Raw genomic sequence first — 72,089 nt, forward strand, 5'->3', positions numbered from 1 at the left:
GCATAGCTGGCAGATTGGAACCATGAGTGCATAATGATGTCGAAATGACTGAGCAAGGGATTGATCAAGAATTCTAGAATTTAAGTTGGGAAGTTTAGGTGCCATGAAGGAAAAACCTAGTCTAGAAGCAAAGAATCGAGAGCCCTGAGGAAATCAACCTTTACCCTTGTTTTTGTTTCCATTATATGGCTGAAACTATCTAGTGGGCACCTGAGACTGCCCATGATGTGGAGAGAAACTCCCTTGTGTGTATGTATCACTTGTACTAGCAACCATAGCTGATAAAAACAGGGAATTAACTGAAGTGTCAATAATCACTTCCTTTGCAAGCAATTACGAGCGAAAGTCTTTCAATGAGATCACACTCTCTCTTCCCCTTATAACACATCTAAAAGTATTATACTTAGCAGGGAAACCATTCAAGGCAAGAATCACAATGTCTTCATTTGTAAAATATACCCTAGCAGCAGACAAGGAGTCCCTAGCCTCTTTAATTCAATGAAGATACTGTGAAACTGAATCTGAACCTTTTTTAATGGTTTGCAGATTGGATTTCATTTGAAAAATACTAGTCCTAGACACATTGGAAAATTGTTCCTTTAATCTTATCCACAAATCTTTAGAGCTAGTGCTACCAATTGTACAGGACATAACAATCGGTGATAATATGGTAGTAATCAATTGCATAATCGCTCTATCATGCATTTTCCATACTATATATTCATCAGATTGAGAGGAAGAAGAGGTGATACTAGATTCAACCGAGATTGAACAATGTTGAGGTGGACAGGGGAGCAAACCATCAACATACCCCATAATTCCATTACTTTCAAGTAAAAGTTGCATCTGGAAGTTCCAATTGAGGTAATTCGATTCATCAAGTTTGACATTGACTGATGTAAGAATGGATGAAATGAGAGCTGTAACTGGAGATTGAAGCAGCTGGAGTTGCGAAGCAGTCACCATTAGGATTTCAAGTTTAATCCTTGAATGAGACAACACACCAAACACTTGCTGTGCAAGTTGCAGAAATAAATACAACTCAAGATGAAGATCACAACGAAGCACTATATACTCCAAATATGAAGAAAAATATGTGAGTGGAGAGAAAATAACAAAAAAATGCGGAAGCAATAAAGGATCAAGAAATTTCAAGCATAAGTAGTTATATGCTCTGATAACATATTAAGCTATGTCAAATGATTAACCTGAACTATAATTCTATAGAAAGAAAGAAGAAACAGAGAGATAAAAGCACTAAAGAATACTTGATAATAGTTCTTATTTTGCATAAACTGAATACCATGAGATGGTTATGTTTATATATCTGTTAATAACACATTAACAAACTTGTGCTAATTAACTAACTATCCACTATATTAAGATTGTGACAAGTGTCACAATTTGAAGTAATGTACTCTAATATACTCTAACACCTTTCCCCAAAAGTGAAAGGAAGAAAGGAGGACAATTTTGAATTCACCCAACCTTCTTCCTTTCATATTCTTTCCATTTCCTTCATCCGTTCTTATTAACATAAACTTCTGCATGGTGTGCTCTAAAAACACAAATATGGAATATAGAGTAAGCTGAAGAAATACTTATGCTCAACTGACAACTCTCAGTTTATCATTAGAGTTCCATCCCACTATGAATCATTGCTGAGATTTTCAGATTTTACCGAACATTCTAAAAGAAGTGCTATTTTCTAAATAATCTTTATACATGTTTTTCACATATATATATATATATATATATATATATATTTTGTTTTGAACTCTTTTGACGGCATAACATTGCAAATTTTTCTTGTTATTATTTAGGAGCTTATTCAAACCATATAATTATTTGACAAGTTTACAATTTTTTTTTTCATGTCCATCAACAACAAACCCATTGAGTTGTTCCATGTAAACCTCATCATCAAGGTCACCATTTAAGAAAATTGTTTTTCTATATATTTGATGTATTTCAAGCTTATTAATAACTGTTGTTGTAACCCAATTTTGGCCAATTAGTTTTTAATTTAATTTTACGGCTGACAAATCATATTTTTCATTGAAATAAATCTTTGATTTTTTAATTTTAGCCTATTGGTTTTTAATTTAATTTTACGGGGTTTAAAATGTAAAATTAAAAGATTAAAGATTTATTTCGATGAAAAATATGATTTGTCAACTTGCACGGAAACTAGGGACTACAATGTGCTTTTGCTATTCTATCATTATCTTCAAGATAATCCTTATCTTCAAGATAATGATAATTGTCTACTTTTAAATTCGATTCTAATTCGAACTTAAAAAAAAAAAAATGAGTTTGATTGAGACTTTATTTCTCGCAAGCGATGAGACTCTTGCATTATAAATACATATCTCAGTGTATACAGAAGAGGCAGAGGAAACCCCACGAGAAGGCCATTACTAGAAACCCTACAAAAAAAAATAAAAATAAAAAAGACATTTACCAAAAAAAAAGGGGTTGCGATCGAATCCTAGACTAGCCACAATTGCCCCATCCCCCCGGCTTCTTTCCTCCTCTTCTTCCCGGTCACCAAAAATAGCCAAAACAAGCCCTTCATGGCTTTTCTTTTCCTTTTTGGCTTGAGACCAAAACTACCTCCATACCAGCCTTGGCCTCCCCTCTCAGCCGAACAAACATCCCCAACCATCACCATTGTCTTCGCCTTCATTTCCCAATAATAGCACAAAGCAACAGAACAATAAAGAAAGATTAGGGAAGACACAAAAAAGCAGAAACAGAGGGGAAAGCAGTAGCAGTCGGGCAACCCTCCATCACCATCATTATCGTCTTTGCTTTCACTCCGCAGCTGCACCAGCCCCAACATCTCTTCCACATCGTGAACATCCAGCAGTCCTTCATTGAAGTAGCTGTACTGATCTCAACAACACTGGAAGCTGCCATCCTCAACCGTAATAGCCCTTTACCTTGTCATTTTTGTCCTCACCAGCGTAGTGTCTTCAACAGGCCCAACACCACAAGCTTCCCTCTGGCAGTAGCAACATGTAACTCCAGGACGACCATACCACAGAGAACAACAAGTGGGATTTTCAACTGTGAGCGGTTGCTTGATCGTCACCATCGTCTTCACCCGCATTCTACAGCTGCACCATACTCATTCTGTATTGTTACATAAAGAGATTCATAAAAAAATAAGGAAGCACATGACAGACAGAGAGGAGGGAATACTAGTGGAGAACAAGAAGAAACAAAAGAGGAGGAGAAAATAGCCAGCCAGTCTTCCTCCACCAACACCTCCAGCTGCTGCCTCACCAGGCAAGTCTTTCTTCCCCTGTTTTGCCAAATTAATTACCTTACTACTGTAGCATGCATGCGTGAGTTGTTCACGCATGCATGCATCAGTGGCCAGTCGGGTCATTGGTTTGGACCAGTGACCCGACCTTTTTTTTTTTTAACATCAGTGGCCAAGTTTTGAGGCCAAGCTACATAAATAACAAAAAAAAAAAAAATGATACAAAAAGGAAAAAATAGTTTCCGTTTCTTTTAATATAGAATTTTGCGGATTTATTCATTGGCGTTAAAGTTAGGAATACTACACTTTTTGGGTTGTGCAATATTTATCAACGCTAGATTGGAAATATTTGTAGTTGATTATTCACTAATGCCAGAATTAGGAATATCCTAGGTGGACCATGAAAAGCATAATACAACAAACTCTTAGCAATTTTAAGACAAAACCAACAATGCAGCTTGCCTCGGGTAGGACGCTTAAGGGATGATAATAACTTTCCTTTTGCATAACCAGTCCCGTACCATAGAATCTCTGTGAACCAGTTAGGGTTCCTAGTGACCATAATACTAGGTGGCGACTCCTTGAACTAGACATTTTCCCCTAAAAGAACAAGATACTAGATATCTATTATTTTAACCATATGGAGATTGTTTTTTAATCAGTCGTCGCGATGTCCGAGTGTGATAGAAAAAACAAAAGACTCCAAGAGGAGACATTACAAAAAAAAGCAGGAGAAAAAAAGAGATTCGTATGACAACTGTAATGACTATTAATATTCATATGAAAGTTATTCTCAATAATATAATATAAATCTGTTAGTTGCCTTACCATAACACAAGTTAAGGTCTTGTATTTATAGTATAAGATAACTGTAAACACAAGAGTAGGAGATAAAATAAGGAGGTTGAAATACACTTGAATTACTCTTAGCTTGATCCTTATTGCCTTCAGTAGTAGTGGATGAGCTGAGTTTAACCGTTGTATTGGTGAATTTGACTAGTTCTCTAATACACCCCTTCAAGCACAACAGTATGGGAAGAACATTGAGCTTGGAATGAAGAATACCAAACTGTGAGGAAGAGAGTGGCTTGTTGAAGATGTCAGCGAGTTGATCTTTGTTGGAGATGAACTTGATGGAGAGAAGTTTCTTGGCTACCATATCACGAACGAAGTGGATGTAAATTTCCACATGTTTAGTTCGCGCATGAAACACTAGGTTTGCAGAGAGGTAGGTGGAACCGATGTTGTCACACCATAAACCCGGGGGGGGGGGTGAGACATGTGAATGCTAATTTCAAAGCATAAGGACATGAGCCAAAGATATTTTAGCAATAACATTTGCTAGTGATTTGTATTCGGCTTCAATGCTTGAGCAGGTAACTGTTTGTTGTTTGCGATAGTTCTAAGAGACTAAGTTTTGGTCAAGGAAAATGCAATAACCCCTAGTGGATCGACGATCATCATGACTCCTTGCCCAGCCAGCGTTGAAAAATGCTTGAAGATTAATGGATGTAGACTGATGAAATTGAAGCCCATGTTGGATGGTTTGCTTGAGATATTGGAGTAAATGTTTGACAGACTGCCAATGAAGCTCCATGGGTTTGTGCATAAACTGTGAGAGTTTATTTACACAAAAGGAGATATCTGAGCATGTGATACAAACGTATTGAAGGGCGCCAACAACACTTTTGTATAGTGTCGGATCCAAGAGGAGATCACCTTAAAAAATAGAGAGATGGGTAGAGGAAGCCATTGGAGAGCTGATCGGCTTTGCATTTGCCATTTTTGTGCGCTTGAGGATGTCCAGAATATATCGCTACTATGAGAGTATAATTCCCTAGTCATAGGGCACAACCTCGATACCCAGAAAATAATTTAGTGTCCCTAAATCTTTGATCGTGAAGTCATAGTGGAGGTCTCGGTGTAGTGACCGAATAACTACTTTACTAGAGCATGTGATTATGATGTCATCCACATAAATTAAACCAACATGAGATAATAAACTGAGCGAGAAATAAATAAGAAAGTGTCCAAGCAGACTAGAAAGAGCAATATAAAGGACTAGACATACTGTAGTGGGTTTGACCACATGGCTGTAAAGTTTCACCATAGTCTAGCCTAGGTTGTTGGTGAAATTCTTTAGTAACAAGTCATGCTTTGTATTGATCAATGGAGCCATTTTGCCTTTCTCTTCAACCAGAATACCCATTTACAACCAACAACATTTGTTGCTTCTGAAGGGGGAACTAAGGACCACGTATGATTTTGTAGAAAGGCATCAAATTCAACATTCATGGCGTTCCTTCAATTTAAAGAGAAAGAGATATATAGAGGACTAGACATATTATAGTGGGTTTGACCACATGGCTATAAGTTTCACCATAGTCTCTAGCTCAAGTTGTTAGTGAAATCCTTTGGTAACAAGTCATGTTTTGTATTCAATTGGAATACCCATTTACAACCAACAACATTTGTTACTTCTGAAAGGGGAAACAAGGACCATGTCTGATTTTGTAGAAAGGCATCAAATTCAACATTCATGGCGTTCCTTCAATTTGGGTTTTTCATGGCAGTGGAGTAGTAGGTGGGTTCCATGGCGGACTGAGTAGGCTTGGTAAGGAGTGCTCGGGGCAAGGGGTAACAGATGGTGCCATCAATATGAATTTTGGGTTTGGTGATGAGCTTTTTGGCACGTGTGGTCATGGGGTGAGTTGATGAGGGGTGGGGAGTTTGTGTATTGGGGACAAAGAGAGTTAGATGGGAAGGAGCAAGTAAGGGAGGGGGAGATATGGGATCTAAAATAGATAATGATGGATTGTGGGATGGTGTTGTGTCAAGAGGGGCATCAGATGATATTTTTTAGTGATGATGGAGTGTCCAAAGAAGATGCTGTCGTGGGCCTCTAGTCATGAGGAGTTAGTAGTGAACTTGGATTGTTGAACACCTGCAAAGATATGTTAATGGGCAAATAAGATAAAGGAGAAGTAGACTTTCATGGAAAAGAATGTTCATTAAAAACCACATCCCGTGAAATATAAGCTCTATTAGATGGTAAGTGAAGACATTTGTACCCTTTTTGAAGAGGACTATACCCTAAAAAAAGACATGATAGAGACTGTGGTTAGAGTTTATTTTTATTGTATGGACGTAAGATGCGCAACCAAAAGTGCGTTAAAAACAATAATCAGGTTCACGATGAAAAAAAATGTGAAAGGGTGAGTTGTTCTGGAGCACATGGGTAGGCTTGTGATTAATAAAGTAGCATGCCATAGAAAATGCATCGTCCTAAAATTAGAGAGAGACTTTGGTATGAGAGAGTAAGGCTAGTTCAGTTTCGATAATGTGGTGATGTTTGCGCTCAATTTTGCCATTATATTGATGTGTGTGTGGGCAAGAGACACGGTGGGAGATGACACAAGATTGAAGGAGTGTGTGAAATAGATGATATTCACCACCCCAATCAAATTGGACAACATAAATTTTTTCCTTAAAGAAGCATTCAACAAAAATTTTAAATTTATTAAAAATTCTAGTGACATCACCCTTACAAGAAATGGGATACAACCAAATGTATCAACTAAAAACATTTAAAAAGGAAACATAATGTTTAAAGCCAGATGTAGAGCAAATAGGGGCAGGACCTCAAACATCCGTATAAATGAGCTCTAAAGGACAAATGGAGTGGGAGAGAGACTTAGAGAATGGTAATTGTTTAGATTTGGAGCTGAGGCACGCGGAGCATGGATCAGTGACTTTTATAAGTGGATACTAGAAGTTTGAAGGAGGAAAAGATTTGTCTGACCAACTTGAAGGAAGGATGGCCAAGCCATGAGTGCCACTAAGGAAGACAGATAAGTTCACCAATTAAAATGAAAGGGGATGGCTTATTATTTTAGAATGGAAATTGATAGAGACCATGACTATTCGGGTCGTGGAATAGCAATTTCTTCGAACGTCGATCCTTCAAAAAAAATAATTCGGGTGAAATTCAAAGAAAATGTTAGTATCAGTCGTGAATTTATGAACATATAATAAATATTTGGAAAATAGAGAACATTAAGAAGATCAAATTGAAGATTCGAAGAAAAGAGATGGATGTGTCCAATATGACGAATAGATAACCCTTTACTATTGCTGATTCATATCTGATCGGAGCCATGGAATTCCTCAGCTTTGAGGTTGAGATTTGTCATGTTAGAGGTGACATGATGAGTCACACCAGAGTCTGGATAACAATTGAGGTCAGGACCATGGGAAGGGAAGTTGAGTGGAGTCTTTGAAGAAGAACTCATTGTAGTGGTTGTAATGTGGCCCATACAGTTGCAAACTTAACAAATAGGGTGAGAGGAAGAGCCATGACCAGGAAATGATAGAGTGTTGCACCCCCTGCCACGTGACTGCTGGTTGGAATTTCTATGGGAAGGCCCCCATCTAGAAGGTGGGGCTCCAAGGATAAAATTATGGCCACTATATAAGTGGCAGAAAGAATTTCCTCCACAGGCGGCATAGTGAGGCCTAGTGACAAAGAGGTTAATGATAGACTGATGGTGCTCAAGTTTGAGTTCATGGGAGAGGAGATGGCCGCAGATCTCTTCCATGGAGAGGGGTTCAACTCGAGTTGTAACCAACATCACAAAAGGATCATAGTTGGGGTCTAGTCCAATAAGTAGGAAAGCCACCATTTCAAAATCATTGAGGGGCTGACCCACAGCAGCCAGGGAATCAGTGAGAGCTTGGAACCGCTGAAAGTAGTTAGCAACAAAGGAGCTTCCTTTTTTTAGGGTGGCCAATTAATAGTGAGCTTACATGGTGCGTGGTCGGGATTGGGACGTGAATAGTATCTCCAATGTTGTTTAAACAGATCTAGAGGTAATGCACCGTGTAACATGAGTTAACATATTCTTGATGAGAGTCGAATTGATTGCACCAAGAATGATTTGATCTTGCATAGTTCAATGTAAGAAGGCAGGATTTGGAGAAGTGGTGGTAACACCATCAATGGTGGAAGAGACAGTAGATGGTGGGGGGGTAGTGCCATCGATGTATCCGAAGAGGTTTTCACCTTTAAGATGAGGAACAATTTGAGGGAGCCATAAAGGATAGTTATCTCGAGTGAGTTTAACAGGAGTGAAGTTGGTGAAGGTGATCAAATATGATGTTTGTATGGAGGAAGAGATTGTTACAATAGGCATGGTAAGGGAGAAGGAAAGAATTTGATGTAAGTTAGGTAGGCTTTAATACCTTATAATATAATATAAATCTGTTGGCTGCCTTACTATAACACAGGTTAAGGTCTTGTATTTATAGTGTGAGATAATTGTATACACAAGAGTAGGAGATAGACTAGAGAGGTTAGGATACACTTGAATTAGTCTTAGCCTGATCCTTATTGCCTTTAGTAGTAGTGGATGAGCTGAGTTTAATCATTGTATTGGTGGGTTTGACTAGTTCTCTAATATTCTCGATACATGTAAATATATGTCAAAATAGTCCAAACCTTTTTGTTGTTTAAAACCTTTAATAACAAGTCTAACTTTATATTTTTCAATAGTGCTATCAACTTTCATCTTTTTTTTCAAGATTCATTTATGGCCAAATGGTTTACTTCTAAGAGGAAGACCCATTTATGGCCAAATAGTGTACTTTTAAGAGGAAAATCCACTAGTTTCCATGTATGATTATTCATAATGGATTTAATTTTACTATTGATTGTCTCTTTATAATAAGAAGCTTCCAAACAGACATTGCCTTGGAGTAGGTTCAATGTTTATTTTTTAACAAGTATGTTAAAAAATCAAGATAAAATATTTTGGTTATTTTTGCCTTTTTACTCTTTCTAAACTCTAGTTTATCATCTTCTAATTAATGATGATTACTTGAACTATCCTTAATTATTCTCTTAAGTAAATGAATTTCTTGTGCTTCTTTCCATGGAAACAAATCCTCAAAGAATGTAATTTTCCTTGATTTCTTAGGATAAATATCTTTAATACTTGACTGGAGTACAAGAAATTTATATGTATTATTATTATATGCATATCTGATAAATACACAACACACAGTCTTCAGTCTTATCTTGAATTTTTTAGGATCATGTATTGCTATCGTTGTAAGACACTCCCACACTTTAAGGTATTTATAGGAAGGTCTTATACCTTTCAACAATTCATATAGTTTTTTTTTTAAAACTTTTTATAGGATAATTTGCTAAGTATATAATTGACAGTTAGAATTGCTCTCTAAGTTTTGGGGTGCTCTAGAACTTATAAACATGACATTCATCATTTCTTTTAATGTTAGGGTTAATGGTTATTGCTAAAATAGGTGTTACCTTTCATTTCAACCATTTGTTTGATAGTTGGGTTTTGATCACATTATTTTTTATACTCATATTAATAAATATTGATTTAGTTAAATTTAGTGGAATTGTAAAGTAAATATGCTATTATATGAAGTATTCTTTATTTAATTACACTTTTTCAATCATAATTGAATATACAATTTATAATTTACTTGAATTTGAACTACTATAGTTATCAAAGCAAGTTATATATATATATATATATATATATATATATATATATATATATAAATAAAAAATATGAGTCAAATTAATTAGTTCACTTAAAGTGTGTATGATGACCGTATAAGCCTTTTTAGTGGCTGGTTTAATTTTGTTATACATTTCCAAATAACATATTCTTTTGTTATAAAGTTTAGATATGTAATGATGAAATTCCAATATTATTTGGCAATAACTTTAATAATGGGGGCATAGGTTATGAAATTGGTCACTTATAATTTTTATTGTCATGGTTGCATGCTATGAAAATTTTAGGTTTTGGAAATGAAATAATTCAATAAAACTATTTTTTTCTAATGTTTTTCAAAGTATATTTCTAGATTAAAGTTTGACTGATACTTTCGAAGGAGACAAAAAGAAAAAAACAAAAAGAGAGAAAAGCATTGTTATGCTAATGAGAATGGTTTTTTTTTTTAATGCTTGTCGCACCATCGCGGCAGAGCGTGGCGTCGCAGCGACCCTCGATTGATTTTAGTTTTGTTTTTTGTTTATGTATAAGGGAGTCACCACCTAGTATTATGGTCACTAGGAAACTTAACTGGTCTTTTAGAGATTCTAAGGCTAGGGACTGGTTGTGTAAGGGGAAGGTATTAGCACCCCTAGTACGCCCTACCTAAGGTAAGCTGCTTGGTGTTTGGTTTGCCTTATAATTGCTATGGTGTTGTTGTTGTTTTTTCAATCTCATCTGTTTTTCTAGGTTTGATTCAAACTAAATTGATTAAGATAGAAATCCAAGGAGATTCCATGTGCTTCAAAAGCTCATTTTTCCCTTAATATTTCAAGAGTTTGCGACTCATAAATTGCAAGGAGGAGGGACAAAAATTTAGAAATCTTGAGCGCTTTAAAAACCTATTTTTGCCTTAGTGTTTTATACTCTCACGGCTCGTAAACCGTGGAGTAAAAAAATTGAAATGTTTTCAATTATAATCAAGGCTTCTTTTAAGGATGTGTGCGGATTTATTATTTCTAGAAAATTATTTTGGATATTTACCATGCAGGGTTTCTTTATCTAAATATTATTAGTGAAAATAACAAATTATTCCCAATAATATTTTGGATATTCGTCCTTTAATGATTTCTTTATCCAAACATTAGCGGTGAATAATAGATAAATTCCCCCAAAAATAAGATTTTTATATTTTTTGGAATATTGGCCAATACCCTTTGGAGTTTTACAAACATGTTATAAAATCCAGAAATGCAAGAAAATAATTTTTTTTTGTGTTTAAGAAATCCATGCGAAAACACATTTTCAAAACTTCAAATATTTTTTGTATAAAAAAAAGAGTATTAAAAACATGTTAGGGTATTGGTTGTATGCAATGCACAAGAAAACAAAATTTGATATATATGTATATTTGCCACAGTTGCATCGAAAATAGGGTATTTTAAATACAAGATTGATATATATTTTTTTACAACATAAAAAAATTCAGACTTTAAAATAAATATTCTAGAAAATAAATCTCTTTCTCTTTCTTTTATTTTTTTATTTTTAAAAAAAGTAAGTTCGGTTGGGTCACTTGCCTAAGCAAGTGACCCTGCTAGACACAAAAAAAAGGGGGCGCGGTTAAAGTTCAAAGAATGTTGGCGAATACTGTTCAAGTGAATTAATACACTTGAACAGTGCAAACACAAAATAGAAAAATACATGCTGCGAGGTCAAGAGAAACAGACCTGGGAATTAAAGTGAAAAACGTTGTAGCGACATTGAAAGCGTAATGGTTGATTTGTGTTTGTTTGTTTCAAATCTTTTCCTCCTGCTATGTATTTTGCGTCTGTTTTTTCTGGTTTTTCTTTTCCTCGGCGTCTTTGTCAGTCCCTCTACAATGGGTTCCTGCACTTCTTTCGTCCCTGCTGCAGATCTTATATGCAGAAAAATGAAGCCAAGACCAACATGTAGTCCCTGTTGGTTTATGGTTTCTCTTCTCTTTTCCCTTTTGTCTCTTCTTTCCCTTCTACTATCAATCTTCCCAATCTCACAGTAACAATGGCGAATGAAAGAAACTTTCTCTATTCTCTACGTTTTTCTCACCTAATGTCTGCCTCTCTTTCGTATTTTTTTTCTCTTGTCTTTTTTTTTTGCTCGTTTTTCCTACCCTTTCTTTTTGTTCTGTTTTCTTTCTTTCCTAGGTCATTAGAGGGGCTTATATATAGTCTAATATATCTCTATTTAGGAATGATTTAATGCATTAATTCTAGGATGCAAATCCCTATTGATTTGCAGTAAAAAAAAAAAAACCACAAAAAAGAAACTGAAATATTCTGATTCTGATTTTGTGATCACGTCTGATTTCTTTCATGTTTTTCAAAGGATGGTAAGGCTTCTTTCTTTCCTTCCACAGGGCCAGCTGCTCCCTTTGAAATGAGGCAATAAAAACATGGTCTGCAGCTTTCCATTCAAGCGAGAGAAACATGGAAACCAAACAAGAAATTTCAGATAAAAAGGAAAGGAAGAAAACGGCTAGCTGTGCAGGTAAAAACGTGTTTTCTTCAATGTCTTCCTTCGACAAAATTCCTTTTTATTTTTTGTCTTCAATCATCCTCGTTATTTTAGCACTTTTTCCATTTGGTCCTTGATTAGTACTTAAAAGTGCATGTTTATCAAGGTTTTATATCATCATTTTGCACTTGAAGTATCAATAACTCCTTAACTAAAGCATGTTTTATAATAACAACTTTGATATTATAAGATACCTTAATTTATGGTAAATTCTCATCTTAAATGCAGGCCGATCACATAAATAAAAGGATTGATTGATGAGTTTAAGTATTGAAAGTTAAAGGACAAAGAGATGGCCAAACTTAGAAAAGAGATGTCGGTGCAGTCCAAACCGGAACATTGCTCGGTAATTGGATCATATCTGGAGCTCTAGATCTCGGATTTAGGTCCATTTTATATGGATGGAAAGGTAAGACAAAGGCCTACAACTTTCATGGGGAGCCCAAGATCTAAGAAGGCCGTTTTGAAGTCCAAATTGAAGGAACAACGAAGAAGTCCGAAGCTGTCCTGCAGCCCAGACACTATTTAGTGTTCAGCCCATATCTTGAGTTCTAGAAGTCCAAATGACCTCATCTTTTTTTTGTTGGAAAGCTGAGACAATTTCCTAGAACATTCCTGAGGATTCTGGGCAAATTATGATGTTAGCAATGACGTTTTGTTCAGACAAGAAGATAAGGATTGTCACCAAAGTCAAGATGTGGCCACCCACTCATCAATTAGTCAACAAATCAATAGTTCCAAATTTTGGCCTATAAAAGGAGGCACTTACCATGCATTAAGGCATCTTGGTTTCCAGATCAAGATCATGCTCTTGCTTTCTCTCTTTGTATTGCTTATGTTTTGCTTTCATTAATATCAAGTTTATGCACTTAATTTCCTTTCCTTTACTTAGTTAACTTCTTTCTCATTTATGTTCTTACCTTGTTCATTTATGTTTCTTTCTTTCATTATGTTTAGCTAAGTTAATTATGTCAAGGTGAAAAGGGTACACTAATGGTGTAAGAATAAGTATAATATAAACTTAACATGGACCTTAACGTTGGATACTAACATGTTTTTATATTTGTTATCTTGTTCACTTTTAATACTTTGCTTGTTAAATGGTTAATCTAGATTTATGTTGTATAACACTTGGTACAACAAATACTTGGTACTTTCATAGCCCATACTGTATGGTATAACCGACACCTGAGCTATGAAAGGGACTTGATTTGTTGTTAACATAAGTTATAATCATGAATGCCTGCCAACATTTACAAGTATTAGCTTTATTCGAATAAGATAACTAATGTAATCATGTTAACAATTTATAATCTGATGGGAACCTCCTTTATGTGTGATTTCCAATTGAGTAATAAGAGTTTATATTATACTTGTTTGAAGTACCGTTAGTGGATCCTCTAACCTTGACATTCGTTTTTATCATTGGTTAATCCTTACATTAATCTTCCAACTCAAAGTTCTCATTAATTTCTTCATCTTCTTCTATTACTACTACTACTACTACTACTGTTATTATTATTATTATTGTTATTGTTGTTATTTACATTCTGTAATATATCCCTTTGATCTTTTCATAAACTCAGTATATAGGCTGGAAACCTGTGACCCGGTCTTTTAGATCATTCTCAGGTGTAACAACGCCACGTACTGAGTATTATAATTATTATTGTTATTATTATTGTTGTTGTTGTTGTCTTGTTATTTATAATTTATACAATTAACCTCTCTGTGGTTCGACCCCGGTCTTGCCGGGTTATTTATTACTTCGACACTCCTGCACTTGGGAAAAGACATCAAGCTTTTGGTCGTGTCAAGTTTTTGGCGCCGTTGCCGGGGAGGTAAATTCTTGTATAAATTATAATATTTAATTTATTTTCTCTTTTCACTTTTCATTTTATCTAACTTTTGTTTTCTTTGTTTTGTTTTGTTTCTTTTTCTTCTATTTTCTTTTCTTTCTTTTATTCTCTTTTTACACGTGCATGCGAGTTTGGTCACGTACATTAAGTGGTCGACTTTGTAGGGTATCCTCATCATTTTCAGAAAATATGGCTGAAGAAGATAATCAATCGCTTCATAATGAGAATAATGAGAATAATCGTATGAGAACACTTAGAGACCACATGAATCCCACAAGAACAAGTGCACCCTCATGCATAGTTTTCCCTCCTGATGCGTCTCATTTTAATTTTAAGCCAGACATTATTCAACTTTGACCTTCTTTTCATGGCTTAGACCTAGAAAATTCATACTTGCATTTAAGGGAATTTGAGGAGGTCTGTAATACCTATAATGACTCAAATTGTAGCATGAACACCATTCGATTAAAGCTTTTTCCTTTTTCATTAAAAGATAAAGCTAAAACATGGCTACAAAATTTGAGACCAGGATCTATTCGTGCTTGGGATGAAATGCAACAACAATTTTTAAAGAAATTTTTTCCGTCTCACAGAACAAACTCTTTCGAAAGACAAATTATCACTTTCACTCAAAAACCAGGAGAAACATTTTACCAATGTTGGGATAGGTATCGAGATTTGCTTAATACTTGCCCACATCATGGTTTTGAAACATGGAGATTGGTTTCACATTTTTATGAAGGTTTAACACCTAGAGATAGGCAAATGGTTGAATTGATGTGCAATGGAACTTTCGAAGATAAAGACCCTAATGAAGCAATGGAGTACCTAGACTTGCTAGCCGAAAATGCTCAAAATTGGGACACCACAGGTACTTATGAGGTACCAAGTAAAACTCAACCTCATACATCTAGTGGAGGTATGCACAACCTTAGGGAAGATCATGACCTCCAAGCCAAGTTTGCATCTTTAGCTAGAAAAGTCGAAGCACTTGAATTGAAAAAAAATGGTCAATTAAAATTTGTTCAAGACATTGTGTGTCAAATCTGTGAAACAAATGAGCATGCAACCAATGATTGTCCAACTTTGCCTTCTTTTAAGGAATGCCTCCATGAACAAGCCCATGCTTTAAACAGTTTCCAAAGACCCAACCATAACCCATACTCCCAAACGTATAACCCTGGTTGGAGAAATCACCCAAATTTCAGTTGGAAGAGTGATAGCAACAATGCACAAACTTCACAGCCACCATTTCAAGCACACCATAATTTCCAAAATTCTAATGGATATGCATCTCCTTATGCTCCACCTCCTAGAAGAAATTTTGAGGAAACATTGCATGCATCTATTGAAAAGCAGGAGACAATCAACACTCAACTTGCTCAAAGCATGACAGATTTTAAAGATGCTCTTGCAAAATTAACATCTGCTCTCAGTTTCCAAGAGAAAGGTAAGTTTCCATCCCAACCACAACAAAATCCAAAAGGGCAATACAATGCAAATGCCAGTAGTTCTGGAAGCCAACACATGGATCAAGTCAAATCAGTCATCACTCTTCGTAGTGGTAAGGTTATTGAAAAACCCATTCTTGAACCTTGTGAGAAAGATGATGCGTCTATCTCTGAGGGTAAGGAAGGGGTTGAACCTGAACATTGCAAAGAGAAGCCTGATTCCCCGCCAGCACTTCCATTTCCTCATGCCATGACCAAACAAAGGAAAGTCAATCACAACTCTGAAATCTTTGAAATTTTCAAACAGGTAAGGATCAATATACCTTTGTTGGATGCTATTAAACAGGTACCTTCCTATGCTAAATTTTTGAAAGATCTATGCACTGTGAAGAGAAAACTGAATGTGAAAAAGAAAGCCTTTTTAGCCGAACAAGTAAGTGCTATTCTTCAAAACAATATTGCTTTGAAATATAAAGACCCTGGTTGTCCTACAATTTCGTGCTTTATTGGAGAACATAAAATTGAAAAAGCCTTACTTGATTTTGGAGCTAGTGTGAATTTACTTCCATATTCAGTCTTTCAAAGTCTCAATCTAGGTGAGTTAAAACCAACTTCTGTAACTCTTTTACTTGCCGATAGATCTGTAAAAGTGCCTAGAGGAATAATCGAAGATGTGTTAGTACAAGTCGATAAATTCATTTATCCTGTGGATTTTATTGTCTTGGACACGCAACCTGTTGAAGCATGTAATTCATTTCCTATTATTTTAGGACGTCCATTTCTTGCAACTTCTAATGCATTGATTAATTGTAGGAATGGACTCATGAAGTTATCTTTTGGAAACATGACATTGGAGATGAATATTTTCAATATTTGCAAGCAACCTGGAGATGATAATGATTTACAAGAAGTAGATCTTATTGAAGAATTAGTTCATGATCAACTTGAATCTACTTTGAGTAAAATTGAGTTGGATGAATCTGAAGATTTGCAAATGATTTATTCTCAGGAAGAAATCACGGATGAAAAAGGCACCAAAAATATTGATGTTGATCTTGTGTCAAAAGTGACAACAGATTTGACATTCGACATCCCACCAATCGATGATTACTTTCCTGAAGAATCCTTACTTTCTCTCAGTTCAATGCCTTGGTTTGCTAAAAATATCAATTTTCTTGCAACAGGAGATTTGCCAGCTCACTGGAGTACCGAAGACAAAGAAAAGTTTTTGAACGAAGTGAAGAACTTTTACTTAGATGACCCTTACTTATTCAAAAATTGTCCTGATCAAATATTTCAAAAATGCATTCCCGACAATGAGGTAAGTAATGTCATTAAACTTTGTCATTCTGAAGCATGTGGGAGTCAATTCTCATCAAGAGAGACGACTGCAAAAATCTTACAAAATGGATTTTATTGGCCCACCATGTTCAAGGACACATATGCATTCTGCAAAAGTTGTGAAAATTGTCAAAAAGTTGATACTGGTCAAAAAGTTTTGCTTTATAATTCTCAACTCCATTTATTTCCTGAAAAACTAAGATCAAGATGGAGCGGTCCATTTATTTTGAAACATGTGTATCCTTATGGGGCTCTTGATATTGAGAATCCAAAGAATGACAATGTTTTGAAGGTAAATGAACATCGTTTAAAAGCTTACTTTGATGAGTTTCCTAGTGAAAATGAATCCATTGGTTTGAATAATCTTATTGATAAAGGTTGATTATTTTGTTTTTCTCACATTTTTTTTGTTGCTTTTTAGTGTGACTTTTGTTTTGCTAGTCTCTCACCCCGGTCAAATGGCGGATAACGGTACTCCGTGACATAAGTCGGTTCTTTCAGTTTCCCAAATAACTGATATCTGTATATATTTGTACAATTCTTAGCTCTTTCTCCCTTCTTTGAATCTCTTCTCCAATTCTCATTTGAAAAATGGACACCACTTTTGAAAAATTAGAAAAGTATTTTCCCGCTCTGCCTCAGAATGCGATTACAAAAATTTACCGTGCTAGGTGTGCAAGATTGAGGTTGTTAATGAATCATGGAATTCCTGAAGATATTCGTTGGCTGATTGAAGCAAAGGTCCGATTATCAGGTGAGTCCTCCAATTCTTTCATTTCACACATGCCTGGAACAGGTAAAAGCACTTTTGCAAAGAAACGTCGTGCAAAACGACTGAAAGTCTGTCACAGATGTGCCAGATGGACTTGTAATGCGTCATGTCGTTCTTTAGGAATGGTATCTGTAAACCGTGAAGATAAAATACAATTCATTAAGGATGGCCTGAGTAAGGGGTCTTTAGATAATCTTTTATTGACCCTTGAGACGCATCCTAGTGGAGATGTGCATCGTGTAATTCATGATTTATGGCCACAATTCCATAAAGAACATGATCGACTTAGTCTTGGGAATCTGACTAAAAAAGACCTTGTTTGCCAGTTTTTAAGAAAACTGGATGGGAAGCCTATCCCCGACCAATAGAGGGCGTTTAAGCCGTTCTTGGACGTAAAACCAAGGGAAGATGTGAGCCACAATCACAACTACCTGTACATACATGCTTTTTCAAAATAAATAATTAATAAAAGAGAGAGAGAGAGAGAGAGTGTGTGAGACTACAGTTGGCCTACATATAGGTGGTATGATTGCATTTTCAATTTTTCATCTATAAATTCTTCTCTTCCTTCCCTTTATTTCTACTCATCCCATACATTCATCAAATATAGAAGTGTGTAGAAATGGCAGGTTCCTCAAGTCATCACATAAAAAATATTTGTGTTTTCGGTGGATCCAGTCGTGGGAAAGAAAAAGAGTTTTTAGAATCAGCAAATCATCTTGGTCGGGTACTAGCTGAGAGAAAGATTCATTTAGTGTATGGGGGAGGTAGCCTTGGGTTAATGGGAGGTGTGTCAATGGCTGCATTTTTGGGAGGCAGTCAAGTTTTGGGGGTTGTCCCCAAAGCTTTAGCAAATTGGGACATCATTGGAAAAAAAATTGGAGAAGAACTACAGGTCCCAACAATGTCTGACCGACTTAATACCATGTTTAACCATGCTGATGCCTTCATTGCCTTACCAGGTGGTCTGGGCACATTGGAAGAGATCTTTCATATTTCATCTTGGGCCTAACTGCACATTCACCATAAACCTATAGGTTTGTTAAATGTTAATGGTTTTTATGATAAGTTGCTGTCTTTCCTTGATCAAGCTGTGGAACAAGAATTTCTAACATCTTCAGCACGACGAATCATAATCTCTGCTGCTACTGCTGAACAATTGATTGACCAACTATAATCTTTCATCCCTGTCATTGATCCCTGCATGAGTCGTCTAGATTGGTCAACTAAGGAAAGCCGTAAAAAGCTTAGATTAGATTTGAGCCTTCATCTGTGAAACCTTGTGTCTTTTGGCTTTATTAATAACATATTATTTTGTTTTTTTATTTCTTATGTTTGTTTAAGTGTGTTTCAGGTTTGTCATTGTTCGCTGTTTCAGGTGATGTCTTATATACTCTATCTTTCTACCTTCGAACATTGAGGACAATGTCTCGTTTTGGTTGGGGGGAGAGGGTAGTAGTTAAAAAAAAAAAAAAAAACTAACCAACTAACTGTTTTTGCTATTATTAAAACATTTGACAAAATTGTTATTAGGATGGCAGAGTATGGAATCAATTTTATTGACTCTAGAGACGCATCTTAGTAAAAATTTTCTAATGGTTATTTGCAATATTCATAGCAAGGCCTATTAGAATACTTCTTGAAATATTCAGGTTTACAAACTCTCGCATTGTTATCACTTGATTCTGCTCATATACTCATTTGACAAGTATTATTAAACCTTCATTTTCACACACACACTTTAACATATGATTGTGGGTTGCACATTGGATTATTACATTATTTATGTTCTTTTGTTGAAGGTAACAACTAAGGGTAAGGGATAGTATATAATTTGCAAAAAAAAAATGATGATAATATTGATGATAATAAAAACGTAGATAAGTTTGGTTTCGTAGCCTCCTTAACCTAAGCAATTAAGCCCGAAGGGGTGTTTTAACATCTAATACCCTAAAGTCAACTGACTTGGGAGCTATTGGCCCAAAGCTTGTTACATGGGTTAAGGAGAAAAGCTTAAGGGAATCAAACATTGCAATATCTACGTATCAGTATCTGCAACCCGAGTTGTTAAGCTCGTAGGGGTGTCTCAACACCTAATGCCCTAAGACCAACTGGTCTGGGAGTCATTAGCCTAAAACTCATTACATGGGTTAAAGATACATTGTGTTTTAAGTTGTATGTGTATATATATATATAAAAAAAAGAAAAAAAAAAGAAAAAAAAAAAGAAAAAAAAAGTAATAATAATAATAATCCCAACCCAAGGAAGTTCACCTTAAACATTTGAACATAATATTGTTTTCTTCCAACAAAAGCCCCATCATCTATGTTTTCATATATTGAGCACATAAAAAGAAGGTTTATTAATATCTTGTTTAAGAAGTATGAAGCAGGAATATAAATTTAGTGAGAGTTTGTTTATCTGGATAGATTAATAGAAGTTGAATGATGAATGCCTTGCTTTGTGATAGTTGCAAATTGTTTCTCTATTTTAACACTTTAGATTACTAGGGACTAGTAATAAGCTGGTTGGGGGGTGTGATTAGTACTTAAAAGTGCATGTTTATCAAGGTTTTATATCATCATTTTGCACTTGAAGTATCAATAACTCCTTAACTAAAGCATGTTTTATAATAACAACTTTGATATTATAAGATACCTTAATTTATGGTAAATTCTCATCTTAAATGCAGGCCGATCACATAAATAAAAGGATTGATTGATGAGTTTAAGTATTGAAAGTTAAAGGACAAAGAGATGGCCAAACTTAGAAAAGAGATGTCGGTGCAGTCCAAACCGGAACATTGCTCTGTAATTGGATCATATCTGGAGCTCTAGATCTCGGATTTAGGTCCATTTTATATGGATGGAAAGGTAAGACAAAGGCCTACAACTTTCATGGGGAGCCCAAGATCTAAGAAGGCCGTTTTGAAGTCCAAATTGAAGGAACAACGAAGAAGTCTGAAGCTGTCCTGCAGCCCAGACACTATTTAGTGTTCAGCCCATATCTTGAGTTCTAGAAGTCCAAATGACCTCATCTTTTTTTTGTTGGAAAGCTGAGACAATTTCCTAGAACATTCCTGAGGATTCTGGGCAAATTATGATGTTAGCAATGACGTTTTGTTCAGACAAGAAGATAAGGATTGTCACCAAAGTCAAGATGTGGCCACCCACTCATCAATTAGTCAACAAATCAATAGTTCCAAATTTTGGCCTATAAAAGGAGGCACTTACCATGCATTAAGGCATCTTGGTTTCCAGATCAAGATCATGCTCTTGCTTTCTCTCTTTGTATTGCTTATGTTTTGCTTTCATTAATATCAAGTTTATGCACTTAATTTCCTTTCCTTTACTTAGTTAACTTCTTTCTCATTTATGTTCTTACCTTGTTCATTTATGTTTCTTTCTTTCATTATGTTTAGCTAAGTTAATTATGTCAAGGTGAAAAGGGTACACTAATGGTGTAAGAATAAGTATAATATAAACTTAACATGGACCTTAACGTTGGATACTAACATGTTTTATATTTGTTATCTTGTTCACTTTTAATACTTTGCTTGTTAAATGGTTAATCTAGATTTATGTTGTATAACACTTGGTACAACAAATACTTGGTACTTTCATAGCCCATACTGTATGGTATAACCGACACCTGAGCTATGAAAGGGACTTGATTTGTTGTTAACATAAGTTATAATCATGAATGCCTGCCAACATTTACAAGTATTAGCTTTATTCGAATAAGATAACTAATGTAATCATGTTAACAATTTATAATCTGATGGGAACCTCCTTTATGTGTGATTTCCAATTGAGTAATAAGAGTTTATATTATACTTGTTTGAAGTACCGTTAGTGGATCCTCTAACCTTGACATTCGTTTTTATCATTGGTTAATCCTTACATTAATCTTCCAACTCAAAGTTCTCATTAATTTCTTCATCTTCTTCTATTACTACTACTACTACTATTGTTATTATTATTATTATTGTTATTGTTGTTATTTACATTCTGTAATATATCCCTTTGATCTTTTCATAAACTCAGTATATAGGCTGGAAACCTGTGACCCGGTCTTTTGGATCATTCTCAGGTGTAACAACGCCACGTACTGAGTATTATAATTATTATTGTTATTATTATTGTTGTTGTTGTTGTCTTGTTATTTATAATTTATACAATTAACCTCTCTTTGGTTCGACCCCGGTCTTGCCGGGTTATTTATTACTTCGACACTCCTGCACTTGAGAAAAGACATCAAGCTTTTGGTCGTGTCAGTCCTTGGTCCAAAAAAAGGATTCAAATTAGCCTACAATTGGTCTTCAATCTTTAAGCATCTTGCAATTGTATCCTTGCAAACTCAGGCAAAAAAAATCCTTCTCGCGACAGGAATCTCTACTTCCACACTAGATATTCAAACAAGAATATCTTGAGCTTCTGATATCGAAATCAAGCAATTCAAAAGCTCAAATTTATCTACGCGTCCAGTACTACAACTTTGATGAAGGAGTCGAAGTGAGATAAAATCATTTTAGAAGAATCTAGCAGTAATTTGGTTGGTCAAAAAGGGTCTCCTGGTCTAATTTAGAAACTGACAATGCCATGCATCCCGATATGACTGAGAGTATGAACTAAGAACAAAAATCACAAAATTTATGATGGAAATAGAGTTTTTTAGTGCAAACTCAGGTCAGTATCCTTCTCGCAACATAATTCTTTGCCTTTACGTTAGATATTGAATGGGAATATCTTGAGCTTTTGATGTCGAAATCAAGTGATTCAAAAGCCCAAAATCATCTACACGTCTAGGACTACAACTTTGATGAAGGAGATGAAGTGAGATAAAATTATTTTAGAGAATAGAATCTGGTAGTAATCTAGTTGGTCAAAAAGGATCTCCGGGTCTAATTCAAAAACTGACAATGCCGAGCATCCTGATATGACTGAGAGTATGAACTAAGAACAAAAATCACAAAATTTGTGATGGAAATAGAGTTTTTTTAGTGCAAACTCGGGTCAGTATCCTTCTCGCGGTAGAATTCTTTACCTTCTTATTAGATATTCAAACGGGAATATCTTGAGCTTCTGATATCAAAATGAAGCTATTCAAAAGCTCAAAATTATCTACACGTCTAGGGCTACAACTTTGATGAAGGGGTCGAAGTGAGATACAATCATTTTAGAGAATAGAATCTCGCAGTAATCTAGTTGGTCAAAAAGGTTCTTGATTTGACAATGCTGAGCATCCAAATTTGATTGAGAATCTGCCCTAATAACAATGATTCCTAGGACTTAATAAAGGTGTAGGTCAATTTTTCAACATGTCATGAGTGACAAAATATAACTAGGATGGTTAGATATCGTACAAAACCAAGTCAAAATTAGAGCCTAAGTTGGAACAAAAAATTGCAATAGCAAGAGAACCATTTTTTTAGTGCAAATTATGAGGAATTTATCCAACCTTAAAAACCATATAAAGAAAAAATGAATTTAGCATTATGAAGACTCCTGATCAACCTAAGAAAACTTGAGGATTTTGGTAGCAAAGGGGAAGGATAAAAAAGGCAGAAAATAGCTCAAACAAGGTTTTCAAAAAAAATATTTCTTTCTCTGCTTTTATTAATCTTCTGGTGAATATGAGCTAAACTCCTACACTCAGTTCAAAAGAGGTTACACTGTTTCCAGCACGTGGGGTCCAAAATTGAGTAACAACAATGCTAATGAGAAATCTAGATTATTTAAAAGGTTGAAAAAGAACAAAAATATATTGGTTGAATAATTTTATGAAACAAATGGTTTGACTAGTAAATAACAAAACTATCCTTTGATATTATATTTGTTGTAGGAAAACAATAATATTTTATATGTTTAAAGAAAATAAAATGAAAGGGTTAAATAGAAAATACCACCAGTTAATATGTTCATCAATGAATTGATAATTATACTAATAAAGAGCATACCGATTATATCAATATCACATATGGATTTTAAACTAGTGCACTGTTACAAGTCTTTATCAAAAATAAATAAATTTAATTAACATTTATTAAATTTATATCTAAAAACATGACACTGGGTAGAGTTGTTTGTGTTGATTTATGCTCTAAATTTCTTTGGGTAAAGTTGTTTGTATATTTATCTCAAAATGAACAAATAATCAACCTATTTATTTGGTTAAGTCAAATGGTGGATCGATTCATGTAAAATGCTAAATTTATCAATTTTAACCTAGTTAAATTTTTAGAACCATCTATGCATTTTTATCAATCCTTTTAAATGTATACATAATAAAATGTGTGCATTCATTTTATTTTGTGCTATTAGCATGAGATATACATATTTATATAAAAGTACTAAAATGAACACTTAATTCTAAGTCTTTGCTATGCTTTTTTTGTTAGACTTCTTGCTTTTTTCATGAAATCCTTCATGTTGATAAGATGACTTAATTCTCATCTTTTTTCTCTTATTCTTTGTACCCGGAGACTTGGCTTGCCTATCTTATTTATTGAAAATCATGTTTGATCTCTTATTTCTTAAGGTTCTAACCCAATTTTATTTATAATCTCTAAAATATCAGCCATATCAATTATGAAAATCCTTTTTTTTTTAACCATATTTCATACAAAATGGGTTTTTTCTTATGAAAATTTATTTATTTGTTAGTTATTTTTATATATATAAAAAAAGGGTTAGGGTTGCAAGAAATTGTGAAAATAACTAAGTTACTAATGTTAACCATAAAAGGATGACAAGGGTATTGATCTTTGGACAAAAAATGATTCCTTCTACTTTATTGGTTCCAATTATAATCTTGTCTTGGATATATAGTTCTTGGCTTTGTGCTAATACTTTTTAGAACAATAACATGGTAGTTTTTATCTCCAGTTGCGATGATTTTTTCTTATTTTGATATTGTCTTTAATCCATTTCATTTGAAATATTTTAATATTGTTTTCATGTTAACTTGAATTTTAGTCAAGTTAATATTACCAACCACCTATTTGATGAAATGCATTTAAGAAGTTAGCTTTTGGGTGTGTTGATTGCTTCAATAACAATATACTAAAATAAAAGGAGTTTCTAGATCATGTTAATTAAATAATTTTTCAAGAAATGTCATTTTTTTTTTAGTTTTTGAAATCCTAAAATTTTATAATTTTAATTTATTAAAGCTATTATTTTATTGTTTTGTGTTATATTAAGATTTGCCTTTCTATTTTTCTTTCGTTATTCATCTCAAGGAAGCATAAACAAAAGTTAAATGTTAAGTAAAAGTTTTGACTAAACTATAAGCTATAAGTCGCGTATAATAATTCATGAAATATCATAATATGGTAATAGAATATCTTATCGTCGGCAAATTATAGTCTATAGTATGACCATGGTAATTTATTAAAAAATAAATTATATTTTAATTTTGGACATTGATGAAAATTTTTAATTTTTGTATTTATTAATTGTTAGTAAAAACAAATTATTTGTACATGGGATTGAAAGCCAAATGGACATTATAACATGAGTTAAGAAAAGAGAAACATCAACATAAGAGCTTCATTGTACATAGAAATAAGCCAGCCAAACCGGTCAAAATATGGGCCTGTCCTAAAAAAACAAAAAAAAACAAAATAAAAATGATTTGCTTTGCATGTCTGAGAAGAAAAAAGCGCTTATGAAATTAAATGATGATCGAAATATCTACCTGGGAACATATTTTACCTCTCGTTCTAATTCATCTTAGGAACATCCGAGCATCGCTTCATTGTGGAGGCCAGCCATCAATGGAGGCCAGCAAATCATGCCATTTACATTCAATTTCTTCAACGAGTCGCCAGGATTAATCAACAACCATTTGTCACAAAATTCTGAAGTTTTATCACCATAACAGTAATATCATCCATATTGCCTCTGCCGAAAGACATATCTACAAGCTTTTTGCAAGACTCTACTGAATTGTTGTTGTCTTTTAAAATCACATCTACTGCCTCTTGCTCATTTACCTGCAAAATCCCGACAAAATATAATTGATCATGCCCTGAACTTGTTTTTTCTTTCTTGGGGGGCCAAAATACCTACTTACACATGTATAGAAACATACCTTATCCCATAGGCCATCAGATGCCAATATCAGGAACTGGCAATCTGAAGTTAATGGAACCCTTTTGATCTCAGGTTCAGAAATTATCCATTCTTTCAGATGCTGGTCTCCAATTGCTCTAGAAACGGCAAGGGACCCATGAACTCTCCAAATCCCATTGCGGCAATGTAGAAAACCACCCTGCAATTAATTGGTGTAACTAGCTAGGTTATTATTTAGCTTTTTTTTTTTTTTTTAATGTATAATAATAGGAAGCAGTGAATATCATTTAACTTACAGAATTCTCAATGCGAAGGCGCTCATCTTCTCTGCTAACTCTATGATCAATTGTGAGTACATCAGCTACCCCATTCCTGCTTAAAACTACCCTACAGTCACCTACGTTTGCAACATGTAATTCTCCATCTCTCAACAGCACACTAGCTGCACAAGCTCCACTGCTAACACCCTGCAGGTGTCAAAATTCAATTAAAATTCAATTAAGCATATTTAACTGCAATCCGAATGCGAGCCTATCTAGCTTCATGCATTCTTTTTATTTTTTACGAGATATATAAAGTTTCAGAGTTTTTAAATTGCCAAGTTGGACATGCCATCAAAGACTGGTCTAATGTGTTCTAAGAAACGAAACTAATCTCTTCTTTTTCAGTAAAAAATATACAATTATGAGGTAGCTGGCTGCGTATATTTAATGGCGTTTGTCAAGCAATGGTTTGTTGCAGAAATATTTTACTAATTTTTAATTATAGATATCTTATTAACAAAAGGGATCAATTAAAATGAATTATAGACTTCAAATCTCGAGAACATGTCAAAGTATACCTTGAGGTCAACAAATTATGTACCAAACTTCCATGGATATATTTTTCAATAAACATGCAGGTCATATATGCTTTCTTTCTTTCTTTTTTTCTCCCATGTAGATGGCAGTACCGGGAATTGAGCTGCAACTCTCTTGGTCAAGTCCTCTAATCAAACATTAGATTAATCTAGTCCCCGATGAAAAAAAGAAAGAAAGTAATATTGATGGTGAATTAATTGGCTCATTAAATAATTAACAAATCTAACAATATATTTGTGATATATAGATATATGTGGATGCTTTTCCGAACTTGGTAGTACAATAAGACTAAGTCAAATCATCATAACGTCATTTTCAACATTGAAAGTTGAAAGTTTACCTGGCTAAGAAACTCCCTATCTGTAACCAAGTAGCCTCCTCGAATAGCCTCCTCTAATTGGCCGTCTTCCTTGCAACCAACGTTTTGAAGACCTTTCACAATGTTCTTTCCTAAGTTTTCAGCAACGTAGTTAGCCGCGGCACGGCCTCCATGTCCATCTATGACAGCAAAAAATGCCTAGTGACAGAATAGAAGAAGCAGGGATCAAAATCTTTTGAACATAACAAGAAAGATCGACCAAAATTAAACCCCGGAATAAACCAAAATATGGAGAATTAAGAGTAACAATGAAGATTTAATTACACCAAAAGAAGAACACTAAAAGCCCAATTAGGAACTAATCCAATCCTTAATTATAACGAAGCAGTTCAAACAGAAGTACCACCAAGTTTATGTTAAAGTTACAATTTATTGATTTTTTTATGAAATATGGAATACCTAATACCCAGCAGAGAGTGGGAGGTTAGATCACCTACCTGCTTTGCATCTCCCAAAATATCAATCATGATGCCATACCCATCTTCCATGACCTCTCTCCTTCCTTTCTTACTAGCCAAGAAGAAATCTCTCCCTTGAACCTCGAACTCTTTATTTTCCAACTTCCTGTCTGCTCGAGAAAATTCCACTATCGGAGAATATTCTGGCACAACCAGCATCCCAGGCCTCTTCTTCAGCTTGGTAGCACCCCTACTACGATCTCCTTCACTAATCTTTACTATTCTCAAGGAATCCGGTCCTACTTTCCTTTTCAAAGCATCAGAATTCTTTTGTGAACTCTTATCATGCAATCCCTTTTGATATGCTTCACAGGCCATGCTTTCTTGCATGATTCCCTCTTCAAAATGCAAAGCTTTACTTTTCATGTCACCACTTTGACTCTCTTGTGAAACGTTACTTTCTGGATCATGCACCAGAACAGTTGTTTCTGAATCGTCTTTAATTAAAGGGACCTTTCTTTTTTCAAGAAAAAACTGGCTAACCCATGAGAGAGGAGGAGAAGGAAGAGAAGAAGATTGAGGGGATGTAAGGCTTAACGAGGCCATAGAAATGACCTTTCTTATGTTGGGTATGCAACCAAAGTCCCACATTGGCTAGAAATGGGGAGGATCAAGGGTATATAAAGATGGACAAATATCTCCATTGGTATGAGGCCTTTTGGGGTATAGCCCAAGAGCAAATCCATGAGGGCTTAGGCCCAAAGTGGACAATATCATACCAATGTGGAGATAAGTGGTGTCCGTAGTCCCTTCAATTGGTATCAGAGCATATGGTTAAAGTGGTGTTTGATTTTTGCTCAAAAATGAAAGTTGTCAAAATTGTGTTTTGACCATACCACTTTGTAGAGGAGGACGAGACGAAGCCACTGGTGAAAACGGCGTCAAAATCGGACGTCGGACATGGCTGCACTCTCCATCACTCTCCGGCAAGGCGTCTGCCCACGCGCGCAGACGCGCCCCACGCATGCCACGCGTCTTCTTCACCCGGATGAGTTGACCCGACCCGAAGACCAGATGACCCGAACCATATGAACAGTGCCATGAACAGTGACGTGCCATGTAAAGGATGACATCAGCATGATGCAAGGATGAAATCAGCATACACAGTCAGCAAAAGCATTGACTAGTCAACGGACATGTCAGCATAGGGGCCACCTGCCACGTCATCAGCCACGAGCCGAGCCAAATTGAGCCGAGCCGAATTGGAGCTGAGCCGAGCCGTGAGCCGAGGGATAGGATCCAGTGTAGCTGATCCTACGTGCAACCGGATCTAAGATTGAATCTGAGCCGTTAATTAGGCCAGAATTGTTTTGATCAAATCGTAGCCGTCTGATGTGCGATGTGGACGATTCAAGACATGTTTCCAGCTAATTTGATCATTCCGGATGCAATGGTACGGTCCGATCATTGAGATTCGAGACCAAAATGGCGGTGGTGAATTATTAAAGAGAGATTGCCCGATTAGGAGGCATCTGAAGGTCATCATGGTGGTCGATGGAGATGAAGAAGAAGAAGGTGCACATGTTTACCCAATTATATGTGCTGAACTATTAAGTGGGAAAATGTAATGCCTTGATGGAAGGTAAAATTGGGACACTCTGGACACCCGGTTATGTGGACATTTAGAGGTGTAGAGTGAAAACTGATGAAGACCAATCTTGACGAATCTAAGCACTGGTAGTCTCGCCAGATGTTGAGAAATCAGGTATAAAACCAGGATACCCCAGATCACTTGTAAAGGAAAGCCGCAACAAAGCTAGCAAATGGTTGTATATACAAAAAGGCAGTACGGTGGATAGATACGTTCTAAGAAGTTCTGTCTAGGAGATTGGGTTTTAAGCGGGACCAGTGTGACCCCTCCAAATCTTTCCTGGGAACTTGCTTAGTTGAAGGATCATCCACACAGTACTATTTTTGTATATGTGACAATTTGTTATGAAACTGTTGAAGACTAGCAGGATGACGGCACAAGGGGAACAATTGGGTTCCGTATGATCAAGGATCTGATAGAGTGGTGATTTCTCCAAAGAAGTTAGATTTGGTGACTGTGATTTCTTGAAGGGAGAATTGATGAAGACCCTGATAATGGAAGAGAAATACAGCAAGGGGATAAAGATTGGCACCCTATTTTGACTTGGACAGATGTTGTGACGGGATGAGCTGCTGTCAAACATAAAAGCAAAGAATAGGGAGAAATCTGGAGAACTGAAATTGCACAAGAGCACACGGAGATTGTGCAGAAGTACCCGGAGGATCCAACGAGGTACTGTTATGAGATAATAGGTGCAAGGAGAAGAAGAGTTCCCAGATGAAGCTCAGAGCAGAGACTGTGAGAAAGAGTTGTACAACATGAAGTCTCTTGTGCTCTTGATAAAGGCAACAAGCGAGGACCTTTCCAATGCATGCAAGGATGGAAAGATGAGCTGTTGCAGAAGCACCTAATTGAGGGGGTGCGAACGCCTATGATGAAAGGCGAAGACACCAAAGAGAGTTGGTGTGGGTGGAGCTATCAAGCAGAAAGGGATAGAAGCTCCAAACATAGAAAATGAGATGGAAAACTGTGAAGAGTGCACCGCAACTTTCTTTTTCTATGTGATCAGTGGTAGTGATCTCTCCCAAGTCCACATGGTGGTAGAGAATCTTGGAGCCACTAGAGACATCCCCTATGAAGGAGGATGTGGCCGTTTCATGATGACGAGTATAGACACCTCAGATGGAAGGTGTGTGGGCCAAGATTAGAGACTTGGTTCAGACCGCCCCATGACGACAGACAGAGACACCTTAGATAGAAGGTGTGAGGACCATGGTATGAGTCCATGTTCAGGCCATCTCATGACGACAGGCGAAGACACCTCAGACAGAAGGTGTGAGGACCATGATATGAGTCCAAGATCAGGTCGTTTCATGATGACAGGCAGAGACACCTCAGATGAAAGGTGTGAGGACCATGATATGAGTCCATGTTCAGACCGTCTCATGACGACAAGCGAAGACACCTTAGACAGAAGGTGTGAGGACCATGATATGAGTCCAAGATCAGGCCGTCTCATAACGATAGACGGAGACACCTCAGACAGAAGGTGTGAGGACCATGATATGAGTCCAAGATCAGGTCGTCTCATGACGACAGGCAGAGACACCTCAGATGAAAGGTGTGAGGGCCATGATATGAGCCCAGATTTCAGACCGCTGCATGACGATGAGCGGAGACACCTTAGACAGAAGGTGTGAGGACCATGATATGAGTCCATGTTCAGACCGTCTCATGACGACAGGCGAAGACACCTTAGACAGAAGGTGTGAGGACCATAATATGAGTCCAAGATCAGGTCGTCTCATGATGACAGGCGGAGACACCTCAGATGAAAGGTGTGAGGACCTTGATATGAGTCCATGTTCAGGCCGTCTCATGACGAGCAGAAACACCTCGGATGGATGGTGTGAGGGCCGTAATGTGAGCCCATTTCAGACCGCCGCATGACAACGGGCGGAGACACCTCAGAGGAGAAGGTGTGTGGGCCACGATATGAGCCCAATTCAGAACGCCCCAGAGCCAATGTGATGGCTAGATATGAGTGGACAGGTGGATAGGCAATGAAGTGGCTATGATGAGTATGAAGACAAATGCAGGATTGACTTTCATGGATATTGCCCCCATGCTAAAGATCAATGAGCTAGAAGACATTTGCCTTGGACAATAAGTGGATAACTTGTGGAGCATTAAGACGCGGCTGCTATGAAGGAGCAGAGGGCATGCGCAGGTTCTGGAAACGAGTTGACTCTTGTCAAGGTGGTGAGCTCGGTGATGGCATTGTAATACTCAGAGTATGAAGACATACATGGATCAACCTTTAATGGGCTGCCCCCATGGTTAAAGGTGGAGAGCTACCTGGGCTCTTACGACTAAGAGCGAGAGACTCATGGAGAAGTAAGGCGTGGTTCCTATGGTGGAACAGAGGGCAGGCGCAACTCCTGGATGAGTAGACTCTTGGAAGAGTGGTGGGCTTGTGATCATATTGAGATACTCACATAATGACTGTCACACTTGGAATATCCGTTTGAGGGGGTGTTGTAAGCCTTGGTGTGAGGCTTGATAAATCATTCCGGACCGAGCATGGTTGATATGCTCGAAGGGGAATGTTCCCAGAGACAAGCGTTAACACTCTTCAGATGTGATGTGTGAGACCATCTGGTTGAAGTGATCCTTTGGTGTAAGCAAGGGTGTGCTTTAGTGACTCTGGTGATTGGAAGGTTTGGCGAGTACCTGTAAACTTAGCCGGAGACGCTCTCGGAATGGTAAGCTTGGAAGAGCTGCAGGATGCAAGATTGTGCTGAAGAAGCAAGAGGACAATTGCCCATATAAATGTCAAAGGGGGTGATACTTTTGATAATTCATTAAGGATGGACACCACTCTTGAAGATAAGATACAATTCATTAAGGATGGCCTGAGTAAGGGGTCTTTAGATAATCTTTTGTTGACCCTTGAGACGCATCCTAGTGGAGATGTACATCGTGTAATTCATGATTTATGGCCACAATTCCATAAAGAACATGATCGACTTAGTCTTGGGAATCTGACTAAAAAAGACCCTGTTTGCCAGTTTTTAAGAAAACTGGATGGGAAGCCTATCCCCGACCCATAGAGGGCGTTTAAGCCGTTCTTGGACGTAAAACCAAGGGAAGATGTGAGCCACAATCACAACTACCTGTACATACATGCTTTGTTAAAATAAAGTAAAAAGCTTAGATTAGATTTGAGCCTTCATCTGTGAAACCTTGTGTCTTTTGGTTTTATTAATAGCATATTATTTTGTTTTGTTACTTCTTATGTTTGTTTAAGTGTATTTCAGGTTTGTCATTGTTCGCTGTTTCAGGTGATGTCTTCTATACTCTATCTTTCTACCTTCGAACATTGAGGACAATGTCTCGTTTTGGTTGGGGGGAGAGGGTAGTACTTCAAAAAAAAAAAAAAAAAAAAAAAAAACTAACTTGATAACTGTTTTTGCTATTATTAAAACCATTTGACAAAATTGTTATTAGGATGGCAGAGTATGGAATCAATTTTTATTGACTCTAGAGACGCATCTTAGTAAGTTTCATTACCAAGGTCTATCATAATACTTCTTGAAATATTCAGGTTTACAAACTCTCACATTGTTATCACTTGATTATGCTCATATACTCATTTAACAAGTATTATTAAACCTTCATTTTCACACACACACTTTAACATATGATTGTGGGTTGCACATTGGATTATTACAGTAATTATGTTCTTTTGTTGAAGGTAACAACTAAGGGTAAAGGATAGTATATAATTTGCAAAAAAAAAAAAGAAGAAGAAGAAAAAAAAAAAAAAAGAGATAGTATTGATGATAATAAAACGTGGATAAGTTTGGTTTCGTAGCCTCCATAACCTAAGCAATTAAGCCCGAAGGGGTGTTTTAACACCTAATACCCTAAAGTCAACTGACTTGGGAGCTATTGGCCCAAAGCTTGTTACATGGGTTAAGGAGAAAAGCTTAAGGGAATCAAACATTGCACTATCTACGTATTAGTATCTGCAACCCGAGTTGTTAAGCTCGTAGGGGTGTCTCAACACCTAATGCCCTAAGACCAACTGGTCTGGGAGTCATTAGCCTAAAACTCGTTACATGGGTTAAAGATACATTGTGTTTTAAGTTGTATGTGTATATAAATAAAAAGAAAAAAAAATAATCCCAACCCAAGGAAGTTCACCTTAAACATTTGAACATAATATTGTTTTCTTCCAACAAAAGCCCCATCATCTATGTTTTTCATTGAGCACACAAAAAGAAGGTTTATTAATATCTTGTTTAAGAAGTATGAAGCAGGAATTATAAATTTAATGAGAGTTTGTTTATCTGGATAGATTAATGGAAGTTGAATGATGAATGCCTTGCTTTGTGGAACTTGCAAATTGTTTCTCTATTTTAACGCTTTAGATTACTAGGGACTAGTAATAAGCTGGTTGGGGGGTGTGATTAGTACTTAAAAGTGCATGTTTATCAAGGTTTTATATCATCATTTTGCACTTGAAGTATCAATAACTCCTTAACTAAAGTATGTTTTATAATAACAAGTTTGATATTATAAGATACCTTAATTTATGGTAAATGCTCATTTTAAATGCAGGACTATCACATAAATAAAAGGATTGATTGATGAGTTTAAGCATTGAAAGTTAAAGGACAAAGAGATGGCCAAACTTAGAAAAGAGATGTCGGTGCAGTCCAAACCGGAACAGTGCCTGGTAATTGGATCATATCTGGAGCTCTAGATCTCGGATTTAGGTCCATTTTATATGGATGGAAAGGTAAAACATAAGCCTACAACTTTCATTTGGACACCAAGATCTAAGAAGGCCGTTTTCAAGTCCAAAATATAGGAACAACGAAGAAGTCCGAAGCTGTCCTGCAGCCCAGACACTATTTAGTGTTCAGCCCATATCTTGAGTTCTAGAAGTCCAAATGACCTCATCTTTTTTTTGTTGGAAAGCTGAGACAATTTCCTAGAACATTCCTGAGGATTCTGGGCAAATTATGATGTTAGCAATGACGTCTTGTTCAGACAAGAAGATAAGGATTGTTATCAAGTCAAGATATGGCCACCCACTCATCAATTAGTCAACAAATCAATAGTTCCAAATTTTGGCCTATAAAAGGAGGCACTTACCATGTATTGAGGCATCTTGGTTTCCAGATCAAGATCATGCTCTTGCTTTCTCTCTTTGTATTGCTTATGTCTTGCTTTCATTAATATCAAGTTTATGCACTTCATTTCCTTTCTTTTACTTAGTTAACTTCTTTCTCATTTATGTTCTTATCTTGTTTATTTATGTTTCTTTCTTTCATTATGTTTAGTTAAGTTAATTATGTCAAGGTGAAAAGGGTACACTAATGGTGTAAGAATAAGTATAATATAAACTTAATATGGACCTTAACGTTGGATACTAACATGTTTTATATTTGTTATCTTGTTCACTTTTAATACTTTGCTTGTTAAATGGTTAATCTAGATTTATGTTGTATAACACTTGGTACAACAAATACTTGGTACTTTCATAGCCATATTGTATGGTATAACCGACACCTGAGCTATGAAAGGGACTTGATTTGTTGTTAACATAAGTTATAATCATGAATGCCTGCCAACATTTACAAGTATTAGCTTTATTCGAATAAGATAACTAATGTAATCATGTTAACAATTTATAATCTGATTGGAACCTCCTTTATGTGTGGTTTCCAATTGAGTAATAAGAGTTTATATTATACTTGTTTGAAGTACCATTAGTGGATCCTCTAACCTTGACATTTGTTTTTATCGTTGTTTAATCCTTACATTAATCTCTCATCTCAAAGTTCTCATTAATTTCTTTCCTTCTCTTCTTTATTATTGTTGTTGTTGTTATTATTATTATTATTATTATTACTATTATCTGTTCATAAACTCAGTATATCGGCTGGAAACCTGTGACCCGATCATTTAGATCATTCTCAGGTATAACAACGCCACGTACTGAGAATTATTATTATTATTACTATTACTAATACTATTATTGTTATTATTATCGTTATTGTTGTTGTTGTTGTCTTGTTATTTATAATTTATACAATTAACCTCTCTGTGGTTCGACCCCGGTCTTGCCGGGTTATTTATTACTTCGACACTCCTGCACTTGGGAAAAGACATCAAGCTTTTGGTCGTGTCAAGTTTTTGGCATTTATATGGGCAATTGTCCTCTTTCTGATCGTTTCACCTAGCACGGTTTAGGCACATCTCCACTAGGACAAAAGCTTTCTAGTCTCTCACCCCGGTCAAATGGCGGATAACGGTACTCCGTGACATAAGTCGGTTCTTTCAGTTTCCCAAATAACTGATATCTGTATATATTTGTACAATTCTGTGCTCTTTTTCCCTTCTTTGAATCTCGTCTCCAATTCTCTTTTGAAAATGGACACCACTCTTGAAAAGTTGAAAAGGTATTTTCCCGCTCTGCCTCAGAATGTGATTACAAAAATTTACCGTGCTAGGTGTGAAAGATTACGGTTGTTAATGAATCATGGAATTCCTGAAGATGTTCGCTGGCTAATTGAAGCAAAGGTCCGATTATCAGGTGAGTCCTCCAATTCTTTCATTTCACACATGCCTGGAACAGGTAAAAGCACTTTTGCAAAGAAACGTCGTGCAAAACGATTGAAAGTTTGTCACAGATGTGCCAGATGGACTTGCAATGCAACATGTCGTTCTTTAGGAATGGTATCTGTAAACCGTGAAGATAAGATACAATTCATTAAGGATGGCCTGAGTAAGGGGTCTTTAGATAATCTTTTAGTGACCCTTGAGACGCATCCTAGTGGAGATGTGCATCGTGTAATTCATGATTTATGGCCACAATTCCATAAAGAACATGATCGACTTAGTCTTGGGAATCTGACTGAAAAAGACCCTGTTTGCCAGTTTTTAAGAAAACTGGATGGGAAGCCTATCCCCGACCCATAGAGGGCGTTTAAGCCGTTCTTGGACGTAAAACCAAGGGAAGATGTGAGCCACAATCACAACTACCTGTACATACATGCTTTGTCAAAATAAAGTAAAAAGCTTAGATTAGATTTGAGCCTTCATCTGTGAAACCTTGTGTCTTTTGGTTTTATTAATAGCATATTATTTTGTTACTTCTTATGTTTGTTTAAGTGTGTTTCAGGTTTGTCATTGTTCGCTGTTTCAGGTGATGTCTTCTATACTCTATCTTTCTACCTTCGAACATTGAGGACAATGTCTCGTTTTGGTTGGGGGGAGAGGGTAGTAGTTTAAAAAAAAAAAAAATACTAACTTGCTAACTGTTTTTGCTATTATTAAAACCATTTGACAAAATTGTTATTAGGATGGCAGAGTATGGAATCAATTTTATTGACTCTAGAGACGCATCTTAGTAAGTTTCATTACCAAGGTCTATCATAATACTTCTTGAAATATTCAGGTTTTCAAACTCTCACATTGTTATCACTTGATTCTGCTCCTATACTCATTTAACAAGTATTATTAAACCTTCATTTTCACACACACACTTTAACATATGATTGTGGGTTGCACATTGGATTATTACATTAATTATGTTCTTTTGTTGAAGGTAACAACTAAGGGAAAAGGATAGTATATAATTTGCAAAAAAAAAAAAAAAAAAAAAAAAGAAAAAAAAAAAAAAGAGATAGTATTGATGATAATAAAACGTGGATAAGTTTGGTTTCGTAGCCTCCCTAACCTAAGCAATTAAGCCCGAAGGGGTGTTTTAACACCTAATACCCTAAAGTCAACTGACTTGGGAGCTATTGGCCCAAAGCTTGTTACATGGGTTAAGGAGAAAAGCTTAAGGGAATCAAACATTGCACTATCTACGTATCAGTATCTGCAACCCGAGTTGTTAAGCTCGTAGGGGTGTCTCAACACCTAATGCCCTAAGACCAACTGGTCTGGGAGTCATTAGCCTAAAACTCGTTACATGGGTTAAAGATACATTGTGTTTTAAGTTGTATGTGTATATAAATAAAAAGAAAAAAAAAAGAAAAAAAAAAAAAAAAAAAAAAAAAAAAGAAGAAAAAAATCCCAACCCAAGGAAGTTCACCTTAAACATTTGAACATAATATTGTTTTCTTCCAACAAAAGCCCCATCATCTATGTTTTCATTGAGCACACAAAAAGAAGGTTTATTAATATCTTGTTTACGAAGTATGAAGCAGGAATATAAATTTAATGAGAGTTTGTTTATCTGGATAGATTAATGGAAGTTGAATGATGAATGCCTTGCTTTGTGGAACTTGCAAATTGTTTCTCTATTTTAACGCTTTAGATTACTAGGGACTAGTAATAAGCTGGTTGGGGGGTGTGATTAGTACTTAAAAGTGCATGTTTATCAAGGTTTTATATCATCATTTTGCACTTGAAGTATCAATAACTCCTTAACTAAAGCATGTTTTATAATAACAAGTTTGATATTATAAGATACCTTAATTTATGGTAAATGCTCATTTTAAATGCAGGACTATCACATAAATAAAAGGATTGATTGATGAGTTTAAGCATTGAAAGTTAAAGGACAAAGAGATGGCCAAACTTAGAAAAGAGATGTCGGTGCAGTCCAAACCAGAACATTGCTCGGTAATTGGATCATATCTGGAGCTCTAGATTTCGGATTTAGGTCCACTTTATATGGATGGAAAGGTAAGACAAAAGCCTACAACTTTCATGAGGAGCCCAAGATTTGAAAAGGTCGTTTTGAAGTCCAAATTGAAGGAACAACGAAGAAGTCCGAAGCTGTCCTGCAGCCCAAACACTATTTAGTGTTCAGCCCATATCTTGAGTTCTAGAAGTCCAAATGACCTCATCTTTTTTTTGTTGGAAAGCTGAGACAATTTCCTAGAACATTCTTGAGGATTCTGGGCAAATTATGATGTTAGCAATGACGTCTTGATCAGACAAGAAGATAAGGATTGTTATCTAGTCAAGATGTGGCTACCCACTCATCAATTAGTCAACAAATCAATAGTTCCAAATTTTGGCCTATAAAAGGAGGCACTTACCATGTATTGAGGCATCTTGGTTTCCAGATCAAGATCATGCTCTTGCTTTCTCTCTTTGTATTGCTTATGTCTTGCTTTCATTAATATCAAGTTTATGCACTTCATTTCCTTTCTTTTACTTAGTTAACTTCTTTCTCATTTATGTTCTTATCTTGTTTATTTATGTTTCTTTCTTTCATTATGTTTAGTTAAGTTAATTATGTCAAGGTGAAAAGGGTACACTAATGGTGTAAGAATAAGTATAATATAAACTTAATATGGACCTTAACGTTGGATACTAACATGTTTTATATTTGTTATCTTGTTCACTTTTAATACTTTGCTTGTTAAATGGTTAATCTAGATTTATGTTGTATAACACTTGGTACAACAAATACTTGGTACTTTCATAGCCCATATTGTATGGTATAACCGACACCTGAGCTATGAAAGGGACTTGATTTGTTGTTAACATAAGTTATAATCATGAATGCCTGCCAACATTTACAAGTATTAGCTTTATTCGAATAAGATAACTAATGTAATCATGTTAACAATTTATAATCTGATTGGAACCTCCTTTATGTGTGGTTTCCAATTGAGTAATAAGAGTTTTATATTATACTTGTTTGAAGTACCATTAGTGGATCCTCTAACCTTGACATTTGTTTTTATCGTTGTTTAATCCTTACATTAATCTCTCATCTCAAAGTTCTCATTAATTTCTTCCTTCTCTTCTTTATTATTGTTGTTGTTGTTATTATTATTATTATTATTATTACTATTATCTGTTCATAAACTCAGTATATCGGCTGGAAACCTGTGACCCGATCATTTAGATCATTCTCAGGTATAACAACGCCACGTACTGAGAATTATTATTATTATTACTATTACTAATACTATTATTGTTATTATTATCGTTATTGTTGTTGTTGTTGTCTTGTTATTTATAATTTATACAATTAACCTCTCTGTGGTTCGACCCCGGTCTTGCCGGGTTATTTATTACTTCGACACTCCTGCACTTGGGAAAAGACATCAAGCTTTTGGTCGTGTCAAGTTTTTGGCGCCGTTGCCGGGGATGGCCTGAGTTGACGAAATTTTAGATATTTGATTATGTTGAATGCTTGAGATAACCATGCTTGTTTAAAAAAAAAAAAAAAAAAATTGCATTCGAATGTGAATGAGACTTGTTTAGGATCAACATTACATTTTTGGATTTATTATTGTGTTGAACATTGCATGCTTTAATTTGGGATAGATAATATCTTATAAAGCAAGATATAGCATACTTTTTTTAAAAGATTATTGAAGTACATCTTTCCTTGTAAAAGTTGTGTGAGTTGTGCGATTATGCATGAAAGATGAGTGTGATGCTTTACTTGTGATTATCCCTTTTGATCTAGTCCTAAACAAGGTTTAAGTAAATAAAGTAATAATTATTACACAAATAAATAAATAAATGTGTACAAAGTTCTATCTACTCCAATGTTTTGAGTTGCTCAGTAACTAGGGGTATTCATCACAAATGTTTATCTTTACGTCAAAAGGCAGCTTGAAATATGAGTATGCAAAGCACTTTAAATTTGTGACTTTGTGAGTAACCGGGTGCATTCATCACAAATGTTTGTATTCGCGTCAAAAGGGAAGTGACCACTTAAAGAAAAAGAATAAATAATATCTTCAAAAAAAAAAAAAAAAAAGAAAAAAAAAAGGGAAAAAATATATATAGATATTTCTTTAGTTTGCTACCTTGTTTGTAGTAGTGAAAAGGGAAGATTACAAGTTGAGTTTTCGCGTGAATCAATTATGTTGGTTGCATGATAAATACGATTGAATTTGGAATTTTGTATGGATGTTTGATTTAGAGAATGTGAGTATGCTTATTTTTCTTTATTTGGTATTGTGTACACTAAGTTAAAGATACCAATGTTTGCATGATAGGTCCTTTAAGTGTGATGAGTCGAGCCTAATTATGTTATTATTATTCTTTTTATTTCAAAGGTTTTATGTTTTGTTTTGCTTGAGGACTAGCAAAATCTAAGTTGGGGGGTGTGATTGTGCATCAAAAGTATCATTAAGTCTTTTGGTCTAAAGTTTTTGTTGGAAAGCTTTTGGTCATTAATCTACCCCATATCTTGAGTTCTAGAAGTCCAAATGACCTCATCTTTTTTTTGTTGGAAAGCTGAGACAATTTCCTAGAACATTCTTGAGGATTCTGGGCAAATTATGATGTTAGCAATGACGTCTTGATCAGACAAGAAGATAAGGATTGTTATCTAGTCAAGATGTGGCTACCCACTCATCAATTAGTCAACAAATCAATAGTTCCAAATTTTGGCCTATAAAAGGAGGCACTTACCATGTATTGAGGCATCTTGGTTTCCAGATCAAGATCATGCTCTTGCTTTCTCTCTTTGTATTGCTTATGTCTTGCTTTCATTAATATCAAGTTTATGCACTTCATTTCCTTTCTTTTACTTAGTTAACTTCTTTCTCATTTATGTTCTTATCTTGTTTATTTATGTTTCTTTCTTTCATTATGTTTAGTTAAGTTAATTATGTCAAGGTGAAAAGGGTACACTAATGGTGTAAGAATAAGTATAATATAAACTTAATATGGACCTTAACGTTGGATACTAACATGTTTTATATTTGTTATCTTGTTCACTTTTAATACTTTGCTTGTTAAATGGTTAATCTAGATTTATGTTGTATAACACTTGGTACAACAAATACTTGGTACTTTCATAGCCCATATTGTATGGTATAACCGACACCTGAGCTATGAAAGGGACTTGATTTGTTGTTAACATAAGTTATAATCATGAATGCCTGCCAACATTTACAAGTATTAGCTTTATTCGAATAAGATAACTAATGTAATCATGTTAACAATTTATAATCTGATTGGAACCTCCTTTATGTGTGGTTTCCAATTGAGTAATAAGAGTTTATATTATACTTGTTTGAAGTACCATTAGTGGATCCTCTAACCTTGACATTTGTTTTTATCGTTGTTTAATCCTTACATTAATCTCTCATCTCAAAGTTCTCATTAATTTCTTCCTTCTCTTCTTTATTATTGTTGTTGTTGTTATTATTATTATTATTATTATTACTATTATCTGTTCATAAACTCAGTATATCGGCTGGAAACCTGTGACCCGATCATTTAACAAGTATTTTCAACAAAATTGCTTGACCGCTTTTTATGATCGGCTTGTTTTAACTCGCAAGTGCACGAGTGTGCGATGTAGCAATTAACTCGGTAAGATCGAGGTCATATCCACAGAGAGCTAGATCTGGAAAATAAGCTAGGTAACAACAAAAAAAACTCAAGAGAAATTAAATTAACAATAACTTGGTTGAAAATAATTGATGGATTTGTTTTCAAAGATGAAAAAAGTGTAAATAGATTTTTAAAAGACAAGAAAAAGTAAGTCTTGGTCCAAATCAATTTTAATGGTGATGTATTGGTGATTTCTTCAACATATATAAGATAACTCAACCAAATATCAACGATGGTGATATTAGATCGGAAGATATTACAATGAAGTTTAAATTGATGAAGATTAATTATTGCTTAAGAATGAACAAGTACTTTCAAATTAAGTAAGACATTGAATCAAGCAATCTCTATACCAAAACTAAGGTTTGTGCATAAAAATTCAAGATTATAACATTACCTAAATGATTTCTAAAATTTCTTTGCAATAATAAAACATTCATGAAGAAAATGAGAAGATAAACATTAAGATTCATTTATATCTTAAAGAACTCACCTCAATCACCATCATCCTTGATTTGGATCCAAGAAAGAGATTAGCCAACCATGATTTATATGTAAGAACACTTGAATAAACATGAAATAACTTGAATCAAACTGAAATAATAAGTTTTACAAACTAAAGAACCGAAATCTACAAAGAAGAACACAACAGAATTTCAGTAAAAATTCGGACACAAATCTGACTCTAAATTTGGACAGCAATTCGACCCTCTTAGAAGCCTCCCCTGGAGATGGCTATTAGAGACATATTTATAGGCAATTCTATGAGATTTCCAGATCATTAAAGAACAGCTCATTTGGACATCTGAGTCAAAAGTTATGGGCAAAACACCGAAAGATGTTCTGGAAAATTAAATCAGGCCAGCTTAGAGAACACTTTGGTGCACGTTTTTCTTCCTCCTTTATGAGCTGTTTCTTTCTTCTTGTTGACCCAAAATAATGTCACAATGTCCCCTCCAGCTTTCCATCCATGTGCTTGCCCTCTTGAATCAATTAATTGCCCAAAATAAATCAAATATTATTTGTTGTGTGGACATGTAAGATCATGGATTGTGCTTGGACTGATTTGGAGGCTGATTTGGGGGCTGATTTGGGGTTGGATTTAAACATCAAATAAGTATACAATTGTACCTATTATTTGGGCTAAGATTGACATTGAAACCTTGAGTGTTTGATGGTTGAAGTTTGCACACAACATAAGGTAAGTTTTGGGCTTGAAATGGATCATATGATATTCTTTTCTAGAATTGGAAAATAATTGATTTTTTGGGCAAATTTGGAGCACTTATTTGAACCAAGATTTGCTTCAATCTTCAAACTAAATTTCTCTTCAATTCTTTGTTCTGAATTCCGACGTTGAATTTTCTGAAATAATTCATTTAAGCTCCAAAAAACCTATCGAAACATTAAAAAGAAACTTCATTACTAAAAAGCACATCACTTATTATAAAAACCCAAATAAAAACAATAAATACATATGTAAAATAAAAGACTTAATGATACTTTTGATGCACAATCACACCCCCAACTTAGATTTTGCTAGTCCTCAAGCAAAACAAAACATAAAACCTTTAAAATAAAAACAATAATAATAACATAATTAGGCTCGACTCATCACACTTAAATGACCTATCATGCAAACATTGGTATCTTTAACTTGGTGCACACAATAGCAAATAAAGAAAAAATAAGCATACTCACATTCTCTAAGTCAAAACATCCATACAAAATTCCAAATTCAATCGTATTTATCATGCAACCAACATAATTGATTCACGCGAAAACTCAAACTTGTAATCTTCCCTTTTCACTACTACAAACAAGGTAGCAAACTAAAGAAATATCTATATATATTTTTTCCCTTTTTTTTTTTTTTTTTTTTTTTTTTTTTAAGATATTATTTATTCTTTTTCTTTAAGTGGTCACTTCCCTTTTGACGCGAATACAAACATTTGTGATGAATGCACCCGGTTACTCACAAAGTCACAAACTTAAAGTGCTTTGCATACTCATATTTCAAGCTGCCTTTTGACGTAAAGATAAACATTTGTGATGAATACCCCTAGTTACTGAACAACTCAAAACATTGGAGTAGATAGAACTTTGTACACATTTATTTATTTATTTGTGTAATAATTATTACTTTATTTACTTAAACCTTGTTTAGGACTAGATCAAAAGGGATAATCACAAGTAAAGCATCACACTCATCTTTCATGCATAATCGCACAACTCACACAACTTTTACAAGGAAAGATGTACTTCAATAATCTTTTTAAAAAAGTATGCTATATCTTGCTTTATAAGATATTATCTATCCCAAATTAAAGCATGCAATGTTCAACACAATAATAAATCCAAAAATGTAATGTTGATCCTAAACAAGTCTCATTCACATTCGAATGCAATTTTTTTTTTTTTTTTTAAACAAGCATGGTTATCTCAAGCATTCAACATAATCAAATATCTAAAATTAAGTTTTACATTATCCTCAATAAAAAAAAGAAAGAGAAGAAAAGTATAACGATTAGAAAACTGTTACTCCCCTTTTGTTTTCAAGGATGAATGTCTGATTGACTTGGACATGAGCTGACTTCTTGCTTGATTTTTTTTTTTTAACCTGCATATCACAACTAAAAGAAAACATTGATTTTTTTTTTATTTTTTATTTTTTTGTGAAAATAAAGAACCTCACACCCCCCAACTGAAAATTATGCATTGTCCCTAATGCATGAACAAGAAAATATAAGAGATGGAAGAAAGAAAATAAAAATGAAAATGAAAAATAAAATAAAAATAAAAACTCATTACTTCTGATACTACAATGGTATTGGATCTTCAAGATCCAATGTCTCAACTTCAGCCACAACGTTTTCAAGATAAAGTTTCAATCGATGACCATTTACTTTGAAAACATTTCCATTCGTAGGATTTTCTACCTCAAATGCACCATGCTCAGAGATGGATTTAATCACAAATGGACCAATCCATTTTGTCCTCAACTTCCCAGGAAAGAGATGTAATCGTGAATTATACAAGAGAACCTTTTGACCAACATGAAAGGATTTTCTAAAAATATGTTTATCATGCAAAGCTTTCATCTTATGTTTTGAAATTTTTGCATTTTTCAAATGCATCATTTCTCAGCTCCTCTAATTCATCCAATTGAAGCTTTCTATTTTTTTCAACCTCGTTTTCATTGTCATTGAATTGCCGGATGGCCCAATATGCACGATGCTCAATCTCAACAGGGAGATGACAAGGTTTTCCATAAACTAGCCTATAAGGAGACATTCCTAAAGAGGTCTTGTAAGCAGTGCGATATGCCCACAAAGCATCAACTAGTCGTAGGGACCAATCCTTACGGTTTGGATTGACTGTTTTCTCTAAAATGTTCTTGATCTCCCTATTTGCCAACTCAGCTTGGCCACTAGTCTGTGGGTGATATGGGGTACTGACCTTGTGAATTACACCATATTTTCTCATCAACATCCCAACGGGCTTGTTACAAAAAATGCTTTCCCCCATCACTAATCATAGCCCGGGGCATGCCAAAACGAGAGAAAATATTTTCTTTCAAGAATTTGACAACAACTCGATGGTCATTGGTGCGAGATGCAATGGCCTCCACCCATTTAGACACATAATCAACAGCTACAAGGATGAAGTGGTAGCCAAATGAACTTGGAAAAGGTCCCATGAAATCAATCCCCCAACAATCAAATATTTCCAAAACAAGAATGGGGTTAAGGGGCATCATGTTACGCCTAGTGAGGTTACCTAGTCGTTGGCATCGGTCACATGCAACACAGAAGGCATGGACATCTTTGAACATAGTGGGCCAATAAAAACCACATTGCAAGATCTTGACAGTGGTTTTCTTGGAAGAGAAATGCCCACCACAGGCTAATGCATGACAAAAATTAATGACACTTGGAATTTCATGATCAGGGATGCACCGCCTAACAATTTGGTCAGGGCAATATTTAAATAGGTAGGGGTCATCCCAAAAAAAAAGTACGCACGTTGCGCAAGAATTTTTGTTTATCAAGTTTAGACCAATGAGAAGGAATCTGACTTGTGGCTAGGTAATTTGCTATGTCAGCATACCATGGAGAGCCAATGTAGGAAACAGTACCTGCACAAAATAAATTTTCATCAGCAAAGAATTCATTTATTGGAGATTCATCAGTTGTGGTCTCATAGCTTGAAAGACGGGACAAATGATCAGCCACTACATTCTCTACTCCCTTTTTATCTCGAATTTCAAGGTTAAACTCTTGGAGTAGGAGGATCCATCGAATCAAACGTGGCTTGGCATCCTGTTTTGTGAGCAAGTATTTCAATGCTGCATGATCAGTGAAAACAATAACAAGAGATCCAACCAAATAAGACCTGAACTTGTCTAATGCAAAGACCACAGCTAATAGTTCTTTTTCGGTTGTAGTGTAATTCAATTGAGCATCATTCAAAGTCTTGCTAGCATAATAAATGACATGAGGCTTCTTATCTTTTCTTTGCCCTAAAACAGCCCCAACCGCAAAATCACTAGCATCACACATCAGTTCAAATGGTAAAGACCAATCAGGAGCTTGCATGATTGGTGCAGTGGTCAACAACCCTTTAAGCTTTTCAAAAGCTTCTTGACATTTTTGATGTCCAATCAAATTGGACATCTTGTGACAACAAGTTACACAATGGTTTGGCAATGGTACTAAAAGAATGAATGAATCTTCGATAGAAACCAGCGTGTCCTAAAAAGGATCTCACATCTTTCACTGTTCTAGGGGTAGGTAATTTTTGAATGACTTCAACTTTTGACTTATCCACCTCTATCCCTTTTGAAGAAACAATGTGACCTAAGACAATGCCATGTGTCACCATAAAATGACACTTCTCCCAATTAAGTACAAGATTGCTCTCTTCACATCTTTCAAGAACTTTTTCTAAATGCATTAGACACAACTCATAAGAATCCCCATAAACTGAAAAATCATCCATGAAAACTTCCAAAAAATTTTCCACCATGTCACTAAAGATACTCATCATACACCTTTGAAAAGTGGCTGGTGCATTACACAAGCCAAAAGGCATTTTTCTATAAGCATAGGTACCAAAAGGACAAGTGAAAGTGGTTTTTTTCTTGGTCTTCTAAAGAAATCTCAATTTGGTTGTAACCTGAGTATCCATCAAGAAAACAATAGAAAGCTCTTCCGGCTACTCTTTCAAGCACTTGGTCTAAAAATGGAAGCGGAAAATGGTCCTTCCTGGTCACCATGTTCAACTTACGATAATCAATGCACATACGCCATCCAGTTTGGATTCTAGTTGGTACTAGCTCATTATTTTCATTCTTCACTACCGTGACTCCAGATTTTTTAGGAACAACTTGGGTTGGACTAACCCATTTTGAGTTTGCAATGGGGTAAATGATACCCGCATCAAGCAGTTTAAGCACTTCACCTCTCACTACTTCCTTCATGTTTGGGTTCAGTCGTCTTTGCATTTGCCTCACAGATTTAGCCTCTTCTTCAAGATAAATTCTATGTGTACATAAAAGAGGGCTAATTCCTTTCAAGTCAGTGATTGTCCACCCAATTGCTTTCTTGTGTTTTCTCACCACTCTCAAAAGTTCTTGTTCCTGCTCTATGCTAAGTTTTGATGAAATCACAATAGGATATGATTCATCTTCCCCTAGAAATGCATACTTAAGATCACTCGGTAAAGGCTTCCTTTCTGGTTTATAAGGTCGGACAAGAGATGCCTCCACTTTCACTTGGGGTGAAATCAAAGGCTCAAACGATGGGGTCCATTGACCTATTGACATAATAGGCATTGGATCCAGATAAGTCTCGAGTTCTTTTACTTCCTCATCAACACATTCCAAAGAATAAAGTCTTTCATCATGAATTAAAGTTCTTTCCAATGGATCCTTTACCCATTCTCTCTCAAAGTGTTCTTGACAAATTGTTTGGATCAAATCTACCTCTCTAATGTCCTCATGTTCACCAATTTGTTTGGAGACATTGAATATGTTCATCTCCACAGTCATATTCCCAAAAGACAATTTCATCACCCCATTCCTACAGTTAATTAAAGCATTGGATGTAGCTAGGAAAGGTCTACCTAAGATGACTGGGATGGGAGCATTAGAACCTTGAATAGGTGCGGTGTCTAACACTACAAAATCAACAGGAAAGTAGAATTTATCTACTTGGACCAACACATCCTCAACAATACCCCTAGGAATCTTTGATTGACCTATCAGCTAATTGAAGGGTGATTCGAGTAGGCTTGATTTCTCCTAAACCTAACTGTTCGTAAACAGTGTAGGGTATCAAATTCACACTTGCCTCCTAAATCCAACAAAGCTTGGTCTATCTTATGACTTCCAATAATGCATGAAATGGTAGGACAACCAGGATCTTTGTATTTGGGAGGGGTCTTAAACTGGATGATGGCACTAGCATGCTCAGTTAGAAAGGCTCTTTCTTTCACATTCAATCTCCTTTTGACTGTGCATAAGTCCTTAAGGAACTTTGCATAAGATGGGACTTGTTTAATTGCATCAAGGAGTGGAATGTTGACTTTCACTTGTTTGAACAATTCATAGATTTCCGAGTTCACAAGATCATGTTTAGGTTTCCCTAACCTCTGTGGAAATGGTGCTCTAGGAACAAATTCTAAATCACTCACTTTGACTCTAATTTTTCTTGAATCATCTCCTTTCTCACTCATCTCTTTCTCATTTATCTCGCCTTCTTTGTCACTCAAACTCTCATTTGTCACTTGTGTTTTGATTCCCTCTTCACTCTCCCTAGATTTCTCCTCCACAATACCTTTAGGAATCCCAAAACCTATAGCTTTGTCAACAATCTTTCCACTTCTAAGGGTTAGTGATGGCTTGGACTTGTTCATGGTTTGAAGGTTCACCAAGTGAAGATTCACTCATGTGTACCTGACCTCTAGGATTTGGCATTGGTTGAGCTGGGATCTTTCCCTTCTCTTGAATGCTTAGTGATTGAGTCAACTTGGTTAGTTGACTTCGAATGTCATCTAAGGTCCTATTGGTCTGGTCTTGAAATTTGTAAGCTTGGTTGTTGATTCCTCCTTGTGTTTGCATGAATTGTTGAAGAGTATCCTCTAGGGATCTCTTATGAGGTGGTTGGTACGTGTTATGTGTGGGAGCATGAAATGGTTGGGGTGGAGGTTGAAATGTTTGAGGTACTGAAGAGCCCTCATTTCTCCATCCAAAATTTGGGTGGTTCCTCCATCCAGGATTATAGGTCTCAGAGTAGGGATTGCCTACTTGGTTTGAAAATGGCTTTCTAACATTACTTGAATCAGAAGTTTGGCCATATAGCACTTCCTTGAAGGCTGGAATGGTAGGACACTCAGTTGTCCTATGCCCTTTGCTCTCACAAACAACACAACTTTCCTCTTGTTGTTCACTCATGACATGCACTTTTTTAATCTCAAGAGACTCTACTTTCCTAGCCAATGAGGCTAATCTAGCATTAAGATCATCAGTCTCTTTTAATTGGAACTTCCCACTTGAATGAGAAATGGTGTTTCTAGACTCAACATGAAGTGGGAGAGAAGTCTCCCATTGCTTTGTGTTTTCAGCCAATTGATCAAAAAAATCGAAGGCTTCACTTGGTTCTTTGTCATAAAACTCACCATTACACATGGTTGACACTAGCTTTTTAAAATCTGCGGTAAGAGAGTCGTAGAAGAAACTCACTAACCTCCACATCTCAAAACCATGGTGGGGGCATGCATTTAACAAGTCTTTGAACCTTTCCCAAGCAATTACACGATATACAAACAGGTTCCTTCCTATGCTAAATTTTTGAAAGATCTGTGCACTGTGAAGAGAAAATTGAATGTGAAAAAGAAAGCATTTTTAGCCGAACAAGTAAGTGCCATTCTTCAGAACAATAATGCTTTGAAATATAAAGACCCTGGTTGTCCTACAATTTCTTGCTTTATTGGAGAACATAAAATTGAAAGAGCCTTACTTGATCTTGGAGCTAGTGTGAATTTACTTCCATATTCAGTTTTTCAGAGTCTCAATCTAGGTGAGTTAAAACCAACCTCTGTAACTCTTTTACTCGCCGATAGATCTGTAAAAGTGCCTAGAGGAATAATTGAAGATGTGTTGGTACAAGTTGATAAATTCATTTATCCTGTGGATTTTGTTGTCTTGGACACGCAACCTGTTGAAGCATGTAATTCAATTCCTGTCATTTTAGGACGTCCATTTCTTGCCACTTCTAATGCATTGATTAATTGTAGGAATGGACTGATGAAGCTATCATTTGGAAACATGACATTGGAGATGAATATTTTCAACATTTACAAGCAACCTGGAGATGATAATGATTTACAGGAAGTGGACTTTATTGAAAAATTAGTTCATACTATGAGGTAATATTTGTATTACTTGGTAATGAAACTTATTAAAATTAAAATATTATTAAGGTATCTTATAATATCAAACTTGTTATTATAAAACATACTTTAGTTAAGGAGTTATTGATACTTCAAGTGCAAAATGATGATATAAAACCTTGATAAACATGCACTTTTAAGTACTAATCACACCCCCCAACCAGCTTATTACTAGTCCCTAGTAATCTAAAGCGTTAAAATAGAGAAACAATTTGCAAGTTCCACAAAGCAAGGCATTCATCATTCAACTTCCATTAATCTATCCAGATAAACAAACTCTCATTAAATTTATATTCCTGCTTCATACTTCTTAAACAAGATATTAATAAACCTTCTTTTTGTGTGCTCAATGAAAACATAGATGATGGGGCTTTTGTTGGAAGAAAACAATATTATGTTCAAATGTTTAAGGTGAACTTCCTTGGGTTGGGATTATTTTTTTTTTCTTTTTATTTATATACACATACAACTTAAAACACAATGTATCTTTAACCCATGTAACGAGTTTTAGGCTAATGACTCCCAGACCAGTTGGTCTTAGGGCATTAGGTGTTGAGACACCCCTACGAGCTTAACAACTCGGGTTGCAGATACTAATACGTAGATAGTGCAATGTTTGATTCCCTTAAGCTTTTCTCCTTAACCCATGTAACAAGCTTTGGGCCAATAGCTCCCAAGTCAGTTGACTTTAGGGTATTAGGTGTTAAAACACCCCTTCGGGCTTAATTGCTTAGGTTATGGAGGCTACGAAACCAAACTTATCCACGTTTTATTATCATCAATACTATCTCTTTTTTTTTTTTTTTTTTCTTCTTCTTTTTTTTTTTTTGCAAATTATATACTATCCTTTACCCTTAGTTGTTACCTTCAACAAAAGAACATAATTACTGTAATAATCCAATGTGCAACCCACAATCATATGTTAAAGTGTGTGTGTGAAAATGAAGGTTTAATAATACTTGTTAAATGAGTATATGAGCATAATCAAGTGATAACAATGTGAGAGTTTGTAAACCTGAATATTTCAAGAAGTATTATGATAGACCTTGGTAATGAAACTTACTAAGATGCGTCTCTAGAGTCAATAAAATTGATTCCATACTCTGCCATCCTAATAACAATTTTGTCAAATGGTTTTTTAATAATAGCAAAAACAGTTATCAAGTTAGTTTTTTTTTTTTTTTTTTTTTTTTTTTTGAAGTACTACCCTCTCCCCCCAACCAAAACGAGACATTGTCCTCAATGTTCGAAGGTAGAAAGATAGAGTATAGAAGACATCACCTGAAACAGCGAACAATGACAAACCTGAAATACACTTAAACAAACATAAGAAGTAACAAAACAAAATAATATGCTATTAATAAAACCAAAAGACACAAGGTTTCACAGATGAAGGCTCAAATCTAATCTAAGCTTTTTACTTTATTTTAACAAAGCATGTATGTACAGGTAGTTGTGATTGTGGCTCACATCTTCCCTTGGTTTTACGTCCAAGAACGGCTTAAACGCCCTCTATGGGTCGGGGATAGGCTTCCCATCCAGTTTTCTTAAAAACTGGCAAACAGGGTCTTTTTTAGTCAGATTCCCAAGACTAAGTCGATCATGTTCTTTATGGAATTGTGGCCATAAATCATGAATTACACGATGTACATCTCCACTAGGATGCGTCTCAAGGGTCAACAAAAGATTATCTAAAGACCCCTTACTCAGGCCATCCTTAATGAATTGTATCTTATCTTCACGGTTTACAGATACCATTCCTAAAGAACGACATGTCGTATTACAAGTCCATCTGGCACATCGATGACAGACTTTCAGTCGTTTTGCACGACGTTTCTTTGCAAAAGTGCTTTTACCTGTTCCAGGCATGTGTGAAATGAAAGAATTGGATGACTCACTTGATAATCGGACCTTTGCTTCAATTAGCCAGCGAATATCTTCAGGAATTCCATGATTCATTAACAACCGTAATCTTTCACACCTAGCACGGTAAATTTTATTAATCGCATTTGGAGGCAAAGCGGGAAAATACCTTTTCAACTTTTCAAGAGTGGTGTCCATTTTCAAAAGAGAATTAGAGAAGCGATTCAAAGAAGGAAGAAAGAGCTAAGAATTATACAAACATATACAGATATCAGTTATTTGGGAAACTGAAAGAACCGACTTAAGTCACGGAGTACCGTTATCCGCCATTTGACCGGGGTGAGAGACTAGCAAAACAAAAGTCACACTAAAAAGCAACAAAAAAAAATGTGAGAAAAACAAAATAATCAACCTTTATCAATAAGATTATTCAAACCAATGGATTCATTTTCACTAGGAAACTCATCAAAGTAAGCTTTTAAACGATGTTCATTTACCTTCAAAACATTGTCATTCTTTGGATTCTCAATATCAAGGGCCCCATAAGGATACACATGTTTCAAAATAAATGGACCGCTCCATCTTGATCTTAGTTTTTCAGGAAATAAATGGAGTTGAGAATTATAAAGCAAAACTTTTTGACCAGTATCAACTTTTTGACAATTTTCACAAGTTTTGCAGAATGCATGTGTGTCCTTGAACATGGTGGGCCAATAAAATCTATTTTGTAAGATTTTTGCAGTCGTCTCTCTTGATGAGAATTGACTCCCACATGCTTCAGAATGACAAAGTTTAATGACATTACTTACCTCATTGTCGGGAATGCATTTTTGAAATATTTGATCAGGACAATTTTTGAAATGATCAGGACAAGCTTTCTTAGTCTTCGAAGAAAGTATAGAGCAAGAGAAATAATAGAGAAACCCCATAGAAAATCCTCTACATCTTTCATTGTTTTGACAAGAATTTTGTGTGCGCTAGCTTACTTTTTCTCATCAAATATGGCGTGAGATTTGTTGAAACAAAGGAGGTGTGGCTCATGCAAAAGAAAACACTATATATTTATGGCTAAAAGGTCTTCGATAGAAGCAAGAATATGTAGCATGGGAGGAAAGGAACACTCAATACTTGGTAATAATTAACGGGTCAAAGGTGAATGGCTCACGGATGGATCAGTTGCATTGTATTTAACGGTTCTCTCCCGTGCTTGTGCTCCAGAAGTAGTATTTGTAGAGAAAGGGCCAAAGGAGGTAGCAAATGCGTTTGTTACCTTTGACACTTTCAAAGCCAAGGAAGTGGTCACACATATAATGTTGAGTGTTGGAATATTATTGCCTCTTTAGTTTTTTCTTCTTCCCTTTTTCAATGGTTTCTCAAATGGGAAATTTATAATTGTTTTGACTTGGTTACCAAATTGCTTTGGGAGGTTTGAGTTGGTCAGCCCGCTCGATTCTCTCTCCATTATTGTAGCTCTGCACACAAATCAATTGGCATTTGCTAAGCACACCTCTTATGCTATCTCAACGTGGATTTTATTTATGGAAAGGTTCAAATTAAAACCATATTGCTTTAAAAAATTAGAAAGGCGGGGCTTGGTGCTAGCCAAGATTAGGTAGCTATTAATTCTCTGCATGACTCACAACAGCAGCAACTTTAGTATCAACTCCACATTAAAGATGTTAAGTTTCCCATCAAACATAGAGGAAGTCTCAATTGATGTACCCTTTGATCACTAGCTAGTTGACCGCTGCTAAACTTTTGATCTGTACTCTTGGAATATTTAGTAAAGTCAGCTAGCTAGCCTTAGTTAGAAGGCATGTTCTGTCTGTAATAGAAAAAAACTAAAAGCCACAGCGGAAATTACAATGTCAAACACTTGGTTGAGGAGACAACGGGCAAAGCTGAATTTAATGGAGAAACCTTTCTTTAGACAATCATGTATGATGTGAATGACAGTATATAACCTTCTTTTTTCTGCTAACAGTTTTCATACAAAGAATTTCGATTTCTTGTGGCTTGTTCAAAGTTTATTGAGAACATGACTATTAAATTTAGGAAAGATTCAGGAACTAGAAATAGTAATCAACTAATCATATCCTAAACCATGAAACGTGATATTTCGAAAGAGTAATAAATAGCTTTTTGTTAAAAAGTATAGAATTGAAAGGAACTCCTTGTCTCCCTTAGCTTGTAGTATAAAAAATAAAAGAAAACAAAGAGTAGTGACCCAAAACAAAAGTGTGGCCTATGAAGTTTTAGCTATCGATCAACACAAATCTTTTAACTTGAGTCCAGAGCGTGAATTGTGTGCTACTGTGGAAGCCAAGGAACAAGAGCTACAGTACCTGTCATTCAACAAGGGTTTTTTTTTTTTTTTTTAATCCCTTTCAAACGCTTCCCATTATTTAATGCTTTGGAAAGTATAACTACTTTAGCTTATTATTATTATTATTATTGTTTTTACTACGATGATGTGTTGTTTTGCCTTTTAAATCACATGCCATTTTAGATTAAACTCATTTGCTTGTGATTTAAAATAAGGTACCTTTATTTTTAATAAAAAAACAAAGCAATTTATTACAGGAATCACGGTTTTCTCAAGTGAAAACACAATATTTTAAAATAACAAAATCCAATCACACTAATATAGTCGAGTTTGAGATAACAGGTGATTATGAGTAGTCAAGTATAGATCCGCCATAACTAAAAAAGGATATGTCATAGATGGATTATGTGGATGACCTAACAAATATATTTTTGTACCAGTGAGACAGGTCTCGGCCTTAGAGGAGGCTTGGTCACTTTAGACTATAATGATGGTTTAAAGGCTTGGTCAAGTTTATGTGGATGACCTAACAAATATATTTTTATACTCTTGATCCGACCGTTGGATCAAGTTTAAATTATTATAGGAGTTTCTGGAGGCTATTTTCTCTATAAAAGCCACCATGGATATTTAGATATTGAAAATCTAGTCTAGGGCCCTCAATTTGGGCCACTTTTGTTATTTTCCTTATTGTTTTTTTGTATTTCATGTATTGTTTTAGTTTTCTTATTATTTACTTTGTATTTTATAAGAGGTGGATGGAAGTAAAAAACTGTGCCCCGAAGATATCATAAAATACAAAAAATAACTACCTAATGAACGAAAGTAAAAGAAATAACAAATTAACTAACAACATGAACAACGTATGTAATGTCTGGATGAGTAATAATGAGACATACCGAGCTCTTAATAATAGTTTGGTATAGAGTAGGATTTGACAAGAGTAAGCCATCAGAATAAGAATACCTTATATTAACCTCAATGAGAGTATTTATAATCTTATTATCAGTAAGTTTAGCTCACTCAAGAATATTTGCAACATATTTCAACCGAGAAATAAGATAACTTCTAGGTGAGTAGGCTACCTTAATACCTAAGAAGTATTTTAGAGAACCCAATCTTTCATTTCAAACTGTTTAGCTAACTTTGTCTTCAAAACTGAAATACCATCAATATCATCACCAGTAATAATCTTGTTATCAACACATAAAGATAAAATGATACAACATGCATCATTGCATTTAATCAAAAAAGTAGAATCATGACTACTAGAAACAAAACCAAGTGAAGAGATCACAATAGAGAATTTCTCAAACCAAGCACGAGGTGCTTGTTTGAGACCATATAATTCTTTCTTAAACTGGAAAACATACTAAGAGGGGGCGCCATATAAACTTCTTCATGAAAATCTCAATTCAAGAAGGCATTTTTAACATTAAGATGAGAGATATGTCACTACCGAATCGAAGCAATTACAATAAAAGTATGAATAGTAGTCATTTTTGCAATAAGAGCAAATGCCTCCTTATAATTCATACCATACTGTTGAGAGTATCTTTTTGCAACCAACCTGGCTTTGTATCACTCAATAAATCCATTAAAATTAGTCTTGATCTTATACACCCAACAACAACTAATAACACTCTTACCAGGAGATAAATGAACCAAATCATTTGTTTTATGTAAAGTAGAAAGTTTCTTATCCATAGCTTGCTGTTAAAGAGGATAAAAAATTGTCTTTTATAAGAAAAGGACTTAGAGAGACAATGAATAGAAGCTAAAAAGAAAGTAAATGATGAAAAATAATACGAATAAGAAAAATTAGGTAGATCCATAATCTTAGACAGAACTGGAGGGACTATAGAGAAGAATAAAACTTTAGGTGTGCTAGATAGTAAAGTGTTAATGCATGCAGAATGATTAGTATGAATTGGTCGAACATGAGGAGGAATATTTGAGGTAATAGGAACCTGATATGATAAATTATCAGAATCCTTATAAAAAGGATTTATACGAATATAAGATCAGTTTTAGTTAAGTTATGAGTAACGAATTCATACTAATCATTCTGCATGGGGTTTTGAGTCACCATAGTTGAAACTTGTATTCTTTGAGTATTTTTGTTGTTGCCATCTAATTGCTTTCAATTATTGTTTATATGAGTTTAAATGTTTTGTAAACCATTAAATAATTATAATTCAATAATAAAAGCAAATTGTTTTTTAAAATACTATTTACTAGAATATTCATTTTCTTCATTCTTACCTATAAACAAAGGGGAAAGGCAAGAAACAAAAGGAGCAAAGGTAGAGAAAGAAAATGTCAAGTTAGAGAGAGAGAAGAAAATGGGAATTTGAGCTAATAAAAATGAATTTCATCTAAGCCAAATGGTATTAGAGGAAAAAAAAAGAAGTAGAAAATAGAGAGAAAAGAAACCTTAAATCTGAAGGAAAAAAAAAGAGTTTTAGATTGAGAATATAGATAAATAAAGGTGCTCTGAACCGACTAGTAGCAAAAGGGAAAGAATGAGAAGAAAACCACTCGAGAACCATACCATTGCCGACACACCATTGTCATTGTCACCAAAGCAAGTCCTTCCTCATTTAGAACAAGCCTCAAGGTAAGTCAAGTTCTTTTTCTTTCTCATTTCTTCCTCCTTGTTTACTATTCACAAATGCAAATAATACATATGTTGCTATTCATGCATGGTCACTATTCATCAATGCATTTTTATTTTATTTTGATTTGATTTGATTTTTTTTCATGTTGATGTTATTTAATTTTATAAAATTGCATCTTTTTCTTTTTACATATATATGAGCATATAAATATTTGTTAAAAAATTAAAAATAATGTTGATGGGTAAAGTCATGTTTTTTTTTTTTTAATGAAATTTGGGTCCTCACAACCAGATCGACATGTCTTCTAGTTTTTAGAGATTGACATAGACCTAACACGATATTTTTAACCTTAAATACAAGTTTAATAATGGGTTGATGAGTTTTGGTCGAGTTAACATTAAGTTTTTCTTAAGCTTAAATTTGAATTTTAATGGTTAGGTTGCCATGTCTTCAAGTTTTAAGGATCAACATGGGCCTAGCATGATGTTTTAAACCAATAACAAGGTCAATAGTAAGTCCACAAGTATCCTTTGAGTAGGGTCCGATGCGGAACAAGCATGCTATTTTTTTCAACTTTGTTTTGTAATAAAATAAATAATAAATAATGACGATAAAAAAGTCAAGAAATATAAAACCAAAATAAATCATCAAGTTGCGAGACTCATGATTTATGATCCGTTATTAACTTTATGAGCATTATTAAAACTAAATGATTTGCGAAAAGGCTGAGAATATAATTTAGACAGTAAATGATATGTAAAATTAATATAGGAGAAACATATAGTTCATGAAATATTTTCTCAGAAAGGATGTGATAAGGGTAATTTTTATCTTCCTTTAAGTATAACTAGGTTTTCTTAACTAGGTTGAAACTCCATGTTTTATATTTTCCATTAATTTTTAAAGGTCTCATTTTTATTAGATGAAACAAAATTGTTAAACTATTATAACCTAAGATTCAATTGCAATGTCAATTTCTCCCTTTAATCCAAGTTGCAATTGTTAAGCGAGTATCGCTGAATTTCTTTTTCATTTGTTTAGTTCATTTAGTTTCAAGAGTTTGATCTTGGTCTTGAAACTTTATTTTTTATATATTTTAATCCCTAAATGTTAAAATATGAGAGAAAGAGTCACTTAATAAAAGAGTGAAGAGAAAAACTTTTCAGCTACTCACATTCTAGTTGCTAATAAGGTTTATCTTTAATGTAAATGGTTTTACTTTGAAGAGAAAAATTCGATGCAAGTTGTTTTCTACATTAAATAAATTATAAAAAGTATATTGATGCTCATAAAAAAAAGTTTTTTATTTGCTTTGATTTTTAATTATAAATTGATTAAAGGGTATTTTAAGGTTGAAAATGGGTTTTTTTTTTCATGTTAAAATAAATTTAAAATTGGATTTTTGAAATCTAAAAACTTAAATCTTAATTTTCCTATCATTGAAGGTAATGTAAAAGTAAATAGTTGACGATACATTGTTTGTCTAATTATATGATGCGTTATTCATTCTATTTTTTTTAAAGAAAACCCCAACAACATTGTTTTCATGTTTAAAAGAAATTCAGAAATTAAAGACAACCTATACCTTTTTTTTTTTTTATTTTAGGCTAGTCGTGTGGATTTGTCCTTCTAAGCCCAAGTTTCTAATTTTAAATGGTTCTTTTAATTATTTATTTTAATTTAGCATAAAGTTCACTATAAATAAAATTATTAAAATTGTATTTAAAAAATTATCTAACTATTAGATCTTTTATGGTAATATAAATTAAATTATTTTTTTAATATACTCATGAATATTTAAAGGAAATAAAATATTTATTTTTTATTTTAAATATTTTATATAATTTCATCACATTAAATACTCTATTTGTTTTATACAAGTATAAAAATTATTGAGTCATAACTGTTTTTGGTTTTTTTTTTTTTTTTTATGAAATATGATAATTGTTTTTTTTAAAAAAAACCTATACCTCTAATAAAAAAATCATTTAAAAAAAAAACAAATACATGAATATAGAAAGAGTTTTGATTGAAAAGATACATTTTTTTCTTAATTTAAGTTATTAAGATTTTAATTTTAATTTCCTTTAATTTTTATATATAAAAACATATTACTAATAAAAAAAGATATATTTTTGTCAAAAAAAAAAAAATACATGAATCAAAAAGGAAAATTTGGATAAAAAATACAATTTTTTCTTTGCAACTTAAATTTTTATCTCTCTTACAAATATCTAGAATCTGCTTTTATTATTGAATTATAACTATTTTAATGGTTTACAAAACATTTAAACTCATAGAAACAATAATTGAAAGCAATTAGAAGGCAACAACAAAAGTACTCAGAGAAAACAAGTTTCAACTATGGTGACTCTAAACCCTACGCAGAGTCTTCAAGGAAAGGATAATCAGTGTAACCAACAACAGGATCATGTGTATAAAATGTTTCTCTGTTGTACTTGTTGAGAGGAGCATCAAGTTCAAATCTCCTCGGCAAATCTGGATTTGCCAAGAACAAGCGACCATAAGCGACAAGGTCTGCACGGTTCTCTTCAAGAGCTTTGTTTCCATCTTCCCTGTCATAACCACCAGCAACAATGAATGCATTGTTGAAAGCCTTCCTCATAGGCAGCAGACTTTCAGAGAATTTTGAATTCTCTGCGCCTATCTTCATTCTTGGCTCAACCATGTGGCAGTAAGCAACACCGTATTTATTCAAGGATTTAACCATGTGGAGCCCTAGTGCTTCAGGATCTGAGTCTCCTGATTCCATATAGTTTACATGAGGAGATAGTCTTATTCCAACTTTATCTGATCCTATCTCATTCGCTATAGCCTCAACTATTTCCAAAGGGAATCGGCAGCGGTTCTCTAGTGATCCACCATATTGGTCTGTTCTGTTGTTTACTTGATCTTTCATAAACTGGTCAATTAGATATCCGTGAGCCCCATGGATCTCAACTCCATCAAAACCTATAAAAAGCGCAGAACAAGCTTTAAGTGATTGTGTATATTATTTATGAAACCCCATTTGCAGATGTTCTAAATTCATTTCCAACACAAAAACTTCACATTTTTGTTTCGGGTGGGATGAAGCTAAAGTTTCTAAAATGTTGTGCAATCACGTATTGTTCAGCTTGTTAAAATCCTGTAAGAAAATTCAGGGAAAGAAAGTTTACCAGCTTCTATTGCGTTCCTCGCAGCAATTCTGAAATCATTAACTATTTGAGGGATTTCATCTGTCCTTAGACGCCTCGGAGGTGTGAACTCCGTGCCTTGACGTTGAGAAGATATTGGCTTGTCTGTAGAAGAGACTGGAGCTCGCCCATCTGGCTGGAAAACTGCAAATGCCAATAATATAGAAAAATTAATTAGTAACCATATTAATCTTTTTCATTTTTTGAAAATGACTTTGCTAATCATGTTAACTGACAAGAAAGTATGGCCCATGAACAAAAAGCAGCATTAATCATTGTTACAGATACTGGAAACAGAACTTTAACATACTAGGAACAGAATTAAAATTTATGCATCAATGAGATTAAAGGCAATAACTCACCGCTTTTTGACACCCTCCCAGCATGCCAAATTTGACAGAAGAACATACTTCCTTTGGCATGGGCAGCATCCACAATGGGTTTCCAGGCTTCGACTTGCTCTCTGGTCCAAATACCTGGAGTATGTAGGTCCCTATATATATATTCATGTGTAAGATTATGAACACACTGAAGTGTCAGTGTAACAAAATCAAATATTGAATTTACGTTGCTCTGTTCCAGTAATCGCAACAAAAAGTCGCCAGCTAGATTGAGTATGGCATGAGGCATGGCTGATGAAATTACCCTTGTGCTGTGTCAGAAACTCCAGTGGCTTCAGATATGAGAAGACCCCCCTTTGTGGCTCTCTGGGTGTAGTATAGGACGGCATGCGGCTGAGGAACATTATCGTAAGATCTCTGTCTCGTCAATGGTGCCAGGACAATTCTGAAAAAAACATGAAATCACCAAAGTAGTTATAATTAAAATGATATTCAAAGAAAGCAGTATATCCACTGCATTAACTATTTATTTAACCTGGGAATTTGCATGATTATATTTCCCGGCCATGAGTTGGTGATGAAAACCAGGAAATCAAAGAACAAACAACTATGATAAGGGTAAATTAACTAAAGCTTGACCCAAAAGCCAAAAAGTTTTGGATGATCTTACAACATATTAAATGGAACAGAAAAATCAAGAAAGAAAAAGGAAAGGTCATATTCTAATTTCTTCGTGTCATACATATCGATTTTAAAGATCAACAAGACTTCACAGAAGAATTCTGAATACAGAAGCATCATTTTTCTGCTGAAAACAGAGAAGCAAACTGAGATGACAGCGTGTCATCTACATCAAACCATGCAAAATCAAGGAAATGGATATACACGAAATCATACTGTACATTAAAGATAAGGGAGATAACGTGAGTAATCAAGTACCTGTGAGAAAGATTAAACCTGGATAAGGGAGATAACGTACGTGAGTAATCAAGTACCTGTGAGAAAGATTAAACCTGCCCATCTTGTATGGGGTGAGAAGAGGCATCGTGGGAGTCACAGCATCCATTCTTTCTAGCAGTTGATTAATTGTTTTTCATATTAATTGTCCTTGTTATGAAAAACAATTTTAAAAAAAATATTCTAGTAAATAGTATTTTATGATGAGAAAGTATTATAGGACAATCCCTCTTCTTCTAGTTTTTTTTTTTTTTGTTAATTAATACATGTTTTTTAATAAATTGTAAAAATATAAAACCGTATGAAACATTACTAAATACATTCAACATGTGAATCTAATAAATGAATTTGATTAAATTCGTCAAAACCGTTGATTTGACCTTAAACTTGCCAAAACTCTCAACAAATGCCGTCCTTTTCAATCTGGTTTTTGTCTTCATCAACAATCTCCTCCATGGGCATTATCGTCTTTCCCGACCATCTCCTTCATGACTTACCATACTTGTTTTGCGATCTTTTATATCCTATGCCTTGGGGCTTCTTCAAGGGATTAGCTAAATCAAAAACCCAAATTTTATTAAACCCTACTAGTTAATGCAGACAACTGGTCTAGTTACATCTATGCCCCTAGAACTGTATCATTTGATCAATTTAGTTCTTTTACTATTCATTTGATTTATTGAGTCCCTATAATATTTGTTTCGTTCATAATTAAAGTTCTCAGTTTGAGACGTGGATGATATGTTGGATGAGTGCCACACCTCTTAATTTAAGATTGAAGCTGTAGAAGAGACACCTTTTCAAGTCACTCTCTCACATCAACTCAACCTCAACTATGATTTGTTGACCCTCCTTGTCAACCATGAAGAAAAACAACAACCAATCCTTACAAACCACCCCACCCAACACCTGGCTTAACAGAGTTAAAGTTACAAACTCCAGTATTAGGTTTTCTCTAGACCCCCTTCCAAGACAATCACCTGGTATTCGACTACAGATCTTAAAAGAAATGTTGGAGAATACAGAATAGTGGCATAAATGTATGGTAGGTTTCTTTCTCAAATTCAAAATGCCGTACCATATAGTTAATACCATAGCTTCCAGAGTTTGGAGGTAGTATGGTTTAGATGATGTCATGACCACCTCCAATGGCTTCATGATCTTTCGTTTCAAATCAAAAGAAAAAATGCAGGCAGTTTTAGAGAAAGGTCATGGATGTTCGGAGGTAAAACCATCATCTTATAGCAATGGCACCCCCATTTCTACTTTGATAAGAACAAGATCTCAACTCTTCTAGTATGGATCTGTATCCATGGTTTGTGGTCCAAGCAAGGCCTAAGCCTAGTAGCAAGTATGGTCGACAGACCTTTATTTTGTGATGAGCAAACCTACAGATGCAAAAGGTTGGAGTATGCTCGAGTATGCATAGAGATTGATGTATCTTTTCTTTTTGTTCACGTGTGTCCCACCCTCGCGGCGGCCCTCGATTGATTTCGGGTTTATTTGTTTAAAAAGGAGTTGCCACCTAGTATTTTGATCACTAGGAACCCTAACTAGTCTTTCAGAGATTCTAAGGTAAGAGACTAGTTGCGTAAAAGGAATGTATTAGCACCCCTAGTACGCTCTACCTAAGGTAAGCTGCTTGGTTGATTTGCTCTATAATTGCTATGGTGTTTGGTGTTTTCTAATCGCATCAGTTTTTCTAGGTTTGATTCAAATTAAATTTATTAAAATAAAAATCCAAGGAGATTCCATGTGCTTTAAAAGCTCATTTTCCTTTTAGTATTTTAAGAGTTTGCAACTCATAAATCGCAAGGAAGAGGGACAAAAATTTAGAAATCTAGGGTGCTTTTAAAAAAACCTAATTTTTTATAGTGTTTTATACTCTCACGGCTTGTAAACTATGCAGTAAATTTTTTTTGAAATGTCCTCGATCATAATCAAGGCTTCCTTCAAGGATGCGAGCAGATTTATTATTCCCAATAATATTTTGGATATTCGTTCTTTAAGGATTTCTTTATCCAAACATTAGCGGTGAATAATAAATGAATTCCCCCCAAAATAAGATTTTTATATTTTTTAGAATATTGGCCAATACCCTTTAGAGTTTTACAAACATGTTGTAAAATCTAGAAATGCAAAAAAACAATTTTTTGTTGTGTTTAAGAAATCCAAGCGAAATTTTTTTTTTCGAAACTTCAAATATTTTTTATATAAAAAAAAGAATTCAAAACATGTTAGGGTATTGGCCGTATGCAACACACAAGAAGACATTTTTTGATATATATGTATATTTGCCGTAGTTGCGTCGAAAACTGGATATTCTAAATATGAGATTGATATATTTTTTTTAACAAAAAAACTTTAAAATAAATATTCTAGAAAATAAATCTCTCTCTCTCTCTCTCTCTCTCTCTCTCTATATATATATATATATATATATATATATATATATATATAAGTCCGGCTGGGTCACTTGCTTGGGCAAGTGACCTAGCTGGACACAAAAGAAAAAAAAAAGGCGCAACATTATAATTCAAAGAAGGTTGATGAATATTGTTCAAGTGAATTGATTCACTTGAACAGTGCAAACTCAAAACAGAAAAATGCATGCTGCGGGGTGAAAAATAATAACCAGAGACATGATGGTTGATCCAGTGTTTGTCTGTTTTAAATATTTTCCTACAGGTCCTTTTGCAGCTAATAATAACCAGAGACCGAAAGACAACTCACGTGTGCCTCCTTAGCTACTGATAAATGACGGAAGAAACAAGGATATTAAAGCTGATGTGCTGGTGAATTGAACGTTCCTCTTCTCTTGCTTTTATTGGTTTCCCCATCACCTGCCTCTCCTTTCTCCTCTCTTTTGTTTCTTTCACAGTGACGAAAGGATGTATGGGAACCAAAGGCTCTATGGATCAAAGAAAGAAACCCCTATGTTCCCCTGTTACCTGCGTTTTTTACTAACTCCCTGCCTCTTGTGTTTTTCTTCTTTCTTTTGCTGTGTTCGTTTTTCTTTCTTTTCTCTTTGTTTTTTCTCTTATTTTTCTACTCTCCTTTGTTGCTCTTTTTCCTCTATTCTTTCCTCTCTTTTCCTGCCTCCTCCTAGGTCATTAAAGGGGCTTATATATAGTCTAACATATCTATATTTAGGAAGGATTCAATGTATTAATTTTAGGATGCAAATCCCTACTGATTTGTAGTAAAAAAATGCGAAAAGAAAATTGCAATATTTTGATTTTGTGTTGGTGCTTTACATTTGATTTCTTTCTAGTTTTAGAGGATGGTGTGGCTCTTTTCTTTCCTTCCATAGGGCTAGCTGCTCCCTTTGAAATGAGGCAACAAAAATGTGGTCTTCAGCTCCAAAAATCAAGCATGATGAGAAAGGAAAAAAGGAAAGAAATCAGATGGAGGGTGTAGCTGCAAAGTCTTATTTTTCTTATTTGGTGTGGTAAAAACCCTATCATTTATGATGATCCAACCCTCTTCTTCAGCTTTCAATATCCTTCTTCAATTCAATCCCTCATTTTAGCACTTTTCGATTCAATCCTTGGTCCTAAAAAAATCCTTCGAATTAGTCCCGCAAACTTGGGCTAAATCCTTCTCACTGCAGAATTCTCTGCTTTCACGTTAGATATTCAAACAGGAATATCTTGAGCTTTTGATGTCGAAATCAAGCGATTCAAAAGCCCAAATTCATCTACGTGTCTAGGACTACAACTTTGATGAAAGAGTCGAAGTGAGATAAAATCGGTTTAGATAACAGAATCTGACAATAATCTAGTTGGTTAAAAAGGATCTCCGGGTATGACTTAAAAATTGACGAATGCCGAGAATTCTAATATGACTGAGAGTATGACCTAAGAACAAAAATCACAAAAACTAGGCCAAAAATAGAGTTTTTTTAGTGCAGACTCAAGTCAATATCCTTCTCATGGCAGAATTCTCTACCGTCACGTTAGATATTCAAATGAGAATATGTTGAGCCTCTGATATCAAAATAAAGTGATTCGAAAGCTCAAATTCATCTACGCGTCTAGGATTACAACTTTGATGAAGGAATCGAAGTGAGATAAAAATCTTTTTACATAACAGAATCTAGTAGTAATTTGGTTAGTCAAAAGGGATCTTCAGGTCTAACTCAAAAACTGATGAATGTCGAGAATCCTGATATGACTGATAATATGAACTGAAAACAAAAATCACAAAAACTAGGCTAAAAATATAGTTTTTTTAGTGCATACTCGGGTTGATATCCTTCTCGCGGCAAAATTTTCTGCCTTCATGTTTGATATTCAAACAGGAATATCTTGAGCCTCTGATATTGAAATCAAGTGATTCAAAAGCTCAAATTCATCTATGCATCTAGGACTACAACTTTGATGAAGGAGTCGAAGTGAGATAAAAATCTTTTTATAGAATAGAATCTAGTAGTAATTTGGGTCGAAGAGATTTCTGGGTCTAACTCAAAAACTAACAAATGTCGAGAATCCTGATATGACTAAGAGTATGAACTAAGAACAAAAATCACAAAAACTAGGCCAAAAATAGAGTTTTTTTGGTGCAGATTCGGGTAAATATCCTTCTCGCGGCAGAATTTTCTGCCTTCACGTTAGATATTCAAACGGGAATATCTTGAGCCTCTGATATCGAAATCAAGTGATTCAAAAGCTCAAATTCATCTATGCGTCTAGGACTACAACTTTCATGAAGGATTCGAAGTGAGATGAAATCATTTTAGAGAACAAAAACTGGCAGTAATCTAGTTGGTCAAAAAGGTTCTTGATCTGACAATGCTGAGCATCCAAATCTGATTGAGTATCTTCCCTAAAAACAATGATCCCTAAGACCTAATAAAGGTGTATGTCCATTTTTCAACATGGCATGAGTGACAGAATATACCTAGGATGGTTAGATATCATACGAAATCGAGTTAGAATCAGAGCTTAAGTTGGAACAAAAAAATTATGATAGCAGCAAAACCATTTTTTTTAATGCAAATTCTGAGGGATTTATTCAACTTTAAAGACCAGATAAAGAAGGAATGAAATTAACATCATGAACACTCATGATCAACCTAAGAAAACTTGATGATTTTTGTAGCTCAACCTAAGAAAACTTGACGATTTTTGTAGCAAAAGGGTAAGGATAAAAAGAGCAGAAAATAACTCAAACAAGGTTTCGAAAAAAAAATATATTTCTTTCTCTCTGTTTTTTTTGTCAATTTTTCTGGCGAACATGAGCTAAACTCCTACACTCAGTTTGAACGAGGTATACACCATCTCTAGCACGTGGGGTCCAAAAATGAGTAACAACAGATGCCCCCTCTTTACAATGCTTACAAAGCAAAACTCCTCAATGTTTTGCATAGTAAGCTTTGTAAAGAAACAAAAAGTCTTCTTGGCTTCTTAAGTGATCTACTCATCTAAGGATTTCATTTTTATTATTTTATTATTATTTTAAATTTTATTTATTTATTTATTTATTTTTGCAGGAAATTGATTTATTTTCAGGGGTGACCTGCCCACACATACTTAATTTTATCTATTTTCAGGGGCGACCACCTACGTGGGAAAAGGGAAGAGGGGTCTTATTGTGATGGGTGACCTACCCAGGAGGAAGAATGGCCTCATTATAATGAATGACCTACCCAAGTAAAAAAAATGGAGAATAGTCTCATTCTTATGGGTGACCTACCCAGAAAAAAAAAGATGATCTCATTGTGATGGGTGACCTACTCAAGTGGAAAAAAGGAAGAGTGGCCTCATTCTTATGGGTGACCTACCCAATGGGAAGAATGACCTCATTATAATGGGTGACCTACCTAGGAAAAAAAAAATGGAGAATGGTCTCATTGTAATGGGTGACCTACCTAGAAAAAAAATAGTCTCATTGTGATGGGTGACTTACCCAAGTGAAAAAAGGGAAGAGTGATCTCATTCTTATGGGTGACCTACCTAGGGGGAGAATGGCCTCATTATAATGGGTAACCTACCCAAGTAAAAACTAAAATGGAGAATGGTTTCATTTTAATGGGTGACCTACCCAGAAGAAAAAAAAAAAGGATGGTCTCATTATGATGGGTGACCTACCCAAGTGGAAGGTGATGGTCTCATTATAATGGGTGACCTACCCAGATGTAAGAGCAAAAGATTTTAGAAAGGGGTCTCACTATCTAGAGACCTGCCCATTATTATTATTATTATTATTATTATTATTATTATTATTATTATTATTATTATTAGAACAACTCCATGCTTTTTCTAGGAAATGGTCTTAATATTGGATGACCGTCCTATCTTAAAATTCTTAGAAAACTCCACGCTTTTCTAGAATGGTCTAAATATCGGGTGACCTGCCCATCTCAAACTTCAAAAAGAAACATTTTACCTCGAGGAAATGAAACAGTGCTGGTTCATAATTCATAGTCTTTTCCGTAGCTACGTTGACTTGAGATTTTGTCTCTTAGTGATTCCCAAAAACTTGGAACTAATTTGGCTTTCATCCCACCTTTCCTGTCAAGTTAGTGTTATGACAATATAGCATGCATGTTTTTGTTACCTATCTTTGGAAACATAGGTCCCCCTTTCGTTGTAAACTTCTTCGAGCTCTTATTTCCATTTATTTGTCCAACCTTTTCTCTTGAACTGGAATATGCTCCACACACTATACTTCATATCCTCTTGGTGAAGAGATCTCTGGTTCCTTATAGGGCCCTTTCTTGCTCCATTGAGTATTGTCATTTATTATTATTTTAAAAGGAAAACTTAAAAGTTTTGGTTTTGTTCATGAAAATTACAACCTTCAATGCAATTAGCAATTCTCATAAAAAATTTCAAAAGTTTTTATGATAATACCTTTTTGGGCTTTGGTTCACTATGGATCTCTATGTGCATTTTTCTTGCCTCAGTGTGGTGTGTAATACCTGTTAGTTTTAAAATTGGTTTGGTTCCCTCTAATTGATTGAGTCGTTTCCTTAGTCATGCGTAAGAAAAGAGTTTATTTAAGTAAAATATTTTAAATGCTATGAGATCATGCGCTTTATGAATAAAAAAAGGTTTTTTAAATAGATAATTCATGGCAAACTTTATTTTATTGATTGGGAAATTACAAAATACATCAAGTGTAATATTTCCTTACAGAGTCAGAATTCACGAGCCTAACTAGATCTTCTCCATCCATTTTAGATAACAACAAAGCTCCTCCCGAGAATGCTTTCTTCACCACGTAAGGCCCCTCATAGTTAGGTGCCTATTTACTCTAATCTTCTCCAGGTAAAGATAATATTTTCTTTAGTACAAGATCTCCTTTGTGGAATCCTCGAGGTTGAACCTTCTTGTCATATGATTTGGCCATCCTTTTTTGGTAGAGTTGATGATGAAAAATTGCGGCTATCCTCTTTTCACTGATCAGGTATAGCTGTTCATATCTAACCTTTTCCCATTCTACCTCTTCCAGGTTAGAGTCTAACAGTACCCTCAATGATGGGATTTCCACTTCTAAAGGCATCACCGCCTCCATTCCATATACCAACATGCACGGGGTGACTACCCATAAGGTGTTTGGTATGGAGCCCTAAAAGTATTAGCAAACAGTGTCACCATCTCCGTCTCTATTAGTGGAGGTTGTACATTGATAGCTTGGTTATACCACCTTTGAGCATAAACCCTCACGGACTCTGAGTTCCTTTCTACATGGTAATCATATTGGTCCTATCAGGAGCAATCTTAAGATTAAACTTGTATTGCTTTAAGAAAGCATCTGCCAAGTCCATCCAATTCTTTATCCTAATGTTGTCCAGCCTCATATACCAACTGAGGGCCGATCCTGTCAGGCTATCCTAGAAGAAGTAAATTAACATTTTATCATCATGGATAACTTCTGCCATTTTGTTATAGTAGGAATGAAGATGGGTCTTTAGGCATTCCATCCCGGTATACTTAACAAACTCTGGCACTCTGAACTTCTTTGGAATAACAATGTTAGGCACCAAACATACTTCAGCGGTCCTAACCAGGTCAAATAAATCATTTCCTTCAACTGCCCTTAACCTCTCTTCTAGTGCAATCCACTTATCATACCCTTCATGAATGAATAATAGCCACCACATTATAAACATAGGTTCTCTTGTCACATTGCTTTGATAGGAGTACTGCCTTTCGAGTCGTTTGCTTGAATCATATTCACCAAGAGACAGATTTTGCATAAGAAGATGGGTCAACGCCCTTTTCATTAATGCTTGATAAGTTTATTACATTTATAAATAAAAAAGGAAATACAACATGTTAATCCCTTTCCTCCACAAACTCTCTAGCCAAAGGTAAGAAGGCAAAGCCGCGGTTCTCAATCTTCCCTAGAAAGGCATCGGTTTCAGCTAGGCTTCGGTGATAGCGAATGATGTCCTCTCCCACATTCCACACATTGATTCTAATAATTCAAGCATATACAGCAGCTTCATCCATTTGCTCATTTATCTTGGTCATCTTTTCTATGAGCAACATATTGGTTCTGTTCAAAGCAATGTTGTTGGCGTCGATTTGATCCTTATGTTTTTCCATTGCTACTAGCTTCTCGTCTAAATACTTCACCTTTTCATGTTCTTTTTCAAGTTTTATCCTCATAACTTTTATCTCATTCTTTTTAACCGCTAACTCTGCTTCGACATCCTCAAAACCTCTCCTTTTACTTTCTTCTTTTGCAATCCCCGTCGACCGGCTTTCCAACTCCACATATTTCTTGTTTAAATCCTCATACTTCCCAATCCTATCCATCAGTTTGAACTGCACCTGTGCAAATTTTTCTTGGTAATATTCTACACTTCTTGGAAATCATTAAAGTCAATCTCCATTACTTCAAGTTCAAATAAACTTTGCATCCAATCCAAACTCATTCCTCCTAGCTCCTTCTCACTTTCTTTCCTAGCAATCATCTCTTCACCTAGCTTTAACTCATGCTTTGTTATTCTCGCATCTCTAGACTGTATTTTCTCATCTAGAAATGCTCTCCTTTTATCCTCTTCCAGCATCATTTCTTCTAACATTGCTTTATCTTTTCTGCTTTTGCTCAACTTTATCTGAAGTTTTTCCATTTTTCTTCTCAACTCATCTTTATTGTTTACCCTTTTTCTCTTAATAGGCTCTTCTATAGCTTGGGGAGATTTGGCTCCTACACAAGGCATGGCTGAAGCAGCTAAGTCTCTCCATTTTGCATATCCTTCACTTGCATTTGGATTTTTTAAACCTTCTATCTCAACCAAAACCAGATGCTTCCAATCTTGTTTGACGATCTCCAAAACCTCTTCTGCAATGTGATCTTTGAACAAACCAAATAATTGAGCAATTCCCATAGTCCTTGGAACAAACTACATGCCCCCAAATTGCCTTACCACTAGGGTAGGAGCATAACTCACATAACCTGTAATCCCTACTAATGGTACCTAACATCTTTGTCCACAACTCATTAGGACTTTCACTGTTGTTACCCATGGGGCTCTCCACTTAAAATCACTATTAGGCAAACCTTCTAATTTGTCAACCCAACCTTGGTTGTCTAGATCTCCCCATTCTTTTTCTTCTACTAACTTCAAGGGTCTTTGGGTGAACCACCGAAAATTATTAAAGACAGGCTTTTTTGTTTCATCCAGATATACAACAATTTCACGTAGCATCTCATTGCCCCTTTTCCGGTCCTCCTACAATGGTTAAGTGTCAAGATCATTTCGGCTAAAATAACAGCCATTGGATTGATTTGTGTATTCTCATACTCTACATAAGCAGCAACGGCCTCAAAACTCACTACACCCGTTTGGCTTGGGAACAACACAAGGCCAAATATGCCCAAGGCAATCAATCTCTCTTTTTCTAATCCTGACTTCTTTTCCAATTCAATTTCTAGCATCCTTCATTTCAAACTGGTAGCATTCTTTTCCAAAAACTTTTCCAAGTTAGAAATTCTGAGCAGTTCTGACAATTCGGGGATGATCTTGTCAGATCTCAAAAGCAAATAAATTCGATACAGATTGTTTGGAAACTCAGTCAACATCCCATATTCCTCAACAATGGGACATAGGTCTATGCTTCCAAAAGAAAAACACCAGTAGTTTGGATCCCAAAAATGAATTAAAGCTCGCATAGCGGGCTTAAAACTTCTACCCTTAAAATTTCCACCAAACTTCCATATTTCCTAAAAAAAAGTATCTTTATCTACATTCTGAAAATGAGTCATTAACTTGTTCACCTCATTCATAATGCAATTCATGTTCTTGATTGGTGACATCTTCTTAGCATCGCTTCTATGGCAGCCTCCTTCAGTCAATTGTGACAGTTCAGAATTTTTCCCATACTCTATGATGGAAAATTTAGCGATGGTGGCCATTTCGTTCACAAGTCCTGCAGTTCAAGATGCATTGGGGTTAGACTTGTTTTGATTCAAAAGATATTATGGAGCATACACCCTAAGGATAGGTTCTAGTTCCTTTACGTGAGACATAAGGTAGGTTTACTACTTGGTCTCTAAAAAGACCCCTCTTGTTGTTCTAATTATCACCCTCGTAAAGGCAATATGGGGGTCCAGCAGATAGTGGGATGGCACGTGTACCAATCACAATCAGTTTAAACACTCAGCAAAGATTCAGGGTTTACAGAAACTTAAATCTTAACTCAAGTCATAAGGCAATATGAAAAAGTAATGGAGACTCAATGTGAAAAGAAATGAAAAAATAGTAAAAATAATAATAAATGTAATGTGTAAGGAAGATAATGATCTCCATAAATAAATTTAATTAAAGGTATGGTGGAAGTCAAAATGAGGGTTATGAATTTTGGATTAAAATTTGTAATGTTAACAAAACCGGAGAAGAGTCTTAATGGATAAAAGGATTATTTTTGATAAATCAGTGAT

At 35.0% G+C, this 72,089-nt stretch overlaps 2 protein-coding genes and 1 pseudogene across 6 annotated transcripts; all 3 read right to left on the reverse strand.

Moving 5' to 3' along the window:
* Window positions 1–25,212: 25,212 nt before the first annotated feature.
* LOC118059365 (probable protein phosphatase 2C 2) lies at window positions 25,213–52,729 on the reverse strand. 2 transcript variants are annotated; one of them, XR_012167665.1, is made up of 7 exons: window positions 52,632–52,729; window positions 27,535–28,119; window positions 27,059–27,235; window positions 26,155–26,325; window positions 25,878–26,057; window positions 25,499–25,779; window positions 25,213–25,384 (listed from the first exon to the last, which is right to left on the reverse strand). XR_012167665.1 is itself a non-coding variant. In XM_073403916.1 (6 exons), exons 1-6 carry the CDS (start codon window positions 52,698–52,700, stop codon window positions 25,621–25,623), a joined length of 1,341 nt encoding a protein of 446 aa, XP_073260017.1. In that variant the 5' UTR covers window positions 52,701–52,729; the 3' UTR covers window positions 25,213–25,620. The 2 variants fall into 2 exon arrangements, 1 of the variants encoding a protein (XP_073260017.1); XM_073403916.1 differs by having other exon boundaries at window positions 25,213–25,779.
* On the reverse strand, window positions 44,250–49,121 carry LOC140954448 (uncharacterized; annotated as a pseudogene).
* A 6,197-nt stretch (window positions 52,730–58,926) lies between the features above and the next one.
* LOC118059364 (12-oxophytodienoate reductase 1) lies at window positions 58,927–61,634 on the reverse strand. Of its 4 annotated transcripts, none has more exons than XM_035072207.2 (5): window positions 61,229–61,634; window positions 60,538–60,678; window positions 60,255–60,385; window positions 59,875–60,036; window positions 58,927–59,668 (listed from the first exon to the last, which is right to left on the reverse strand). In XM_035072207.2, the coding sequence occupies exons 1-5, from the start codon at window positions 61,297–61,299 to the stop codon at window positions 59,076–59,078; spliced, it is 1,098 nt and encodes a 365-aa protein (XP_034928098.1). In that variant the 5' UTR covers window positions 61,300–61,634; the 3' UTR covers window positions 58,927–59,075. The 4 variants fall into 4 exon arrangements, with proteins under 4 accessions (XP_034928098.1, XP_034928099.1, XP_073259981.1 ...); XM_035072208.2 differs by lacking the exon at window positions 61,229–61,634 and adding an exon at window positions 60,976–61,129; XM_073403880.1 differs by lacking the exon at window positions 61,229–61,634 and adding an exon at window positions 60,904–61,120.
* Between the last annotated feature and the right edge of the window lie 10,455 nt (window positions 61,635–72,089).

The sequence above is a fragment of the Populus alba genome, chromosome 13 (genome assembly GCF_005239225.2).
Source record: "Populus alba chromosome 13, ASM523922v2, whole genome shotgun sequence".
NCBI classification, from domain to species: domain Eukaryota; kingdom Viridiplantae; phylum Streptophyta; class Magnoliopsida; order Malpighiales; family Salicaceae; genus Populus; species Populus alba.

Bases quoted from the DNA above. Each gene is read 5' to 3' on its own strand.
- LOC118059365 (XM_073403916.1), bottom strand. From the start codon at position 52,700: ATGAAAGATGTAGAGGATTTTCTATGGGGTTTCTCTATTATTTCTCTT. The intron at 26,326-27,058 runs GTAAACTTTCAA...TGACACCTGCAG, and splicing joins ATAGGGAGTTTCTTAGCCAG to GGTGTTAGCAGTGGAGCTTG. The intron at 25,780-25,877 runs GTATGTTTCTAT...GGGATTTTGCAG, and splicing joins CTGATGGCCTATGGGATAAG to GTAAATGAGCAAGAGGCAGT.
- LOC118059364 (XM_073403880.1), bottom strand. From the start codon at position 61,034: ATGATGCTTCTGTATTCAGAATTCTTCTGTGAAGTCTTGTTGATCTTT. The intron at 60,386-60,537 runs GTAATTTCATCA...ATATATATATAG, and splicing joins GTTTCTGACACAGCACAAGG to GGACCTACATACTCCAGGTA. The intron at 60,037-60,254 runs GTGAGTTATTGC...TGGCATTTGCAG, and splicing joins TGGGAGGGTGTCAAAAAGCG to TTTTCCAGCCAGATGGGCGA.